This window comes from Callospermophilus lateralis, chromosome 2 (genome assembly GCF_048772815.1).
Source record: "Callospermophilus lateralis isolate mCalLat2 chromosome 2, mCalLat2.hap1, whole genome shotgun sequence".
Taxonomy (NCBI): Eukaryota; Metazoa; Chordata; class Mammalia; order Rodentia; family Sciuridae; genus Callospermophilus; species Callospermophilus lateralis.
In genome coordinates this window covers 106,709,921-106,782,009 of record NC_135306.1, presented here as the reverse complement: position 1 = coordinate 106,782,009, position 72,089 = coordinate 106,709,921, and positions in this window count along the sequence as shown.

Below are 72,089 nucleotides of genomic sequence, written 5' to 3'. Positions count from 1 at the left end.
AGGGCTCAATACTATCCACATCCAAGGAATGTCTTAGAATGTATCCCCTGGGGTCAAGGGGGAACACTGTATATGTATTTACATTTAGAACTATGGTTAGGATTCATACTAGATATTCAATTTCAAAGTTGCTGATTGAGTTAATAAACTGTCTTTAAAAATAGAGTCATTAGCTTGGTTGGTCTTAGAAAAACTAATTCTTATCTTTCCTCAAGGCATACAGGAAAGCTGCCATTTGTTCAGAACAAATTCAAAGAAAATTGAAAGGTCATGCCCATGGATGTTGATTTGTGATCATTGAGATAAACCACTTTCAGATAGGGGGAAAGCAAGTTCAAATTACTAAGTCTCCATCTTATTGGAAATGCACCACTATTCTATATAGAAGGAAGAAATAACCTGCCAAATAAACTGAGACACATCATTGATGGTCAGCTGACATCCAGCCTCAGAGATGTTGAAATGTGAAGGAAATGTGTGTCGTAGAATGAGAATGGAAGGTGATGATCAGCCCGGACCCGTGCGGGCCATGCATGTGGAGGTGAGGTTTTCACCTCTCGCATCCTCCTCATCCCTCCCTTCACTTCATCCTGGTTGGAAGAGGGTCTTTTCTAAGACATGATCCAAAGCCAAGACTGTTATCACAGTAGCTCTGAGAGGCATTAGGATTGTTCCATTCTGAAGAATCTGGAACACGTCATTGTAGTCCTGTGACAGAAAGTGAGGAATCTCATGCATCCTTCGAGGGAAAATCCAAGACATGTCAGGCATGGAACCAAGAGCTAGGGACATTAGAGAGAGAAGGGACTCCCTGAGGCCCTTTGGGGAATGAAGCAATGGAAGCTTTTGCCAGAGGAAGCAATGTCTAGGGACATGGTTTGGGCCCCTGTGTGCTTGTGGCAAAATGGTGAGAAACTGTTTTCTTGCAATGAATTACACCTGTACCCTTCCAGAGGTTGAGTATGAACCACTTTATTTCCCACAGACTAAGAGAGATGTTTGCAAATGGGAGAAGATCTAGATCAACAATTTTTAAGCACCGTTTGCAAACCATGAGCACTACGCAGTTCTTCACCACTGGGGGCACAGCGGGCAGGGACATTAGAGCAAGAAGGCCTTGGAGTGCCGTCACAGCTCCTCTTCTATCAGTTTTCTCTATTTGGCTTCCACAGAGGTTTTTCTATGAACCCAGTGATGCCTGGACCATTTTCAAATTGTGATACCCCCCTCACTCACTCATAGGCCTATTTTCCTATCATTTGAGTTAGTCATTAGAAATTGATGGGCTGCAGGTGGACGAAGTAGTAAATGCCCATGATCCCAGCTACTTTGGAGCTGAGACAGGAGGATCACAAATTTGAGGTCAGCAATTTAGCAAAGCCCTGCCCACCTCCAAAAAAAAAAAAGGTTGGGGATGTAGCTCAGTGGTAGAGTGCTTGCCTAGCCTGTGCCAGACCCTGGATTCAATCTCTAGCACCATACACACTTGAGTGTGTGTGCCCCCCACACACACACACACATACACACACACTGGATAGGCTATAGTAGGAGCTGACATTTAAGGCTGCGGATGTGGCTCAGGGATAGAGTGCTTGATTAGCAAATGTGAGGCAATGGGTTTGATCCTCGGCACCACATAAAAATAAAGAAATAAAGGAATTGCGTTCATTTACAACAACAACAAAAAAATTTTTTTAAACTCATATTTATGACTAGATCTCACCCTCATCACTAATTAATTGCTTACTTTGAGGATTCTGTGAATTCGGAGCTCCAGCCTCATGACTCTCCAACTCTCTGATCTCTCCCAAACATTCTGCTTCTGTGTAAGATTTAGTTTTCTGTCTATAGTCTACTTGGCTGGAATAATTTTGAAAACCACCAGTCTGAAACAGTGGTTTCAAAACATGGTCAACCATTGTTAGAACTTAATAACACAACATCATCGGCATGACAATACATATTCTTGGTTCCCAGACCTGTTCTGTCAGACTCTCAATCTGTTGGCCAATGGTAAAGCTGACCCACGGATGAGCCGACCATCACTAAGAGTTCTAGTGGTAGCTACATGGTCAGATTTCTGCAAAGTCAATGGAAGTCCCTTTATTTGGAGTTACTTTGAATTGGGAAAAAAAAAACACAAAAAACAACCTTTAATATTACTTCCAAAGCTATGACTAGAATTGATGTTCGAATTTCTCCACCTAATTTTCTGCCTTTGCACTCGTGGGCTCTGACAGTGGGGGTCTAGGCACTCAGTGGAGTATTAACTATCCCAGGAATATTTCTAGTACTTTAACGGGAATGAGATTTCTTCATGGTAATTATGCATTCGTTCTGATATATTTCCCAGACAGAAGAAATCAATATAACCAATTAAGGGAAGAAAAGAAACAATGACAGCATGATTCAAATTCATCTTTCAGTTGAGAAGATAATAAATTCTTACATTTGAATATGGAATACCTATTGATATATTATCCACCTGATAATGAAACTTAATTAGCAGGAGCCCACACAGTGGGAGTCTGTGCTGTGCAGCTTCCTCTCTCTCTACCACATTTGCTGCCTCCTCACTCAGCACCAGGGACGGAATGCATAACTCTAGGATTGAACACCTCAGTCCCTGGCCCCTGCCTCTCCCAACTGTGGGATCTAATCACACAGCCTTGGTCTCGCCCTATTGCTGAGCCCATCCTGACCAATGTGGGCCCGCATCTCTTCCTTCCTCCAACAGATATTCACTGAGCCCTTGATTTAAAAACCTGCCCTGCATTATGTGATGGAAACAGAAATGTGAAGGAGACAGCTCTACCCCTTCAGGTAGAGGGGCAAATAGGACATTCTAGCAATCCTGTTTCTATAAATCCAGTATCTAATTATGGGTTCTCCTTGGCATCAGTCTTTCCATAACTCCAACCACACATGCCCAAGCCATTCAATGGAACTTCTGCCTCCATTCCTCCATGGTCCCCCCGTTTCTATGCTGGGATTATAGACCTGTTTGAGCCCCATCTTCCTTTGTTGAACTCCTACTTAAAGATCCCACTTTATTTTCCTGGTGCCAAACTTTATATGAGGATGGAACTTTCTCATGTAAAGAGAAAGGGCTTCTTGCTTTCTCTTTCTCCATAACCTCTGTGCTGGTCTCCTGTCTGATTTTGATAAAAGCGGGGTTTCCCAGATCTCACCAACATATGGGTATAGATGGAATCATAGTCACCTTGATAACATACTTTTGGCGTCACTTACTGCTATCCATATGGGTTCCAACATGTGTTACAGAGTTTGAATCAGTTTCATTTTCTGTTCTATAACAAAATACCTGAAGCTGGGTACTTTATAAGGAAAAGAGGTTTGTTTAGTCCATAGTCCAAAAGTCCAAGATCAGGCACCCTCTTCTATTTGGCCTCTGATGCGGGTCCCTCTGGCTGTGATAGAGAAATGGAAAGGGAAAGGCCATGTGCAGAAAGGGACAGGTGCCTGAGGTAGCTTCACTTTGTAACAACCAGCTCAAATGTGAACTAACTCCACTTCACAAGACCGCTCACCATTAACCCTTTCTGAGGGTGAAGCCCCATTGACCTAATAGCAGCACCGGGGCCCACCTCTTGAAGATTCTACCACCTCAATATGAGCACACTGGGAGCCAAGCCTCGAGTACATGAACCCATGGGGGACACTCTCAAACCATGTCCAAACCAGAGCAGAGCTTTTAACATTTTCCCAAACGTGCTAATGATTGCTACCTCTGGAGGCGATAGAGGACGCGGACTCAATTCCGTCCTCACAATTGCCCCTGTGCTATTTTCAGCAAAAGTTTTCCCCAGAAATTATATCCCATCTGATTCAAATGTATGTGTCAAGATCACTGTACTGTCATGTGTAACTAATTAAAACAAATAAAAAATTATTTAAAAAAATAAATAAATGATATGGGCAGAGAAAGAGAGATTAAGATTTCATATATATATTTTTTAAATATTTTAAAAAGTTTTCCCCAGGGTCACATGCCTGGCTATTTCCTCCTATAGGTCAGATTCTCCATCCTGACCACTTACAAACACTGCCCTGTACTAGTTACCAACCTGCCACATGTGCTGTGGCTCCTAGGCCCCCCGAACATCCTCACTGCTTCAGGCTCCTCAGGACATTGACACTGCTTCAAGTCAAGTTCTGAGGGTTTGAACTTTGCCCCCACCCCCTGAAAAAAATGTTGAAGCCCTAACCCTTGGTATCTCAGAATGTGTCCTTATCTGGAAATGGAGTTGTCACAAGTGTAAATGGTTAGGATGAAGTCATGCTGTGGTAGGGTGGGTGCCCCGTCCAATAGAACTGGGGTCACTATAAGAACAGGGAACCACGGACACAAAGGCTCAGGTGGAAGAGGAAGATACACAGGGAGAATGTCACACGGTGACAAAGTCGAAGTTATAACAGCTCCAACTCAAGGAGCCCCTGCAACTACTGGGAGCAAGAAAACCCCAAGGCAGGATTTTCCCCTGTGGGTTTCACTGGGATCGTGGCCCTGAGAACACGTTAATTTTGGACTGCTCACTCCCAGGGCTATAAGACAAAACATTTCTGTTGTTTTAAACCACCCAGCTTGTGGCTACAGCAGCCCTAAGAAACTTGTTTCGGTGCCATATTGCCCTCCTGGCTGTCTCTCAGGGGACACTGAGGAAGGAGTGTGGAGACGGCAGCCCTGCCGTGCTCTGAAACTTTGCAACAGCCTGCAGTCCTTCTGACCCTACATCTATCCCACAGCCTCCTGACCCTCACCCCTGCTCATTCCCTTTCCCATTCGATTTGACATCAGCAAAGACTTTCAGTCTTCCTGGTTCTTTCTGAGGACATAAAGTAAAGCAACTGCTTCTGTGTACAAGATTTGTTCTCTTAGCAACCTCGGGTTGTAGGCTGCTTGGAGAGGAAAAAAAAAAAAAAAACAGATAAGGTGCCATCAATCATATTCCAAGATAATAGATGTTCACTCTCTAAAGTACATTTACTTTTCAGCTGTTAATCTACCAGTAGTGCTGATCCATGCCTCCTTCCTCACCTTGTGAAAATAGATAAGGAGATAGACGATTGCTTCAGGACTGAACAAAATTAATTTACCTACAGGGGAAATGGACCTAACACCAGAGCTTCAGTGAACAGATTACAATGGAGTATTAAGTCCAAAAGCTCAGAAAAGTTAAAATTCTCTGTTGCAAGTTTAGAAACTATCTCAAGATGGCTTTAAAAAAAAAATTATCATGAAAACAAAAATAGGGTGTGTCCAGAGGCAAGGATCAGAGGAAAGGGACCAGATGCAAAGATGAGAAATACTGGTTTTCTTGGGGAAAATGACTCCCAGGTGCACACATTGCAGGCTCAGCCCTTAACCTTCTCTCAGCCAATTCCCAAGTCCTGGGAAGGGATTCCGATTGGCCCAAAGGGTCCAGCTCTGCACCAGAGGCTGGACAGAGTGGGCTGAGGCGAGCAGCGGGCAGCAGCACAAAGCTGAAATGGGGCTGTACGTGGCAGCACCAGGGAAAACAGACCAGCCAGGCCAACAGCACTGAAGGTCGTCTCCACCACAAAGAAAAAGGATCACGTAAAGCATGGAGAGTGGGCCCTGCAACTAGAGCTGACAGAGGTGTGTTAAAGAGAGGAAATGGCTCTTCTAACACAGAGGACCATTTCTTAAAGGAGTGGGTTAATTGCCAAATGCTTCCTCCCCACTTTCTTCTAGAGAACACAGTGTTGGGTGTAAGAATGCAAGTTAGTGTATGGAATGATCTGGGTTCAAGTCCTGGCCCCGAGTTAACGTGAAGACCTGGGCAGGTGACTGGTCTCCCTGAACCACAGTTTCCCACCTGTGACAGGGCCATACAGTACCTTCCCCACAGAGCTCTTACGATAAAAATGAGGTCATGCTTGACAACTGCCTGGCACGGTGTCTGCTCAGTACTGAGTGTCACAGCCATCTTTGCCGTGGTATCCTGTGTGTCTTATCAGCTCCTCCTCCAGCTTTTCTTCTCTGGTTTCATTTTCTGAGGGTGGAGAAGACATCCCAGAACACAAATCCTCATGGTCAAGTGTCAACATGATAGAAGATGCTCCCTGACTCCATCAGGAGACACTGGGAATGCTGAGTGGTCCTACAGTCTGTGACTCCAGCCTCTTTGCAACTGAGCTAGGTATGTATACAGGGTTGGGGACGAAGTTTGGGAAGCTTTGGAGACAAAACAGAGGAAAGCAAAATATTATTAGCACTCTAGTAAATCAATCACAGATGGCCTTCAAAAATTAACCCAAAAGCAGAATGCTCATTTTCAGAAAATGCCTGCCTTCTTAAAATAACCTGGAAGAGTCCCAAGAACATCTCCCATGTAAGTGATCCAATATACACTGCTTCAGCTGGAGATTCGAAGACAAAAATAAAAAGAAGGAGTCTTTGTTCTTTCTGCTTTCGCTGCTCCCCTTCTGACAGTCGATAGGAGAACAGCATACAACGACTCCATTGGAGATGGACCAGGGGCTCTGTCTCCCACGCTGGAACAGGAGCCAGGCCACACAGAGCTGAGCTTCTCTGCAAGAAGGTGTAGACAAGAGGACTCGACTCGTGGGTCCAGGAGGCCAGCGCCAGCCACAGGCACCTGCTCTGCCTTCCTGATCCTGCCTCCCGTAACCAGCGGCCATTTTCCACTGAAGCGTTGTTTATGGTGTAATTAATGAAAGGTAATGGCCCTTGCAGATACTTTATCAGGGAGCCCCAAATTTAAACTCAAGCTGTTGATTAAGATGGGCTCTTCTCTTCCACTCTTAATCACCCAGCTCTGTAAAACATTTTTAAAGCTCACGGGGCCTCCGAGAATATCCTGGCTTATTAATCCCAGCATCAGCACTGTCTTCTAACCAGGATTCCTACACACACGCAGAGAGAAATAGACACATAGACACACACACAGAGGCACACACAGACACAGATACACAGACACACACACAGACACACACACACACACATACACACATAGACACACAGACATACACAGGCACACACACACACAGAGACATGCACCGACACCCACACAGACACACACACACTGGTAAGGGAAGCTATGAATTTTCCTCTTTAGACTTATTACTGCTTTCTCTTAAAGGAAAAATCTCAGCCAAGAGATCCTGACTGGGTAATCAGAGCCCCAAGCACTGCTTCTGCTCAGAACCTTCAATACATGGTTAACAATCACGGCTAATGCTTCACGGACATAAATATTTCAAAGCCACTTGCTTTCTGGCCTGCCAGATGGTCGCACGTCACACTTCCAACTGTGTCAGACTCCAAAAAACTCAGTGACTCGAATTTTGTGGTGGGGTTTATGATCCTGGAATGGGGGCTAGGGAGGCGGGTGGGTAATATTGCAAGGGTTTTTCCAAATTAAAAAAACATATTTTATAATGGAGTGAGTCCCACCTGCTTTGCTTGAGGAGCACAGCCCAGTTCTATGAATATTGTATACAGGTGATCCTGTAGCAGAAATTCCTATTTGCCAACATAGCAGCCACTGTTCTACTTACATTCACCCCGCCCACGCAGCCTCCACGGCCTCCAGTCCTGTAACAGTTTAGTCAGCCCTGTCTTCCCTTGCCTGTTGCAGGGAGAGCCTGTTGCAGGGAGAGACTCAAGACCGGTCCCCACACCTAGAACCCGCCCGCCCACAGGTTAGATTCAGATTTACTCTAAGGCCCATCAGAATGGAGAGGCAGAGTCCTCTGCATGCACCTGAATGCATAATCTTCACTTCTCTTAGCTTCTTTCTGTTTTTCAGGCCTTAAGCCAAAAAGGGCATCAGGATAGTAGTAAGTGAAGTCTCTGTTGCCTCATGTTTATTAGCAATAGTATTGTTAATATTCCATAAGTGATTTATAGTCTTTAAGGAAGAATTCAAAAACTAATAAAGAAGCCAAAAGCCAACACACATGCGCGTGCACACACCACTTTGAATCATGCAATACTGAACAGACCTCTTCTAACCTTTCTGTGCATATTCTTCTGGGCTTTCTCCCTGTGTAACTACATACATACAGTCAGTTCTGCATCTGTGGATTCAACCAATTATCCAAATATTTGAGGGGAAAAAAGCCCACATCTGTACTGAGCAAGTACAGACTGTTTTCTTGTCATTATTATCTACACAATACAGTATAATAACTGTTTACATAGCTATTTTCATTGTTTTAGGTTTTATAAGTAACCTGGGGATGATCTAAAGCATAGGAGAGGTTGTGGGTAGGTGGGTGAGTCCTATATAAATACTTCACCATCCTATGAGGATTTTGGTGTCCTCGGGGTCCTAGAATCAATCCATATGGAAATCAAGGGTCAGTTCTATATGTATTAATAATGCGTTTCATGACACCTGGTTCATATTATACCTACAGTCTTGATTTAGCAATATATTGTGGACACATCTTTCCAAGACTTACAGTCCCTTCTGAACTCACGTGCAAACACACAGAGCATCGAGATGATGTGCAAATAGAAGGAACTTCTTCCCCCAAAGATGCCCACAGATGTCATGAAGTTTGGTGTCATGTGTGAGTTTAACTAACAAGAACAAGCAGATGATTTTCTTCCCTGGACTTTGTGGGTGCCTCAGTTATGAGAATCTGCTAGGAAGGGGAGACTGGCAACCCCCCCCACCCCCCGACAGGCAGCATGAGAAAAGGCTGAACTCAGGCACTGCATCCTCACGAGAACAGGGAAGATGGATACTAATGCTCCAGGAGGGTCAATTATGGTCATGATTCCAGAGCTCAGATCCTTGTTCTTACCTATCCTTAGATAAAGCCTGATGTTCAGCACAAAAACATCGTAAAACTTAAAAACATCAGTGGCATTGAGGACGTGGCCTCTTTCTAATTAGCATGAGAAATGTCAAGTCCTTGGCAGCCTCCATGAAGCCAGGGAGGGAATTTCAGCAGCTGGGAGCCTCCTGCAACCCCAACAACCAGGCTTTTCCCTAATCCATGGGAGTTGCCACTCTCCTTGTTTTCTTTGCCAACAAGCCTGGCAAGCAAGTTGCTCTCAGAAATCACTGCCTCTACACAAACTTCTCCAGGACAACTCCCTGCCTGTCAGGCAACCTGAGCCACAGGGGTTCCCTCAATGCACCAACAAGTCCCCTAAACTCTAGTGACCTGCAGTAGCCTTGTACAGCAACTGCAATGTCCACAAGCTACACAGGCAACCTAACACAGCACACTAGCTGTTCCCCACAAGCAGGGGACACAAATAAGGGGAGCTGGACATCCTCGGCCATGCATTATTCATCCAGTGTTCATTAGTACCCTGGTACTGCAGTGAACAGGGCTCCCTCCAGTTTGCTTGCCACTGAACGGGTGACTGAGACAGCTGTCACTCCTGAGGAGGGGCTCCTGGTTAGTTTACCCTCAGGTCTTAATTTAGCCCCTATCTCCCTCCTCCTAATCACTCAATCCTTGGAAAACCCCAAAGGAAATCACCTTCTGCGCACACATTGCAACCCAGGGAAGCATCTATATGAACTCACCATCTGCAACTGCCCTGCCCGGCCGGCTCCCACCTACATACCTTCCTCTAGTTCTCTTTATCTGATTAAATTCTCCACCCAAACTCACTGGTCCAGGGGAGAAACCTAGGATTTCATGAAGCCCTCCATTCACTCTTCTCTTTTGTGTTTTTAATCTGCCACCAAATCTGGTTTGTATAACTCTTTAGAAGTTGCTATTTTTAAAAGTTAGATGAGTCTGCCTCTTCTTCCTAAGCCCAGCTCTTTGCTGGTTTTGACCTAAATGCAGTTGATTGTGACAGATGGAGTTTATCTGTCTTGTACAGCCTCTGTTCCTTCTTTTGGTAACTGTACCAGCTTGTTTTGTCCAAAAATGTCTTTTTCCATTATATGTGATCCTAGGGAAACTATTGGTCAAGGCATGCCCAGTGCTCCAGTCCACAGGGGCCTGGACAATGCTGCTGCCCAACATCCTGGTCCATAGGGAGATATGTTCATGCAGAGCCAACCAGAGTGCTGCCATGAAATTTAATATAAGGATTCTGAGACACAGACTCCCTTTTACTTCTGAAGCATGAGCTATAAGGACAGAGGCATGACATGACCTGTCTACCATGAGAGAGAATGTAAAACATAAAGGAAATAGAAAACCCTCAGTCAGGAGATGGAGAGACACCCGAGGATCTTGTTCAAACTTCTGGATCCAGCTGTGCCTGAAACCTTTGCCCTCTTTTTTTTCATGGCTTTGTCTCTGTTTTTACCTGCATCTTCATCTCTCTATCTATAAATTTAGCTGAAGCTACTTTGAGTTGATTTTTGTGAATTTTAAGTGGTGTGTTTTGAGTGGTATACCTCTAGATGGTTTCTGTGTTTCTGGTCTCACTCTTACTTCTTTCAATCTGTTCTCCTCAACTATAACACAGTGAACTTTACAAAACATATTAAGATGAAGTAAATACAAATATGACCATTATTTCCCTGTCTACAAAACATCAGTGACTCAACATGATCTATGAGATGAGGCACAAATTCCCGTTGATCTGATCGCTATTTCACCATTCTTACTTTTAACTGGTACCTCTCTTGTCCCCTTTATACTCCTAAACACATTATACTCTACACTTCAGCTTTATAAAAATACTTGTCATTTCTTTACCTCATGATTTGCACACAATTTTCCCCTAACCTTGCTTCTTCTGCCAGGTAAAGTCATACCCATCCTTTACAACACAGTCAAGGGATAAAGTGGTCAAGGTGGAGTTGACTGACCTCTCTTTTAAGCCCCCCTTCATCTTGTACATACCTTTGGTTATTACCTATTACCTATTACCTTTGTACATACCTAATTGGTTATTTACATGACAATCTCCACTATAGGACTAAAAGCTTATTGGGAATGAGGCTCAAAGTCAACTCTGAGTTTATAGTGCTTAGCACAGTGCCAGGCATATATAATAAGTATACTGTGAAGTTTGATAAGTGAATAATTTAAAAAACAAATCAAAGCCAGCTGGTGAGCATACCCTAAAGACAGCATTGTTCAGGGGGTTATATCCACAATCACATTTAAACACACCGGGGACAAGCAGGCCCTGCTATTTTCCTGCTTATCCTTCTTTCTCCATCCCTCTCTCCACCTTGTCCCTGTGCCATCTCCAACTAGAAGGCATTGGAGAGGAATAACCAATAAAGCAAAATTAAAGTGTATCTTCCAGATACTCAGAACACTTCCTAAAATCACTTTTCTCAGTAAGGGAAGACTGGCACCGAGACAGTGTCCACTGAACCCTGGCTCCATGAAGACCAGGACTGTCTGTGTCTTCTTCATGATGGTGTACCCAGGCATTTAGAAGACAAGACACCTATCAAACATTTACTACATGACTGAAAGACTGACTGTCCACCCACAGCTTGACTGTACCAATTTGTCATCACAGAACAGCCAGGTGTGGAAATGATCAACAAAGAACAGCAACAGTTTGACTGTACCAATACATCATCCAAAGCTGCCCAGACACAAAAGACTGTTTCTAAAACCTGTTGACAACAATTGATTAATGACAGGACTTTGCCATTTCTCAGGCACAGCTGAGCTGAGCACCCAGCCATGAACTATAGCTTTATCTGCCACAATCTTATGGGTCAGGTCATCCATGAGACCTAACTTCTTTTACATTTTCCGGTGACAACACTTAAAGATTGATTAAGGAGGTTGTTGGCATTCAGAGTCATCTGAAACTAGGGAGGCTAGGGGCTGGGGCTGTGACTCAGTGGCAGAGCGCTTGCCTCGCACATGTGAGGCACTGGGTTCCATCCTCAGCACCACATAAAAAAAAATTAAACAAAATAAAGATATTTGTGTCCATGTATAACTGAAAAATACTTTTTAAAAAAGTGGGGGTGGGGGGAGTCCAGTTGTCCATTCTAACCAGACACCAGTGGAAAAGGGTCAATTTTGAGAAGAGTGTTATATTATTCACTGACCTTGAAGGTCCTGAAGGAACTTATACAAAGTTGGGGCAGGTCAAAAGAGAAAGAGCAAGTAAATGAAATGATTAGAAACTAACTTCACAAAATCACTAAATTGAGGATTAATAATAAAGGTTAAACTTAGTGAGAGGATGGCTCCTTTCTCTTCTCTGTCACCAAGGGATAGTGCCTATGGCATGAGGGAGAACCAAGGCCCTCAGGGGTTCAGGAGAAGAATGAAACAATGAGGCAATTCATGATTAAATCATTATCAAAGCTCACTCCATCAACACCTCTTCAAGACCACGAAGCAGGGAGGAGGCGGCGCACCAGGAACCCAAGGAGGAAGGAGACGCACTAGAAGGTAGAGGGGTGGGGGGACACAGTGCTGAGAGTCCAGGGACATCATGCTGGTGAGGGCACCAAGCTGGACCCACAATGACTGGGAAAGGTCCTGGAAAGGATGGCTTCCGTAGACAGTTCTAGAGAAAGTTACAGTGAGTGGGATTCTGCAGACCAAAATAGCCTCTCACGAGGAAGGAGGGAGACGAGAAAGAGCCTTTGTAACCATTTGAACTTGGTGGTTGAGTCTGAGCTTTTCCACTTACAAGCTTTTACATTGTGCAAGACCATTCTTGGACTTCTTCATCCGCGACACTAGTAGTACCTTCCTCCTATTGGGAGGATTAGGTGAGATGATTCATAAGAAGCATTGAGCTCTGTGTCTGACAGATAGCAAAATTTTACTAATTTTTAATATCACTTTTCTCTTTATTTGTACTAGCAACTTGGAATTAACACTGAGTAGGCTCAATACTTCAGCAGAGACCATAGCCCAAAATAAGGAACACCTACCTATTCTTTGTTCAGTGAAACTTGCTGAGTATTTTCCAAGCAAATTGCCAAGAACTTGGACAAACAGTTGGTTACACACCCAGTCACACCCTCCCATGGGAATCAACTCAGAGGACCTGATGAGGCAACTGATTCAAAGAACAACTCGGGATTATGAGCCGTGACACCCAGGTCTCGGGGAGCTGAGCTCAGCTCTGCCATGCACATGTCACTCAGAGGTGTAACCACAGATCAGCATGCTGAAGGGACTGCTGACTGCATCCTAAAGACACATGCTGGAGTCGGATTCTACTGAGTTCCTGTTGGGGTTTTACATTCTACTGACATAAGGACCATTATGTCATTACTAGGGGAAGCTCAACTAAGAGAAGCTAACAAGATTTTGGAATATATGGAGCTTTATTGAAACTCCTCTGGAAAAAAAAATGCAAGAGACATTTAGATTGCTTCCCTTTGCAGATGCCAAGGTCTGTGCAGAGGGAATGATCTGACTCCATAGCTGGCAAATATGATCCACACATGATCCTGGGTTGAGAGAGGAACATGTGGGGGAGGGCATGCATGTACGACCGGTGGTTGCTAAGATGTAGGGCAGTTCCCAGGGTAGTGACATGGGGTCCACATGTGGCTAGGAAGTTCTTTCCTCTCTGCTGTACAATATTCTTTAACAGAAGTTTTTATGCACCTCATCATCGTTTCCACACCTGGCTGACCAGGACTATCATCTGGGGAGCTTTTTGAAGATGTAAATTTCTGTGTCCACCCCCAGACTTGCTGATTAAACAGGCTTGTGGGTGTGTATTATCAAAAAGCTCCTTGGCTATTCCATTGCACAGCTAGGCTGGATGACATTAGTAGACAATTATGCAGACAGCAGGTGAGGAGGCGACAGCCAGCCGTACAGAAGAGAGAGGAAGCAGAGGCCCACAGGCAAGGGCAGAACCAAAGCCATTTGTGCAGGGTGTCATCTCTTCATCTCCAGCAAGAGTGAAACCCATTGACTATTGCTCTTACCATGGACTCCCCTTGACAGCAATGTTACAGAGGAAATTCAACTGTCTGAGATTCTAAAATTCAAAGATGGGATTGATAAAGTTGGGATTGCTCAAACAATCTACCATCTTTTATGTTAAGAAAATTTCTCAGCTACCAGAAAATTAGTGGAATAAGGACACGTATCCTTTTTTTTTTTTTTTTTTTTTTTTTTTTTTTGTCACATCCTCACTCAGAAAAAGGATCAATGCTGAACATCACTAACCAGAGCTCTGGATGCTACATTCTGAAACCCAGCAGTCCTTCCTATGGGCTGCTCCCAGCTAGTGACTAAGCAGGACAACAAGATAGACCCCTCCTGGGAGACACAGCTCTCTGACAGTGTTGGTTAAGGACTCCCCGGGGCTCCTCCCAGGCCTTCCATAGACTACATGGATGTCTGGAATATAGTCTCCAACTTCCTACCACTGGTCAGATTTTCCTCTAGATCTCAGCAGTCCATCCTGCATCCTCCTCCACTTTCTTTCCTACAGTCATTTCTCTTAATAAAGTCCTGGCATGTTTAATCTTGTTTGGGCACCTGCTTCTTGGGAGGCATTGCACTTTGCAAAGGCAGCAGTTCTGAGACCTCAGTGGTCTCCCGGAGGCTCTCGGAAGCTTTCAGACCTGTGGCCTTTGAGGGTTGAGGCCTTGGGTTTTCGGGAAACTTTAGGTAAAAGGGGCCCAGGTGAGGTCCAGAAGAAAGAAGCTGAGATCAGATACTGAGGGCTGAATCTTCACAGCCAACTCAAGAGTCAGGGTTACGAAAGTCTTTGCTTTCTTCTTATTTATTCATTAAGATGTAGTCGGAATGACACCTCTTTTACAGATAATGAAATGGAGGCTCAGAGAAGTTGAATAACTTGCTCAATTTCATTCAGTTCACATGGGGCAAAGCCAAGATATTTCCAAGCTGATATTTCTTTCACCTATACCATAATGATTGTTCAGAAAAGCTGAACAGCATGATAGTTAAGAGTATGAAATTGGATTCAGACCACATCAGTTTCCCCATCTTTAAAGTAAGGAGACTGTACCTACCCCAGAAAGTGGTTATGAAGATTAAGTCAGTTAATATTGTTAAGAGCTTGCAGTAGAAGTGGCAGAGGTAGTTTGAACAGCTATAACCTGGATTCCCTTTGTGTGTATCAATTAGGAAGCTGAGAATGCAGGAAGGAGTTAGAAGAGTCATAGATTCCAACTGTAAGCGTATACAATATAAGCATCCTATTTGGCTGAAGTGCAGGCTACCTGGTGGAGAAGCAAAGAGAGGAAGATAATATTGGGTACCAGGGTTTTGACTTCACCTACCTAAGACCATCTCTTCTGAAGGGCTGGTAAGCCACCGGGTGGGGTGGGGTGGGGGGCAAAATAGCATGCAAAGAACATCCTAATGTTTGCTGAAGCCAGGGGATCTCTATCAATGGTGCAGGGGGAAAGGGATCACCCAGTGTGGGGAGTCTAGAAGAAGTCAAAGGAGCCAAAGCTTAATTTGAACCTTCTAAACCTTCTCCTGGTGTAGTAATATGGGGCAACCTAATGGACCAAATATAGCCTTTCTTCATATTTCCTTAGAACCAAGGTTTTCCTTATAGGGAAAGAGATGTTTAGAAGTTAGTTATTAAGCATGTAGTTTTATTTTTTCTTTTTTCCTTTTTTTGGTACCTGGGATTGAACTCTGGGGCACTCAACCACTGAGCCATATCCCCAGCCCTATTTTGTATTTTATTTAGAGACAGGGTCTCACTGAATTGCTTAGTGCCTTGCTTTTGCTGAGGCTGGATTTGAACTCACAATCCTCCTGCCTCAGCCTCCCAAGCCACTGGGATTACAGGCATGCACAACTGTACCCAGCCAAGCCATGTGGTTTTCTTAATATGACTTGACTGAAAATAAAGACTAGAAAACAATTAGATTGCAAATTATGCTTGTAGGAAACAGGACCTTGGGAACCAGCAGCTTCCACAGTCCTTTCTATCAACAAGAAAAGAGGGCAGGTTTTACAGTGAGGACATTCCCACCCTGTCTTAAGAATTTTACAGCAATGAGCTTTTGAGTCACAAACATCTGAATTAGTGGTGTATCAAAATACTCAGAGGTATTCTCACTTCTGAGTCTCAGATGCTGCTGCCTTCTGGAGTAGGAAGAATACTGCTACAACTCAAGCAAATTCAGGCACATGAGCTGAGAATGAGTATGCTGGCGAAGGGAGAATCACCAGACAAGGTCAAGACTGGGGCCACCAGCTCCACTCAGTTCAATGCAGAAAGAATTTAATGAACACTAGTTCCTGGACTGACCTCCATATGAGAATATAAAGAAAAAGATAGACATAGCCTTCACAGAACCCATAGGCTTGCGCAGAGGGGCAGCCAGGTATCCACATGTGGGTACGATGCATGCCATAATAGAAGCAATACAGCACTCGAGCTCAACACTCCAGCCCTACTCAGCCTCTTCTGATATTTTCAGTAAGTCATCCCACATCTTACTCCCAGTCATCCCACATACTCATCTCTATGCCTGCTGTCCTCTTTTTCTTAGTTTGTCCAGCTAAACCCTCCTTCAGATCCCATGTTAAAAACACACAGAGACTTCCCTGATCCATGGCACTAGGTGTCTCTGCTGTCAAAAAAGGAGTTAATACTCAGTAATGGATGTGGGACTGTTTTATTCACCACTGCATTCCCGGATCCCAGCCAACTGCTAGATATAAGAAGGAGCTCAGTAAATGTGTAAACAAATGGATGAGGAACTAAACAGAATATAGGACTCTCTGTCTCTCTTTCTCAATGGTCCACAGTCCTGTCTATGCTAGTTACAGAAGTCCAATAAACCCTAGGTTGACTTAGCCAGATTGGTATCTCGAGAGATCAACTCCAGTGGGTAGGGGACAGCAGCAGAAAAGCTCAAGGAACCCTAAGTTTAAAGTTGAAAGAGTAGTTATACTACATCTGCAAGTCTATCACAGCAGCACCATTACTGGGAACTGAGCCCAGCTTCTAAGAGGGGAGAGCCCATGAGAACAGGGCACAGCATCAAAGTTCAAGATGGGCACCAGTACCATGGGCAACTGGCACAAGGATAGGGATTGGGTAGGGAGAGTTCATGGAATTCACCTCAGTGCTGACTGCATCTAGCTCCTAGGAGTGATGTGCTGAAATGAGTTCTGAAGCAGATGGCGATCCTTCCTGGTGGAGTAGCATATAGCAACTTGGTGGACTTGGGGACAAGGGACTCTTATAGCCATGTCTTTCCACCAAAAACCCAATAAAGCTACTCTCCAAATGTGTTTGCTATCTCTGCTGGTTGGGAGCTCAGAGGACGGTATTTTGTTAGCTCCCCGCTCTGGCAATCTCTGAACACAGGCTTAGCATATGGTAACTCAGTTGGGGTTCGTTCCCTCCCAACATCCTTAGGAACAGGATGATCTGAACCTGCTTGCTGCCAAATGGGTCTGGGAAAACAAGGGACTGAATGTGACAGGAGGCTCAATCACCAAGGTCTTTTCCAAAGATGCTTGCTCTGCCCTTCTCACCCGAGTTCACCTTAACTCCATAAGACCCAGGGCTACAATGCCACCAGTGTGCCTCATTGGACAAGGAAATCCAACCCCCTCATTTGTAAGATAGTAACAACTATGTGTGTGTTCCTGGGGATCAATTGATGGTAAAATACTAGGCACAGTGCCTTTCATCCAGTAGGGACTCTGTTGATGGTAGTTAAGGCTGAACATAGCTGGCTAAAAAGGTACTTTGTCCTTGGGCTCCTGGTTCCTTTCATTGTGGGCCATCTTCCACCCCCTGGTGAACTCCCTTTCCCTGTTTCTCAAAGGGCCTCTCCTTTCATGTTGCCAGAAGTTCCTTCTTCTCCAGTCCTGACCAGGTCTGCTGTTCCCACGTTACCCTGTCCCCAGATCACCTCTTGCCCTTCTCCCTCTTCAGAATTCTGTACCTCATTGAATGATCTTAAGTGCTAGGACTCTGTGACTTCCCATCAAGGCCCAAGAGCATTTTAAATGAGGATTCTTGTTAATCCAAACAAAAGTCTGTTTCGTGGAATTGCAGGACTGACAACCTCTGGCAATAAATCAGAGCAAGTGAGCAAGCCGAGGCAGAGGCCTCTGCATGACCCCCTTTAATTGTACTGAGAGCAGAAGGCGCCACGGTTCCCAAACCTGCCTAAGCAGCTAATCATCTGGAGGACTCTTAGAGAAGCAGATCGCCTGGCTCCACCCCAAACCTTCTTACCCTGTCCCCAGGGTGGATGAAGAAGACAAGGACCCAGTGACAACTTCCCTTGAGAGCAAGTTTAAGCAGATCTGGGACGGCACCTGGAATTAAGAGGGCCCTCCCTCCTTCCCAAGTACTAGGGTTGCCAAGGTCCAGTGAGCACACACCTTGATTTTGAGAGAAGTCTGTGGGCACCAGCTTGTGTCCTGGCCATCATCTCTCCCTCCTGCTTCCTTGGAGATTTCCCACTGCTCTGGAATGGGGAAATACTGTCCCACAGCCCACCAGCACAGCCTCTGTAGGCAGGTCTTACTAAATGCAGTATAGCAAGTGTGACTGCCATAGTTTCACTGAACCATCAGAACTGTAAGAGGGTGTTGTGACCATTACCTTCATTTACACATAAGGATACTGAAACCAAAGGAACTAAGTAACACACCTGAGGGTGTACAGCTAGGAAGAGGCAGGAGGGGAATGGAGGATGATGGTTGTTAAGCCCCGTGTTTGCAGACCTGCATAAAAGACTCATGGAGGCCTATGTACCCTAGACAACCGCCCCATTGTGCTTTGGAAATTCTACTCATCCTGCCTGCTCAGGGCTGGCAATGGATCAATAGCTTATAATCAGTAGCTTGGAGACTCTGATCCTAGAAATAGGATCACAGCTCCATTTGCTGTAGGGACCCTTCAAGACAACCCAGTGAACTCCAGTTCCGGTCCTCCCAGGTTCCTGAAACATGCCTGCTGAAGGGGCTCCTTTGGGGCTCACAGGCAGCCAGGAGGCCACTTGCTCTCACCGTACAGTGGCTGGGGCTCTAATCCTCCAACCCAGCTTGTGACTGAGAACCGAACAGTCTATATGAGCAGACAGTTATATTCCCTCCCATACCCTAGCCCACTTTGAACTATGAGTATAGGGTATTGATTTAACATCTGAGCAGAGCAGCCGTCTCAAATGTTAACCACCATCTTGTAAGTTCCACTTTCCTGTACTTCCTCTTACCCAAACTCCCACCCCCATTAGCGATCTACCCCATGGTACCATAACCCTAAGCCAATCCCAGAAGGACACAACCCCTTTGCTCTGGAAAGCCCCATGGTACCACCAACCTCAGCCAATCCTATGCTGTTCCCACCCGCCTGGCTCTGATGCAAGTACCCCAGCCTATCCCATAACGCCACAGCTACACCTTCCCACAAAAGCTCAACACCCGAACATCTTGGGGCCTCTCTCTCCTCTCTATAGAGCTCTTCTTTGTCAGCTCCGACAAATAAACTCTTCGTGTGTATCTCTTCCTGGTCTCTGTTTTTCATTTCCTGCTTACCCATCTCTCATTCCTCGCTTTCCCTTCAATGAGAAAGATCGCAAGAAGGATGGAACACACCAGCTCTACTACTTAGATGGTGCTTCTTGGCCCTGGATGCACTTTTGAATGTCAAAAGACGAAATGACAACAAATTTAGTTATAGACCTAATTGGCTTTTATTTGTGCTTCAGGAGTTGAGGCAGCCTCTATGCTAAGAAATAGAAGAGTGCTCCATCTGGGCAATAGCAGAACAGTGAATTTTGTTTATTTATTTATTTTTGGTACTGGGAGTTGAATCCAAGGGTGGTTTACCACTGAACTACATCCCAGTATTTTTATTTTATTTTATTTTTTATTTTGAGACAGCGTCTCTCTAAGTTGCTAAGGCTGGCCTCAAACTTAAAATCCTCCTGTCTCAATCTTTCAAGTCACTGGGATTACAGGCATGAGCCACTGAACCCAGTTATAATCGTAGATTTTGTAAGGTGGCGCTATGAAGACAGCAATAGGGGGAAAAGCCAATTGGTTAACATCAGGTGAATTTATTCATAAGGGTTAAACAGAGGGGACTTGCTTATCTCATTGGCTAAAGCAGGCTTGTTTGAGGATTTGGCTATTATTTTTCACTCCATTTCTCAGAAGGTAAAATAAACAACTTGGTTTTAGCTTGGTGGCATGGAATTTCAGTATGCATAGCTCCATTTGGTTTGGTCTGTTGGACCTAATTTAGGAGCTCAGTACAAACCAAGTTTCCATACCAGAGATAATCAACTTTCAAAGAGAAAAGGTTAATTTTAGCTCACATTTTTAGAGGTTTTGGTCCATGATTAGTCAGCCCATTGTTTGGGGGCCTGTGGTGAGATAGTATATCATGATAAAGAGCATCTGGCAGAGCAAAATCACTCACCTGATCATGAGCCAGGTAACAGAGGAGAGCTAGCAGGGAACAGGGTCCATAATCCTCCTCAAGGCCACACCCCCCCAAAGACCTACAGACCTCCCAATAGGCCCCACCTTTTAAAGGTTCCATTCCCCCCCCCCCAATAGTACCACCCTCATGATGATGCCTCTAACATATGAGGCTTTGGGGACATTCAAGGTCCAAACTATGGTTCCTATTATACATCTATTTAGCATGAATCACCTATGAAGCAGTTTCAAAATATCAATGCCTGGGTCTTGCCGCCCACACTTTCTGATTTAACTGGATTGGACTAGGCCCAAAGACCCCAGGGATTCTATGGTGCAGCCAGGTCTGAGCACCCAGGTTTAGAACACTGCTGCTGGTCTGATACTAAGAATATCTTCTAAACTTTTGAAGGAGGTTTTCTGGCCCCCTGAGAAATCTAAGTAGCTTTTTCCAAATGAGGGGGTGAGAACCACTTATTGTGAAAGAAGGCCGTTTGTCTTTCCCTTCCCCAGGGGGAACAGAGAATCCCTGTGGGCTAGAGTCTCAGGAGAGCAGACACACTCCAGTGGAGACAAAAACTGTCTCTGCCTCAGCAGACATGGCTGAGAAGCCTGCACCAGAGGCCATTTCAGTTAGACAGGAGAGTGAGTACAGACAGGGTTGACACCAAGGACTGGATCATGTCATTTCTCCACCTGGAAGAATTAGCTTCGGACATCCCTGGAAGGGAGCTATCTCTAAAATCCTTAGGTTGAAATCTCTGTCACTCTCTCTGTCACTCACTCCTCGGTCTCACAATATTGGAGTCCAACAAATCTTTCTCACATCACACCAAATCCCCCCTACTGCAATTAAACTTCACTTTTCTAGTCCTTGTGGGAAACAAAAGACAGCTGTTCTTACTTATGCAAAGCTCCTAGGGCCAATGGAGAGGCTGGTAGTAGGGGGTAAATAGAATTGTCTGACCTTGGTTTTCAGTAAACCCTCAGGTAAAATTCTCTTCCTGCAGGATCCTGATGAGCTAAACAGACGGGCATTTGAGGTGAAGGTCTTAGATTTAATTCCTGGAATGAATAACAGTGACCTGAAGTTGTTATTGCTGTTCATCCCTAGTGTTTTCATTTATAAAGTCAGACAAAATTGTGTTGAGGAAAACCCACTTTTAATGAGCAAACCCTCCTGATTTGCGTTCATTTCCACCGTTCCCTCTCCCACCCCCACCACTAATATCTGCACCTGAACTTCATGAGCCAAAAGGAAGGAAAAATAAAACCAGTGTCTGGCCTGGCTGTTTGCTGGAACCTACAGAACCCTGGACAATGTGAGCCACACAAGGCTGTTGTTTAATATCTGTGAACCTGTTCTAAAGGACAAGTTTGGATTGTTTATGAGTTGTTGGCTGAGTACCTTTGGGGACCTACTTCCAGGGTCATGTTTCTGTTTGTGACTGTGGTCTATGTTCACGATTTGTAATCACTCCAAGGACATGGGGTGGGGGAAACACACACACACACACACACACACACACACTCACATCCCCTGCTGCTTTGGTGACTAAACAGTGGAAGGGAAGTCTGCAATCTACTGGGCAGAGTGTCTCACCCCTTTCCCCCTTGCCTGACTGCCGTGCTGTTTGGTTATGAGTGTCTCTTTCCAGTTTTCCCCTTCGGGATAGCAATGTTCTCAATGTTGTCTTCGGCAAACTACCAAAATAGAATTTATGATTCATTGACCCAAATTATGTTCCCACTGACAATATCTGCAGAAATTCTGTTCAACAATGGCTTGCTGACTTTACAGAAAACATACATCACTCCCTGGAATTCACCCTCCCCAACAAGGCCAACCGAAGAGCAAATTAAATCTTATCTCCTCGGAAGTCCTTGATGAAGAACATTCTAGTCTTGGCGATTTACTGCATGTTTTCAACAAGTTTCAAGAAAGCAAGATTGTTAGGCTTTTTCTGTGAGTTGCAGTTGAGGCCACTCTGAGCAGCACTCTGTTGACTTACTTTCCTGAGCCACAGTTCTGAGATGAAGGTCCCAGGAGAGCTTACTTTGCACTCTGAGCTCCATAAGTGATCACAAACATCTTCTCAGCAGGTAAGACAAAGTGCACAGCAGCCAGGTTCTGTCTTTGATTTCTCTTGCCCAAGATCTTAAGAGGAAGCAAAGTCACCTGAAAAGCTAAGAAACTAACATATTTTATTCCCTTAAGAGATAAACTTTTCCCTAGTGATTTCTGCTTTTGTAAATTTGTCTCAAAATGAAGGAAAGTAAAAGTTAAAAACCTAGTCCATCGGTTTACAATCTGGCAGAACTAGATGAAATCCTTGTAGAGGAAAATACAGATGCTGCTTGACTTATGATGGGTTTCTGTCCCAATAAACTCATTGCGAATAAAAAATATTGTCAGTCAAAAATGCATTTAAAACACCTAACATACCAAACATCTTAGCTTAGCAGTTCATTGCTGCTGCCCAGTATCACAAGAAAGTAATGTGTCCCCTAATGCAAGCCTAGAAAAAAGTCAAAATTCAAAGTGCAGTTTCTATCAAATGCATATAGCTTTGGCACCATCATCAAATCTAGAAATCATCAGTTAAACTATCTTCAGTTCAGGATCATGCAAGTATAAAGGATGGAATGAGAACATACTCCCTTCTCCCCAGTGCATGCAGCAGTAAAAAACTGAAAAGAATGCATGCAGCAGCGAGTTGAGGACTCTGAACAGTAACGATGGCGGGTAGACTGGGAAAGAGAACCAGAATTCAAAGTACCAAACACTCAGCTGTGAGTTCTCCCTGTTTTTCACCCTTGGTATTCCCCCTTGGTGTGAACTCAAGGTGGACTCCATGCTGGAAGTGAAAAGCAGACATAGGAAGACTGAGTCCCAGAGTCCTCTCTTCTGGCTCAAGGAACAGAAATGAGGACATCTAACACTAAGGGAAGAGGGGGCAACGGTCCATTTTCCTCTTTTCCTGAATTTTGTTGTGATCTAGACGATCCTAAGTGGTTGGTGGCAGTGGCAGCAGTAGACCCTGCAGATTCCTAAAACTCTGGGGAAAGGGATTCTCCCTCTTGGTTCCCAGAGTGGAGGTGTACCTGCCCTGGATGGTTTTCTGTCTATGTGTCCTCTTCCTGCCACTTGGGCCCAGATGCAGGTGCACTCATGGAAATAAGCAGCTGAGGGGACAACTAAAACCCCCACTTTCTGATGGGAGGGGCAAATAGCAGAACCCCAGGGATCCAAAAACTACTACAGAGATCACAGAGAAGAAGTCACTCTGGAAAGTTGTTTCTGAATTCCTGAGTTTGCTCAGAAGCTGCACATGCATGGATCTGGTAAAAAACAAAACAAAACAAAACAAAACAACAACAAAAAAAACCCAGAGACTCAGAAAAACTAATCTATAAGACCATTTCACTGATCTATCTCAGACTGGCTACTGGGTGGTGTACACATGGGGGCAGATCTGAATAGCACTGCAAAGGCTTTGAAAATTGGGTTGATGTTAAACTGCATGAACAGAAGTGTGGTTGGGACATACAACTTGAACGCAACCAGGTTGATTGCCTATTAAAATAAAAAATATTGACATCATACATAAGGTTCAAATGAGATCTGGATTCATATCAATATGAAAATGTCCAAAATGTAATCTGAAATTATTTGTTGTACATGAACCAGGAAAATCTCAACTTGCACAAGAAAATCAGCTGATGTCAACAATTAGAAAGAGATTATCAGAAGGATACTTTATAGCAGCTCTCATAAACATTCTTCAAGAGGTAAGACTGACCACTTTTAGACTGAATAGAAAGATTTTAAATCCTAGAAAAGAAATAGAAAACATAAAATGAACAAAATGTAAATTTTAGAATTAAATAATATAGTAACTAAATTTTAAAAATACATGGGATGGGCTCAATAGCAGATTGGAGATGACAGAAAAGAATCAAAGAATTTGAAAACAGATCAATATAAATATTCAGTCTGAACAACAGATAAGAAAAATATAGGGAAAAAAAAGAACCATAGAGACATATGGAATAATATCAAAAGTCTAATATTCATGTTGTTGGAGTCTCAGACAAAAACAGAAAATGGAGTACAGAAAAAAAAATTTTTTTGAAGAAATAATGTCCTGAATTTGATAAAAGACATTAATGTATAGATTCAAGAAGTTCAGCAAATTCCAACAGTATAAAACCAAAGAAATCCAGCTGGTATGGTGGCACAGGCCTGTAATCCCAGCTACTCAGGAGGCACAGGCAGGAGGATCTCAAGTTCAAGGCCAACTGGATAAATCAGTGAGACTCCCATCTCAAAATAAGATAAAATGTGCTGGGGATGTAGCTCAGGCAAAATATTCCTGGGTTCCATCCCTAGTTTTAAGGAAAAAAAATAAGAAAGACGAGAAGGAGAAGAAAGAAAAAAATTCATACCAAGATACATTATAATTAAATTCCTGAAAACTTAAAAAGAAAAAAAAAAAACTTGGAAGGAAAAAAGAGCGGGGGAGAAAGAGGCACAACAGAAAATAATCAAGGCAAGAGCAGAAATCAATAAAATTTAAAACAGAAATCAATAGAGAAAACTACAAATTAATTTTTTGAAAAGAGCAATAAAGGGGATGGGGCTGAACAATAAAAGCTCAGGGGTAGAGCGCCTGCCTTGCATGTGTGAAGCACTGGGTTTGATCAGCACCACATAAAAATGGATAAATAAAGATACTGTGTCCATCTACAGCTAAAAATATATCTATATAAAAAAAGAAAAGAGCAATAAAATTGAAAATTTCTAACAAGACTGGTAAATAAAAACAGCAAAGACACAAGTTATTAATTATCAGGAAAGAGGAGATATCCATACAGACCCAAACATCAAAAGGATAAAAAAGAAATACTATAAAACATTAAGAACATGTAAACTATCAACAAGTCAGCAAAACTCACCCCAAATGTAAAGGACCTTTCTAGAACAACTGGTTTTGTTTCTTCAACACAGCTTCATGACAAAAAACTAAAGACTTCCAGGTTAAAAAATATTTAAGAAGAATAATTGCTAATGCAATCACTGCAAGTGGATTACAATTAAATAATGCAATAACTAAACAATTTTAAAGACACATGCTCATTTATGGGGGAAATAAGTTGTAAAATGTTTTGAAGTAAAAATAGCTTGAAAACTTTGATTACAGACTAGTTATTATATGACATAAAAGAATTATTATTAATTTTGTTTCATGTGATAGTAGTGTTTTGGGTAATAGAGGAAAATTTCCTTGATTTTTTAAAGATGTATACTAACATGCTTAATGGTGAAATGTTGGTATGTTTATCATTTCTTTAAAAATATCAGCAAAAGTGAAAGATTAGAATAGATATTTCTCTGAAAAAGATATGAAATGGCATCAAATGTATGGTTAGATGTTCAACATCACTATTCCTTAGAGAAATACAAATCAAAACCACAAAATATCATCTCACACATAAGAATGACATATACATATGCCATATATATGTCATATGTCTGTGGTATATTTATAAATACACATGTAAATATAAAAGCTAAGTAATAAAAATAATAAGAACATAAAACAAAACAAAAACCTAGAAATTAATAAGTATTGTCAAAGATGTAGAGAAATTGAAACTCTGGGGCTGGGGTTGTGGCTCAGTGGTAGAACACTTGCCCAGCACATGTGAGGCAATGGGTTCGATCCTCGGCACTGCATAAAAATAATAAAATAAAGGCATTGTGTCCATCTACAACTAAAAAACATATTTTTAAAAAAGAGAGAGAAACTGGAACCCTTGTGCACTGGTGGTGAAAATGTAAAATGGTACAGCTATTAAAAAGTGGTGCAGCCTTATGGGGTAGTGCATGCCTATAATCCCAGCAGATCAGGAGTCTGAGACAGAAGGATCAAGAGTTCAAAGCCAGCCTCAGCAAAGGTGAGGCACTAAGCAACTCAGTGAGACTCTGTCTCTAAGAAAAAATGTTTAATAGGGTTGGGGTTTTGGCTCTGTGGTCAATTGCCTCCAAATTCAATCCCCAGCACCAAAAAAAAAAAAAAAAAAAAAAAAAAAAAAGTGCATCTATGGAAAACAGTATGGAGGAGAAATTTAAAAATAGAATTACCATATGATTCAGCTCTCCTGCTTCTGGGTGTGTACATATGCACACAAAAACATCACAACCCATGTTCATAGCAGCACTATTTCTAGTAAACAAATAGACATGTGATATATCCATATATTCCTTGTTCAGCCTCAAGAAGGAAGGAAATTATGCTAAGTGAAATAAACCAGACACCACACACACACACACACACACACACACACACACACAGAGCAAATACCCTGTGACTCCCCCTCACTAGAATGGTGGTGGCCAGGGTCCAGGGCACAGAGGTGCAAGAAAGGGAGCTGTTTAATGGGTATAGAGTTTTGGTTTTAAAAGATAACAATGTTTTAGAGATTTGTAGTACAACAATGTGAATATACATGACACCACTGAACTATACACTTAAATTAGTTAAGATGATAAATTTTGTTATATGTATTTCACCCACAAGTTAAAAAATTTAAAATTCAGCAAAAGGGGGAAGAAAGCAAATCTGGGAAATATTAGCAATTGTTCCACCCAGATGATGAATATAGGAGTTTTCATTATATTAGTCCCTCTTTTCTTTGATTTTTATATTTGTTTGCTTGAGACAGGCTCTTGATATGTTGCACAGGCTGGTCTTAAATTCCAGGGCTCCAGAGATTATCCTAGCTTAGCCTCCCAAATAGCTGGGACTATAGGCATGCACTGATTTTTTTAAACTATAAGTATGAACATATAGTAGGGATGGGGAATGTAGCTTGGTGGCAAAACACTTGCCCAGCATATGTGAAGCCCAGGGTTCCATCTCAGTACCACAAAAAGTAAAAAATAAGCATTCAACCTGGTACAGTGGCACATGCCTGCAATCCCAGTGGCTCGGGAGGCTGGGGTAGGAAGATTGTGAGTTCAAAGCCAGCCTCAACAACTTAATGGGGCTGTAAGCAAGTTAGTGAGACCCTGTCTCTAAATAAAATATAAAAGGGGCTGGGGAGGTGGCTTGATGGTTAAGCACCCTGGGTTCAATCCTCAATACAAAAAAAAAAAAAAAAAAAAACACATACAGTAAGGTCTGATATATTTTGTAAGTGAACATCTGTAAGTGGGTGTTCTTGGGCTTGTTATTCTCGTACCCTGTGTTTATCTAAAGTCTCACACTATAAACACCCCTCTCATTCTCATGGCAAAGATACAAAGTTCGACTCTGGCAGCACTGAGGAATGATAGGGATCTACTGAAGGTTTTGAATGAAGACTGAGAGGGTAGCTTCTTGAAATCTCTCTCCCTTCCTGCCCGCCCCCACCCCTGCTCTACTGCCAACCCTTCAAAGCTCCCTTCCCAATGGCAGTTACTGCAGACCCTTCCCCTCCCTCTCCCTGTATATAGATAGGGTCTCTCTTCTCTCTGGGCTGCCTTTGGTTTTCCTCTCCACTTCCCCTCTTCCCTATCTCCCCTAATCCTGTTGTGATTCATTCCCAACTCTGTAAGAAAAAAGCTTGTCCTTAGTCTGCTCAGGCTCTGCTCAGGAGCCTCAGTTCATGTAGCTCTAGGTACAAATTCTAAGGAACTACCGGGTAAAGTTGCATTGTGTGCCCTTGGGTGTACTTAGAGAAAGAGGATTTCAAGTAATGTTCTCGTGTCCTCTCTGAAGTTTTTATCTAAAATGCCTTAATCTGAGAAGACATTTTTAGGCATTGGGGCTCAGAAAATAATAACCCAAAGCATGGCGCTTGGGCACACTGAGTACTTTCAACTGGTGCACATTGGAAGGACCTTAGAACACAGTCTCTTCTGATCTTCTCCTGCTCACCTCTCTTTTTTTCTTTTTTCCTTCCTGGAAGGCAGGTCTTAGAAATTAGAACCCCTCTCCCCAAAGCCAGCCGTAAAACCTAGAGATGCCTACTCTGACCTTCCCTTGCCTTTCTGTGTAGGATCTGGCCATAAAATAATTCTCTGACCTACCTTTCCTAACAGTAGATCACAATACCCTCAATCTAGAGGAGGTGATGTCCCATACCTCAAAGGAAAGAATGTCACACAGAGAGGCCAAAAAGAATCAGGACAGGACTTGTGGAATCCCCTTGGGTCTATTAGCCTCAAGTCATGCAGTTTGTGGTCAAAGTCTGCATGACTTTCCATCCTTCATCAAGTCTAAGCATATAATGGACAGTTTTTCTGGGTCTTTGGGTCTTTACTTCTGAAGTTTCCCATGTTGCATAAAACTTTGATTAAAGAAATTTACTATACTTCTTTCTGGTTGTCCCATCTTTTGTTGAAGGGGTGCCAAGTCATGACCTTTATGGTGGAGTGAGGAAAGTTACCTCACCTTTCCATCCCTGTGCATATAGGTTTTCTATCCATTTGTTCCTTCACAGAAGTGGCACCCTTTCAAAGCACCAAGGATTTCAGGTCTGATGGCACACACCTGTAATCTCAGCTATTCCAGAGGCTGAGGCAGGAGATGCAAGATCATGGGCAACATAGGGAGACATAGTCTCAAAATAAGATAAAAAGGACTGGTGTATACTTGCCTAGCACGCACGACACCCTGGTTCAACCCCCAGTACTGCACAAAAAACAAAACAAAACAAAACAAAAAACAGGATTATTGCAAGTCACGATGGGGTAATATTCTGGTTTAGATTCAGAACACTGAAACATACAAGAACATTACCACATCCCCATGTCATAAGACAGACTATCGTTTTATATCTAGATATCATTTACTTTCAGAATGATAATTGATGTATTGTCATTGACTGACCACACATCTACGGAGAAGCAGCTCTGTGCAAAAACACTGTTAGGACTTTGAGAAACTGCCTGTGACTTATAAAAGAGGGTTTATTTGCACAGCTCCATCCTAAAATAGCAAAGTGTTATTGCCTGCTTCACTGGAATCCTGGTTGGAGTTGGGAAATTAAATCTTTTGTGCATGTACATGGAAGTGGGAAAATGTTTCTTCCCTATGTGGGGGGCCAAGTTAAGCCTGAAAGACAATAGAGCTCTCTTGACGATCTACTTCCACAGTCAACAGCTCCATTTGGTTGGGACCTGTGTCCTCCTGAGCCCCCTAGGACTTTGAGTGAGGAGACCTAGTTCCCCCAGGGAAAACAGAGCTCCCAAAATTGACTCTGGACTCTAAGACCACGCAGTTCTCTCTGAGCCCCACCCTTTCCCAGTGGCTAAGTCTGTAGGACTTCCTGGAGAATGCAGCGCTCTGCCTCAGGCCAGTTCTCCTCACAGGACTGACTGATCCTTGCCTGCCTTGGCACCGTGGCCCAGCCTTAGACCCAGTGTCCCTCTCAGGCCAGCTTCCTTGCCAGCTGGACCGATCTCAGTGTCTAAGCTAAACCCCCACCTACCATGAGTTGCTTACCCTGAAGGACTTGTGTCTGGTAACATGGTAGAGGGGGGAGGTTTAGGCTGGTCCTGTGGTCAGCATTTCCCAACTGTGTGTTTCTCTGTATAGCACCATTTCAGAGTCCCATGCAGGGACCCAGTCAGAAACCTGACTAATGAGAAGCTGAGAGGATACAGAGCTTCATATTTGAACCCTTTGAAGCCAGAGAGAATAGCAAGTCTTTCTAAGTGTTAGCATCAGGCTGGTAGAGATCGGAACATTTGGTGTGTCCCATATATAGAGTTTATAATGTCTGAGCTTCCTGGGATCTAAATGCAGTCATGTTTATCTGCACTGTTGCCTTGGTAGAGTTCCCAGAGCTGACGACGCTTCCCAGTTACCTAGGGAGCCTATTATAGATTCTAAAAAGGCTTATTTCATTGGTCTAATGCGGCAGGGCCCAGGAATCTGTTTCTTAACAACGCATGTGGGGCGATTCTGAGGCAGCAGGTGCATGAACCACCATTAAGAAGCAATTGGTGTGCACCATGTCTCTGGATAAATTAAGAGGCTAGTTGGGGTTGGGGGTGTAGCTCAGTGGCATGCTTACCTAGCCTGCCTGAGGCCCTAGGTTGGATCCCCAGCACTGAAGAAAAAAAAAAAAAGCTAAGTTGATTTGGCCTCCCTGAATCTTAGATGGTGATTTTCATTTAGGCTATTCTGAGTTGACCTAAGAGCCCCAGGAATCCACTTATCACAGCCATAACAGCTTTTCCAGGGCACCAGTTCTGCACCTCTAATTCACCCTCTTGAACAGAAAGTGCCAACAGGAGTGGAGCAGAGGTGGCTAATGTGGAAAAGCTCTTATGCAAGAAGACGTGCTTGAACGAACGGGGGCATTTTCCCTAAACAGTGCTCAGTAGTCTTTTAAAAATGCAGCACCACTGATTGTGTGTGTTTTTTTTTTTTTTTTTTTTTTATGCTGGAGATTGGACCCAGGGCTCTGCTCATGCCAAGCATGAGTTTTACTACTGAGCTTTATTCCCAGTCCTGATTGCATTTTTAATCATATCATTCTGTTCCCTTCCCATCACCCTGCTATCCCATACAGCTACTTCTCAAGGCCACTTAGAGCATAAAATTCCAAAAATGCTGGACATAAGCCCAAACCAGTGTCTTCATGGAATTTTCTGTTTGTTTTTAATGATTTGAGGTTACAAACTAAGACAAAGACTCCAATCAGAAGATAATAGAGCAGTCATTGTCAGCAAAACATTCATAGGGCCAAATTTGGGGATTCATCACTGTGTTCCCACGAACCCTCCCTAGATTTAATTATACAAGAGCAAAAGAATGGAAACAAATTAGATGGCTGCCAATGGGGCCGGATTAAATGAGTTGTGATACATCCACACAATGGAAAATCATGCAGCCCTAAAAAAGAATTTTAAATTATTTTATGACCTGATTTGGAAAGCTCTTTAGATATATCATGTTAATTGAAAAAATAAATGCAAAATGTATAATTAAGGACAGAACATACATATTTGTTTATATCACATTATATGTTTATTTCTGAAAGGACATGTTTTAAAGTAACATTATTTGCCTCTGAGAACTAAGTGGCTGAGGGAGAGGGCATAAGGGAGGATTTACATGCCATCATTTAAACTTTAGTTAATGTATTACCCATTCAAAACAGTGAACTAAGAACACGTGTATACATGAACAACTCACGAACCTACATTGATTTTGGGAACACAGATAATCTAAATGGAACTTAAAATATTTCTATTTAGTTTTTATTTGGTTTCGTTTTTTATTTTTGAAACAGATTTGCCACCCTGATCATGTTTTGCTCTCCCTAATTTTAGAACAAGTCTGTAGTACAGGAACATACAGCAGTTGGACAGTGGGAGGGAGCAGCTAAGAAGCCAGACTTGGAAAGAACATTTGCTTGGGGTGATTGATGTGCAAATAATGATGAGTGACCAGGGTTTGCAGCCCAGGTGCCTCCTGAAGGTGATGGCATTCAAGTATTAAGGTCCATTACAAGATTGCTGTAGCATATGAATACTCTCTTAGTCACAGCCAACGAATCACATGCAATGTAAAATTACAGCAGCTGATTACTAAAATGACCCTGATGGTTCCCCTCCTTGCAGCCATGCTTGGTAGCCTGGTTACCATTTAATTTGCAGCTCTTCTTACCAAACAGTAGAATCTGTTTCCCTACCTCCTGGCCTCTGGGCTGTCCTTTTGATTTGCTTTGACCAATAAAATGAAGCAAAATTAGTTGTGTGCCATGTCCACTCGTAGGTATCAGAGAAGGTTTGCACACTTCACTCTCTTGGACCCCTGCCCTGGACATGAGTCCAAACCTGGACTAACCTGCCTTGATGAGAGACTATGAGGTCCTGGAACTATGAGAAGGCATTCACATGCAAAGATGTCAACTGCGTGCAGACTCCTGAGATCAGAGCTGGATCAGAGCTGCGCAGCAGAGCCATTCTCTCTCAACTTCAGCAAATGCATAGTGTTTTACTGGGTTTCGTGGTTGTATCTTAAATGATGTTATTGTGACCCCAGACAACTGACAGAGAACTCCTTTACTGTCTTTCCTTCCCATCTCTAGTATTGATGGCTGCCTTCTTACTACCCATCAAAGGGGTTCAGACACGCCATTCAAAAACATGCTGCTCTGGCATATTGACTACTTTGAGTTAGAGGGACTTTAAAAAGCAGAAGGTGCAAGATTGTCCTGACCTCCCTTCTGTTTCTTGAAAGCAGGAGATAAGATTCACAAATGAAAGATGCCCTGTCTGTACCAAAAGTATCTCTTATCTCAGCAAGAACAGAACGCTGAAGCGGAGGGGAGTCTGCTCAAATGAACCTTGTTAGATTAAGCTTGCCTTGCTAGCCACTTCTCCCCACATGGGCCACCCCAGCCCAAGCCCCTTGGTCTTGCCACATTTTCATGATTTACTCCTCTTTGTCCATGTTCAATTGTTTCCTTGGATCTTCAATTCTTTATGAAGACTCCTATGCCATGGAAAGCTTATATTAAAATAAACATGTATGCTTTTATCCTTTGGATCTGTTTTATGTCAATTAAATTCTCAGACCCAGTCAAAACACCATGAAGGTTATAGAGGTCAGATTTGGCTTCCCTTACGTGACCCCTCAGTTTCAGTTATCAGCTCAGCTTATTAAAGGGCACACACCATGTGTCAGATCATTCGTACATAGTCCCTGACCTCAAGGAACACACATTTGGGGAAACAGAGACAGAACTACAGTGTGCACTGGTTGTCATGCTTAGGTGGGAGAGAAGCACTTAAACCAGCCTGGAGGTTCAGCACAGCTTACTGGCCGTGACCTCGGAGCTGCCTTAAAGACTGAATAATAGCTTATTGGGCAAAAGAATGGGCAAGGGATTTCTAAGCAAAGAATACAAGAGGGGACAGACATAGTGGCCTAAGTGTGAGAGACCAGCAAGGAATGAAATGGGCTCCCCAACTTTTTCCCATGGCTGATCTCCCTGGCTTCTAACCTCCATGATCCCCCTTCTGATTCCCTACATTTCAGGTTGCCCCACGTATGCAGTCTGTAGTGCAGTCCCTTATGGCCTTGCTACTCAGAGTGGCCAGCAGTTATAACATTACCTGGAGCTTATTAGAAATACAGATTAAACTCACCCCAGACCTATAGCAGACTCTACATTCTAACAAGTTCCCAGGATGGATCAATGCATAGTCGAGTCTGAGAAGTGCTTCATTATAGCACTGTTATTAGTGGGAGGGTTACCGAATTACCCTATAACCTACTCAGGCTTTATGAACCTTTTAATAGCAACTTTTGCAGAAGGTGAGTTTGCCAGAAAGTATGGTCTTTGTACCAACTTTTAAACTTCCTTTTAATATAGCTGTTTTTCTTGACAACATGACTTATCTACCTAATTAGACTGTGATCAAGGGCTACATTTCTTGGATTCATTCCTCTTAAGCATCAAAGGCAGAAAGACAGGCAGAATCTTTCCTTTAAAAAACTACAATATAACAAAAGAATGAGGTCTACTATGAATCTTAACTCAGGACTTCAAGCCTTGCTCTGTTTCTTGCCAAGGGGTTTCCTCAAATGAGTTTCAGCCTCAGTTTTCTCACCTACAAAATGGAGAGAACTGCTAAGTTGTAGCTTATAGATGATGAATATAAAATGCACTGCATGGGTACTAAGTGAACACTCCCCAGTGGTAGCCATAATGGCAAATACAATAATAGGTAGTGTGAAAGGGGGCTAAATATACTCTGACATTGCAGAAAAGGGAGTATCTACATTGAATTGAGGAATTCAGAGCAGCCTTATGAAAAAGCAGGTACTGGAAATGGCAGCTGAGAATAAAAAGACAGAAATTTGGAAGAAAATTAAGGAAGTAAACGTATTTTCAGAAAAGATTGCATAAGGCAAACTTGGGAGACCGAGACTTCATCTGATTTCCCCTCCTTGTTTATGAATTTATTGCTAGGAATATTGTTTCAATAGGAAAAAAACAATTAGATCACTTCTAAAGAAATATTTACGCATTTTATGCATTTAACAAGTTGCCTTTACTGTAAAGATGAAAATGATGGGAAATAAGATCTCCCAGAAAATCTGGGCCATATGTTTCTTTGCCTTGTGGTTGTACATGAAGATTCAGCCGTTGTGTTGGCTGCCTGCTGCCCAGACGTAGCGGGGTGAGCTCAGGACAGAGCCCTGCTTCAGCATGAATGCCTCTGCCTTCTCTTGCTAACACATTCCCTCCGCCACTCAAGAATGCACAGAGCATTTGCCAGGTCGGGAATGCCTGGCTATGACAGCACCATTTGCAAAGTAAAGAGTCTATTTATGAAGATAATGGCAATACCCAGGCCAAGCCCACCGTGGGAGAGCCTTGGCTTCTAATTAGCAAGAGCAGTGCATTTTAATGAGGCAGCCTCGGTAGGCAGTTGGCTCCTGCTTTGACTGCCAACGAATCTGGGGCAGAGGGAGTGTTGGCAGGGAGAACGCAGAGCAGGTGAGGAGAACAAAACAGAGAAAAATGTGCTCATCCCTTGGAAACTTCAAGCCTTAGAATTATTTCATTCCCCCATTATCCTGGCTGTCATCCCATAGGCTATTTCTCTGAGAGCGAATGATCCTTAGAAGAACCAGTAAATCTCTGGTAAACCAGCAACCCTGAAACTATTGCTGATATGAGAAGCAGAGGTTGGGGGGTGGGGAGGCGTGGAGCCTCAGAAATGTGACCATTGGATCCCTTTTGAAAGGCAATTAGACCATTGCTAAGAAGCCTATAGAGAAATCTGAATTCTTTGCATTTTTCTGGAAGGACAAGAAAGAACAGTCATAGTCCCTGCCTCTGTGAATCCTCTGGCGGTGATGTGTACCATCACAGCCAGAACTTCAAATTCCATTGCTGGATGCTGATGAAGTACTGCTGCTGGATGACATAAAGAAAGTAGAACTCCTTGGCATCTATGTTGAGTCTGGATTCTGGTTCAAGGAGAATGATCTTTCTACCGAAAACGGTGAATGACCATTCATAGGTGGGGATAGCTACTCCAAGATCCATGAAGAACAGGGAGCACACCTTAAGGCTTTAATGACCTCATTTTTTGAGTCATGCAACTTGCATCCCTTAATACCAAGAGGATGCTGTGAAAGGACAGAATCCTAATTAAGTATTTCTCTTTTATTGCCCCTATAATCTAACTCTTCCATACAATGTGTGTGCAAAAGGGGAGGATCTGATTTCACATAACCCAGATGGTTGAAACCTTTGAAGAATTAGTGACACCCCAAGACGTGCTAGAGGACTGTGTTATTTTGTAAGTAGAAGGACTCTTAGAACTATAAGACAGGGCTGGGGATGTGGCTCAAGTGGTAGCGCGCTTGCCTGGCATGCGTGCGGCCCGGGTTCGATCCTCAGCACCACATACAAACAAAGATGTTGTGTCCGCCGATAACTAAAAATAAATAAATGAATAAAATATTAAAAACAAGAACTATAAGACATTGAGTCTGGCCATACCCTCAAGCAAGATAAACCTTGGAATTTTTTTTAATATTTATTTTTTAGTTGTAGGTGGACACACAATATCTTTATTTCAATTTGATGTGGTGCTGAGGATCAAACCCAGTGCCTCATGCGTGCTAGGCGAGCGCTCTACCACTGAGCCAAAACTCCAGCCCCCAAAATTGGAATTTTTAAAAGCATGTTTATGGGCAAATTGACAAGAAAGAAAGAGGTGGCCTTTAGGAGTAGGCATATGAATCATCACCAAAAAAACAAAAACAAAAACAGGACAAGGGAGAAACTTCTAATTATCTCCCAGTGTCTAGTCTCTTATTTCCCCATAGTAACAGAAATTTCAGCAGAACAAATGGATGCTCCATTAGTTTCCTATTGCTGCTGTAACAAATCACCACAAACTTAGTAGCTTAAATCAACACAGATTTACCATTTTACAGCTCTAGAGACCAGAAATCTAAAATAGATGAGCAGGGCTATAGTTCTTCTAGAAACAGGAGCTGGGACCATCTGTTTTCTTATTTCTTCTAGCTTCTAAAGGCCACCTGCCTTATGACCTCTTCCTGTGTCTTCACAGGCAGCAGCGGCATCTCCAACTCACACTCCTCCCCCCACCTGCTTTCATCCTCTGTCCTCACTCAGGCTGAGTCTCTTGCATCCCTCTTAGAATGACCCTGTGATTGCTTTGGGCCCACCCAGATAACCCATGGTAATCTCTTTGCCTCAAGATCCTAATTTAAATACAACTGCAAAATTCCTTTATGGAAATATATAAAGCAATTTATTTACAGGGACATTGGGTACCTTTAAGGAACCAAGAATCAGCGCCTACCTCTGTTACCCAAAATAAAATCTGAATTTCCCAGCCCCACCTGCAGCTGGGTTTAGAACATGTGACCAAGTTCTGGTGATGGATATAAACTGTGAACATCATCAGAATCAAAATGGAGTTGCTGTGTCGAGCCCTAACAAAATAAAACCAGGAGATTAGGAGATCTGGTGCACACACCTGTTAAGATAAAGGATTCTACAAGAACCACAATGTTACACACGCGTGTGCGTGCACACACACACACACACACACACACCCCAAAAATACTTCTGCACAGACATCTACCTAAGAACTATTTAAGCCCAGCATGGTGGCACACTCCTGTAATCCCAGTGGCTTGGGAGGCTGAGGCAGGCAGATAGCAAGTTCAATGCCAGCCTCAGTAACAGTGAGGTGCAAAGCAACTCAGTAAGACCCTTTCTCTAAATAAAATACAAAAAAGGGCTGGGGATGTGGCTCAGTGATTGAGTTCAATCCCCAGTACCCCTCTGTGAAATAAAACTGCCTATTTAATCTTGGACTGACAGCACTCTCATTATTGATACCTGTAACCAAGGATTATCATTTCAGAATATGTGATGTAATCCTCTTCATTTTGCCTTTAAAAATCACCCTTACCTCAACCTCTTTGAGAATGCTCCATTTACTAAGGCAGGTGTATTCCCATTGCAATGCTACTCCCAAATAAACTTATTTATCTTCGGAGACTCTCTCTCAGTCTGTTATTCAGGTTGACAGAGCAAAGTGAAGTATTCTCCTCCTGAGTCATGCCCTTCAAGGAAAGTGCATGTTATTTGCTAAAAATTGGCAGATTGAGCCTTCAGGAACTGGTGGATGAGACCAGTATCTGAGTGTTTTTCAACTGCAAGCACCTATGCCCCTGAACCTCTCTTCAAGCCACCATACCAGCTTACAATTTTACGTGAGAGAATGATACACTTCTAAGCTATGCAGACAGAATCATATTCTGCTTAGCACATATTCAGGTAGGCTAAGGACCTATAATTGGCAAGGCATTTGGGGACTTGAGCAGCATTTATCAAGATCTCTTATTACATCTGTGTGCTCAAGGTGGAGAATACCAGTTAAAGCCAAGAAAACTCATGTGGGTTTATTAGTGTTTGAGTGACCTTAAGGGTACAGATTAAAGAGTTAGAATTAATCTCTATGGAGAAATTTTAATGTTATGGCTCTGTTACAGTCCATGCTCCTGACTGGTCAGACCACAGCTGAAATATTTAATTTCCTTCCATGGGCTCCACTAGAAGAGGCTTACAGACATGGGAGAAAATGACGATGAAGGGACTTAAAACCACTTCACCTAAGGAAGGGTTGAAGAAGCACAGTGGGCAGAGGGGTCAGAGGCTTATGGAGCACTTATCAGGTGTGAGGCACAATATTAAATGACATGGGATAGAAAAGAAGAGGACACACTTCCTAGAACTCATAGGAGATAGGAGGCAGGAGGCATTCATATAAATGTAAATTTATAAATTTATGTAACTGTACTTAAGGTCACCTTCCTGGGCTTAGCTTGTAGGGTAGCACAGTAAGAGACGGTTGATGCTGATGCCAACTCTCACGAATACAAACAACAGTTAATGCTGGAGAGGATGTGGGAAAAAAGGAACACTTTTACACTGTTGGTGAAATTGTAAAGTAGTACAATCACTATGGAAATCAGTATGGAGCTCCCTCAAAAGTCTAGGAAAGAATGGGAAAGACAGTAGAGTGGATTGGACATAACGTTCCTATGTTCATATATAAAGACATGACCAGTGAAATGCCACATCATGTTCAACCACAAAAATGGGAAGTTATACTCTTGTTGAATAAAATAACAAGTTTGAGGCAAGTCTGGGCAATGTAGGGTGATACAGACAGGGGATATAGCTCAGTGGTAAAGCACTTTGACATGTATAACATGTCAAAATACATTGTACTGTTGTGTATAACTAAAAAGAATAACAACAAAGACTAGGTATGGAACCACCCTATAACCCAGCTATCCCCCTCCTTAGTATTTACCCCAAAGAATTAAAATCATCATGTTACAGCGATACCTGCCTACCCATGCTTATAGCAGCATAGTTCACAATAGCCAAACTATGGAATCAGCCTCGGTGTCCATCAGTGGATGAATGAATAAAGAAAATATGGTATGTACACACCATGGAGTTTTATTCAACCATGAAGAGGAAGAAGTTATGTCATTTGCAGGAAAATGGATGGAATTTGAGACCACTATGTGAAATAAGCCAAACTCAGACACTAAAGGGTCTTATGTTCTCTCTTATATGCGGAAGCTAGGGAAGAAAAAGGAAAAGAAAGGTAGTGGGGGAAAATCTCCTGAAAATGGAAGAGAGGTCTGTAGGAGTAAAAGGACAGGGGGAGGGAGGAGGAAAGGGAAAGCAGAAATATTGGGGAATGATATTGGCCAAATTATATCATTGTATCGCGTTCATGTATGAATATGTAACAATAAATCCAATCACCATGTATAATTATAATGCATCAATAAAAAATATGGGGGAATAAAAAGAATCTATTCATCCCATCTGTACTCCCAGGTACTCAGGAGGCTGAGGCCGGAGGATCACAAATTTGAGGCCAGTCTGGGCAACTTAGGGAGATCCAGACAGGAGATATAGCTCAGTGGTAGAGCACTTGCTAGATTCAGGGTTCAACCTCCAGTACCCAAAAAGAATTTGTGGAGGTTTTCTCATTTCGTTTATATTTTCTTGCCCCGGGGGTGGTGGGGGGGATCTTTCTGTCTATCTGCTAGTCAGCTTTCTATTGCTATAACAAATAGCTGAAATAATAAAATTATAAAGATAAAAGGTTTATTTGGCTCACAGTTGTAGAGGTTTTTGTTCATAATCTATATCACCCCATTGCTTTGGGCCTCTAGTCACCATCATGGTGGATGGAAGCATGTGGTGGGCACAGCTGCTCAGATCCTAGTCAAGAACCAGGGCAGTGGGACAATGTTAACAGATCTAGTATCAACAATATACCACCTAGGAACAATTTGTTGCTATTAAGACATTTAGTTTGGTCACAATGTACAGACTGTTGGATTCAATTATTATCTATAATATAGTAAGTAGGTTTGTAAAAGGTTTACTGTTTTTGATGGTGGACAATGAACTGGGGGTGAGGTGTAGGATAATATGCTGAGGAGGTAGGATGTGAGGGTACAAAGATAATATATTTTAGGAAGTATGAAAGAGAAATCTTATGAAGAGGGTTAGTAGCAAGAGAATAGACAAGAGGTAGTTTGGGGTAGACAAATACATGAGAAGACAGTAGAGTACATAAAACAAGCATAAATATGTATTTAAAAAAATAAAGGATGTTAAAATAGTAAAGACTGGAGGAGAAAAATAAAAGAAGCAAAAAAGGGGGGCATATACAACACCTCTATATTATATTATTCAGATGTCCCAGTTCTCAAAATCCTAATTCATGCAAAGTCCTTGGTTTCACATATGTTGGGGCTGTGAGGGTGGGAAGATAGAGGGGGAGAAGAAAAAAGAGGAAAAACATTCTTGAAGGAAGAAACCAGGATTGTTGCTAGCTTTAGAGACCTCATCTTTCCTGCTTCCCTTCTCATCCAATAGGTGGGGTCCTCTGTTGTTAGCTGGTGTCTCTGTCCTCAGGATGGTGGAGGTAACCAGGGTGGGAAGGCTTGAAGTGGCACTCACCAGTCTCTGCAGGGAGACTGCACTTCAAGGGTCTCGTTTTGGGTCCACTTGTAGGACTTGAGCGCCCGGTCCTATCTCCCTATCTTGCCCAAAAAGGAGAGGTCTGGGAACCCTACAAAAGCACTACAAACCTATAGGGTAAAAACAATAACACCCCAGACCCACAGAGCTGGAAGGGAAGACACACAAGCAACATGAAAAGCCAAGGGAAGAAAGTGCCCCAAACAAATCAAGATACTGCATTACTAGAATCCATGGCAACCACAGCAGGAGAAAAGAAGTTCAGAATGTACATGATTAAAATGTTCTGTGAACTGAAGGAAGATATAAGAGAGCAAATACAGGCAGCCAGAGATCATTTCGACAAAGAAGTACATAAACAAATACAGGAAACAAAAGATCACTTCAATAGGGAGATAGAGGTTCTAAAAAAAAAACACACAGAAATCCTTGAAATGAAAGAAACAATAGACCAAATTAAAAGCTCAATTGAAAGCATCACCAAGAGAGTGGACCACTTGGAAGATAGGACACCAGAAAATGAAAATATATAATCTTGAAAAGAATATATATAACATAGTGAAAATGGTAAGAAACCATGAACAGAACATTCAAGAAATATGGGATAGCATAAAAAGACCAAATTTAAGAGTTATTGGGATAGAGGAAGGCATAGGGTTTCAAACCAAAGTAGTGAACAATCTATTTAATGAAATAATATCAGAAAATTTTCCAAACATGAAAATAAATTGGAAAATCAAATTCAAGAAGCCTACAGGACCCCAAATGTACAAAATCACAACAGATCCACACCAAGGCACATTATAATGAAAATGCCCAACATACAGGATAAGGAGAGAATATTAAAAGCCATGAGAGAAAGGAATCAGTTTACATATAGGGGAAAACCAATTGGGATAACGGCAGATTTTTCAACACAGACCCTGAAAGCTAGCAGATCCTGGAACAACATATACCAAGCTCTGAAAGAAAATGGATGCCAACCAAGAATCTTGTATCCAGCAAAATTAAGCTTTAGATTTAATGATGTGATAAAAACCTTCCATGATAAAAAAGTTAAAAGAATTTACAGCTAGAAAACCGGCACTACAAAACATGCTTGGCAAAATATTCCATGAAGAGAAAAAGGAAAACAGTAATGAAAATCAGCAGAGGGAGGTAGTACCCTAAAGGGAAAACTAATCAAAGAAGAAAATCAAGTCAAGTTAAGAAACAAAAATAAACAAATATGCCTGGGAATACAAACCATGTCTCAATACTAACTCTGAATGTTAATGGCCTAAAGTCACCAATCAAAAGACATAGGCCAGCAGATTGGATTAAAAAAAAAAAAAAGAGTCAACAATATGCTGCATCTAGGAGACTCATCTGATAGGAAAAGATATTCACAGAATAAAGGTGAAAGGTTGGGAAAAATCAAACCAGTCACAGGAACTGTGGAAGGAAGCAGGGGTTTCCATCCTTGTATAAAATAAAGTAGACATCAAGCCAAAGTTAATCAAAAGGGATAAAGAAGGACATTTCATACTGCTCATACACCATATGCTAACCATACACCAATAAAAAAGGAAACCATAACCAACAAAACATAATAATTATAAATATGTATGCCCTAAACAATGGAGCATCTAAGTTCATCAAACAAACTCTTCTCAAGTTCAAGAGCCAAATTGACCACAACACAATAATCTTGGGTGACTTTAACACACCTCTCTCAACACTGGATAGAAACTGCTAAACAAAAGTTGAATAAATAAACTATAGATTTAAAAAATACAATCTAACTTTGACTTAACTGATAAATATAGAATATTTCATTCTTCATCAAGCAAATACACTTTCTTTTCAGCAGCACGTGGATCCTTCTCTAAAATAAACCATATAATATGCCACAAAGCAACTCTTAGCAAATACAAAAAAGTAAAGATGCTACCCTTCATTTTATCAGATCATAATGGAAAGAAATTAGAAATCAATGACAAAATAAAAAATTAAAATTACTCCAACACCTGGAGACTAAACAATATGCTACTGAATAAACAATGGGTTGCAAAAGACATCAAAGAGATTAAAAAATTCTTAGCGGTAAGTGAGAACATAGACACAACATATTGAAATCTCTGGGACACTATGAAAACAGTACTAAGATAAAAGTTTATTCCATGGAGTTCATTTCTTAAAAGAAGAAAAAGTCAACAAATAAATGACCCTAACACTACATCTCAAAGCCCTAGAAAAAGAATAAACGCTGAAAGCAGTAGAAGTCAGGAAATAATTAAAATTAGTGCTGAAATCAATGAATCAAAACAAAAGAAACAATTGATAAAATTGACAAAACAAAAAGTTGTTTCTTTGAAAAAAATAAACAAAATTGACAAATCCTTAGCTATGCTAATGAAGAGAAGGAGAGAGAAATCTCAAATTACTAACATATGATGAAAAAGGTAATATCACAACAGACACTATAGAAATACAGATGATAATTACAAATTGTTTTGAAAACTTGTACTCCAATAAAGTAGAAGACATTGAAGTTTCTTAAGTCATATGATTTGCCCAAATTGAATCAGGATGATATACACAATTTAAACAGACCAATATCAAGCAATGAAATAGAAGACACAAGTCTTCCAACCAAGAAAAGCCCAGGACCAGAAGAATACACAGCTGAGTTCTACAAGACCTTTAAAGAAGAACTAATATCAATACTCTTCAAATTATTTCAGGAAATAGAAAAAGAGCAAGCACTTCCAAACTCATTCTATGAGGCCAATATCACCCCAATACCAATCCAGGCAAAGACACACCAAAGAAAGAAAACTTCAGACCAACATATCTAATGAATATAAATGCAAAAATTCTCAATAAAATCCTGGCAAATTGAATACAAAAACATAACAAAAAGATAGTACACCACGATAAAGTAGGATTCATCCCAGGGATGCAAGGTTGGTTCAACATTTGGAAATCAATAAATGTAATTCATCACATCAATAGGCTCAAAGATAAGAATCATATGATCATTTCAATAGATGCAGAAAAAGCATTTGACAAAATACAGCACCCCTTCTTGTTCAAAACACTAGAAAAACTAGGGATAACAGAAACATATCTCAACATTGTAAAGGCTATCTACACTAAGCCCCAGGCCAACATCATTCTAAATGGAGAAAAATTGAAGGCATTCCCTCTAAAAACTGGAACAAGTCAGGGATGCCCTCTTTCCCCACTTCTATTTAACATATTTCTTGAAACACTGGCCAGAGCAATTAGACAGACGAAAAAAATTAAAGGGATACAGATAGGAAAAGAAGAACTTAAATTAGCACTATTTCCTGATAATATGATTCTATGCCTAGAAGACCCTAAAAGTTCCACCAGAAAACTTCTAGAATTAGTAAATGAATTCAGCAAAGTAGCAGAATATAAAATCAACACCCATAAATGGGCATTTCTGTATATCAGTGACAAATCCTCTGAAAGAGAAATGAGGAAAACTACCCCATTTACAAGAGCCCCCCCCCCGAAAAAATAAAATACAAAACCCTAAATAAAGAAATCAAAGAAGACCTTAGAAGATGAAAAGATCTAGCTTGCTCTTAGATAGGCAGAATTAATATTATCAAAATGACCATATTACCAAAAGCACTATATAGATTTATAATTATATAATTCTGATCAAAATCCCAATGGCATTCCTCATAGAAATATAAAAAGCAATCATGAAATTCATCTGGAAAAATAAGAGACCCAAAAGAACTAAAGCAATCCTTAGCAGGAAGAGTGAAGCAGGTGACATTACTGTACCAAACCTTAAACTGTACTACAGAGCAATAGTAACAAAAACAGCATGGTATTAGCACCAAAACAGAGTGGTAGACCAAAGGTATAGAATAGAGGACACAGAGACTAACCCACTAAATTACAATTATCTTATATTAGACGAAGGTGCCAAAAACATGCATTGGAGAAAAAAAATCTCCTCTTCAACAAATGGTGCTGAGAAAACTGGAAATACATATGCATCAATATGAAATTAAACCCCTATTCCTCACCATGCACAAAAGTCAATTCAAAGTGGATCAAGGACCTAGGAATTAAACCAGAGACATTGTGTCTAATAGAAGAAAAAGTAGGACCAAATCTCCATCATGTCGGATTAGACCCCAACTTCCTTAATAAGACTCCTATGGTGCAAGAATTAAAATCAAGAATCAATAAATGGGATAGATTCAAACTAAAAAGTTTCTTCTCTGCAAAGAAACAATCTGTTAGGTGTATAGAGAGGCTACATCTTGGGAGCAAATTTTTACCCCTCACAAAAAGATAGAGCACTAGGGGCTGGGGATGTGGCTCAAGCGGTAGCGCGCTAGCCTGGCATGCGTGCGGCCCGGGTTCGATCCTGAGCACCACATACAAACAAAGATGTTGTGTCCATCGAAAACTAAGAAATAAATATTAAAAAAAAAAAAGATAGAGCACTAATCTCTAGGGTATGTAATGAACTCAAAAAGCTAAACACCAAAAACAAACAAATAACCCAATCAATAAATGGGCCAAGGAACTGAACAGACACTTCTCAGAAGAGGATATACAATCAACCAACAAATATATGAAAAAATGTTCAACATCTCTAGCAATTAGAGAAATGCAAATCAAAACTAGTCTAAGATTTCATCTCACTCTAGTCAGAATGACAGCTATTATGAAGACAACAATAAGTGCTGGTGAGGATGTGGGGAAAAATGTACACTCATACATTGCTGGTGGGACTGCAAATTGGTGCAGCCAATTTGAAAATCAGTATGAGATTCCTTGGAAAACTGGGAATGGAACCACCATTTGACTCAGCTACCCCTCTCCTCGGTCTATACCCATGGACTTAAAAACAGGATACTACAGGGACACAGCCACATCAACGTTTATAGCAGCACAATTCACAATAGCTAAACTGTGGAACCAACCTAGATGCCCTTCAGTGGATGAATGGATAAAGAAAATATATCATATATACACAATGGAATATACTCAGCAATAAAAGAGAATAAAATAATGGCATTTGCAGGTAAACGGATGGAGCTGTTGAATATAATGCTAAGTGAAGTTAGCCAGTCCCAAAAAACAAATGCTGAATGTTTTCTCTGATATAAGGAGGATGATTCATAGTGGGGTAGGGAGGGGGAGCATGGGAGGAATAGATGAACTCTAGATAGGGCAGAGGGGTGGGAGGGTAAGAGAGGGGGTATGGGACTAGAATTGATGGTGGAATGTGATGGTCATTATTATCCAAAGTATATATATGAAGACACAAACTGGTGTGAATATACTTTATATCAACCAGAGATATGAAAACTGTGCTCTAAATGTGTAATATGAATTACAATGCATTCCGCTGTCATATATTTTTAAAAATAAATTAAAAAAAAAGAACCAGGGTAGTGGGGAGGGAGAGGAAGGAAGGAAGGAAGGAAGGAAGGAAGGCAGGAAGGAAGGAACGAACTGGAGTCTCACAGTTCCTTTAAGGGCAATGACCTAAAGACCTCTTACTAGGCCTCACCTTCAAAAAGTTCCACCAACTTCTAATAACACCACCCTGGGGAGCACCCATGGACCTTTGGGGGATAATTAAGATCTAACCACAGCACCATCCTTGGAGGATGACGACTCATCAGAAAGGGCTGGAAGCATGGTTCTTCTCTGGTAAGACATCAGCTTATGCTAAGCATGGTGGCACTTGACTGTAATCCCAGCGGCTTGGGAGGCTGAGGCAGGAGGATCAAAGTTCAAAGCCAACCTCAGCAACTTAATGAGGCCCTAAGCATCTTAGCAAGGCCCTGTCTCAAAATTTAAAAAAATAAATAAATAAAATAAAAAGGGTTGAGATGTGGCTCAGTAGTTAAGTGCCTCTGGGTTTAATCTCAGCTTGTACTTTTAATAATTGTGGGAAAGACACAATTTGTCACACACAGGTATGAGGACAAACAAGTTTGAGGGAGTTTCTAATGTTGTACAAATTTCCCAAGTCACCATTAACCAGTAAGGTCTTCAGAGGGACCATCATGGTTAAAAACACATGAAATAAACTTTCAGTCTGAAGAATAAAGACTTTTGAGAGAGGCCACCAAAGGGCCTGGGTAGGAAGCTAAGGAGGAGAAAGGAAAAGGGGTCCTAAGCCTGGGGATATCCACTCCTGAGCACTGAACCCATGCCAGGTGCCTGTTTGAGAGGGAGGTTCTGAGCTATCCACCAATCTGGTTTAGAATAAATACCAATTAAAGACAATCCAAAGTCCTTCACAGGCAGAAAGAATATTGACCCCTCTTGGTTTCCAGCTCATGCAAGTATTTACTTGTGTAGAGGACGGAATTCTGGGGACTGATGACAAAATGAGACATGATGGCTGATTGACAATGGTGGATTAGAGGCCTCTTCCAGAAACCTGGACTAAGTCTGCAAATTGCTCAGGAGTCTGCAGTTTTCCGACAGAGTTAGAACAATGTTCATTCCTTCATTAAAAAAAAAAAATTCCTTGTCTACTTGTCTTAGCAAACACAGCTTAGTAACCTTAGTGACTGGATGCTCTTTGTGTTTTACCAGCTTCACATGCACCATGTTAGGTAGACAGCATCTCTGCTTCGTAGAAGGGGAAACAACCATTTAGAGCTCTTGAGTAATTTGTGTAGTGTCATTTGGGTTAAGATGAGAAGCTGGGGTTGGAACCCAGTTTTGTCTGGTTCCAAAGCAATACATTCATTCCATGATGCTTCCCTAGTATCGTGGTAATCAAAGCATAAAGGTAGAAGTCTGAAAAGGAGTCCTTTCAATTTTCCACATTACCCAACACATTATTGTCCACGTAATCACTTTGACCTCCTTTCACCACTCCACACTATAAAGCCCAGGAGGTTTCACATCAAGCAGTTGACCCCAATCCTTTTGCAGTCACACACAGAGAGCTACAAAGATTCCAAGGGCACAGACACACATTTGCCTTCCTATGTCTGATACATTGTGAAATATCTTACTGTTCCCACACAACCTCCAGTAACCTTGCTTTGAATGAAGAGGAATCCATCTGGGGACAAATGATCATTCTTCTTTGGAGGGCCTGGAGGGCAGGTACTGATGACCATGAAAACCTCAGACTTTTCCTGAGCACACTGAGTATTTGTAGACACTGCAAAGGGCAACAAAGGAGTAAAGAGTGCCAGGTCTTTATATAAACCCTACATTCTCTTTCTCCAAATGGGAAACTGGGCTCCCTATTCAATCCAGTGTCTTACACTAGAAAAGCCAAGTAAATATTTGTTGAATAAACAAATACTAATTACCCACGCACCCATAGCATGTAGAACAAAGCAAAGAACAGGTTCTAGATTTTCTTACAATCAGAACCAAAATCCAAAGCACCAACATGTAGGATAAGGTCATGGAAGGAACTGGTTACTTCGCTATAGCATCATTGGACTACTGGTCAAATTCTAACCTTTCTCACTGCCTCAGTTTACTTGGGTGCCAAATGGAGAGTCTTGATTGGGTGATTTACTAACATCTCCATCACCTGAGTTTTAGAAAGTGATAATATCACGTTTTAGGAGAAATAAATGATCATTCATTCTCTCACTGAGAAAAGCCTTTTTCTCCCCTAACTAAAACAATTTATGGAATTAGATCTGAACTTCTCGTTCGAATTGCTGATTTTTTTTTTAAAGCAAACTGGTAGAAATGATGATTTTAAAACCAAGAACAAAAATTAAGTCATTTCACAAAATTAGAGCCTTATTCTGAGTGACACATTAATAATGGAACTGAGAGTACTGAATAAATTGCATTAACTTTGTCACTCCATAACAATAGGACACCAAAAGGGTGATTAAATTTATCTCCCTGACACAAGTGATAATGCCATCGCAAATGCAGTGCTACACTGTGTGGAAAACAGCACCCTTCCCCTTCCTGGTTTAAAATGTTAGGTAATGACACATAGGAAGTAATTAATTGACTTCTAAACCAGGGCTTATGGATCAGCTCAAAATAACTGAGTTTTTAAAAAGTCATGTTTATTTTTAAAAAGTAATAAATGTACATAGTGAAAAGGGACAAAAAGTCAACTGTACCGAAAAGACAAACGAAAAGCTGCTGTGGACTCCTATTCCTAACACCACTCCTCAGACACATTTACTTTTAAGCCGTGTCTTCCATTATTTCTTTCTGTACTTATAAATAATTTGTTTAGACTGTTATATATTTGTTCATCAATTTTAAACACCTATTCATTTTTCAATTTTGGAGGATGAGGAATTTGTGCTCCTGTGCCCTTCTTTTAATCTCTTTCATTATTGCTTATCTTGATCTCTGTTAATCGTACTCAGTGCTTTCCTTTATTATAGCAATATAGGTAGCATCCAGTACTATGCATTATGTGAATTAAGAGTAATATACTCTTAGGTCGGATTAAGAAGTATACTCACTTATAAGTAAATTAAGAATAACAGTATGCTATCATTTCCTTTGTTGAATAACATTTTGTTTTTCCTAGAGTTAGCAATTATTTGGGCTTTGATTTGTTATTTTTTAATATTTTCTAGAAGTTTTAATAGACTAGGTGTTGACATTATGGAAACTTAGGCTAAGAGTAGTAAGATGAAATGTGGTAAAGATAAATGTACATGTGCTGCATTTAACCTGATGAGACGGGTTGCGTAAATATCAGATGGAGAACTAACCTGACCTAGGTCTGAGAGAATGGAGCTGCTCTTTCGCTGACCTCAAAATCTGCATGGATTAATGGTGTGAAATCGGGCATTAACATACAATCTTGGGCTATATTAATTGAAGTATACTCTCCAGAACAGAAAAGATGGATCCTGTTCTAGTCATGTTGCCTCATGTATCCTATTATGATTCCACATTCTTAGAAAGAAAAACAGACTGGACAGAATACTGAATATGTTGGCCACAGCCATGAGAGTTTGAAAAAATGTCATATGAGAATTAGTTGAAACAAATTGAATTGTTTTGCCTGGAAAAGTCTTAGGGGGAAGTCACAGCTGTCTTCAAATACTTTAAGGGTCACTGTTTATGAAAAGATGGATTTGTGCTATCTGGTTCCAGGGGTACATGTAGGACCGAGGGGTGAGCATTAGAGGCGGGCTCCATTCAGTCAGTGCAGACCTTTCACAACTGGATTCACAGCAGTTTTGGGAGAAATGGCTCTTCCCCCTCCAGCATCCATTCTCCTATTGCTTTTGATAACACAAGTCTAATCTGGGCCTCTGGCTATCCATCTGAAGATGACATATTTTACTCTTGTTATGGCCATGGGATTAGGTCCAGGCTGGTGGGTCATGTATGGAAACAATGTTTAAGCCCTTAGAAGGAAAGGAGTGGGCTGTCTTTCTCTGTCTCTGCCCTCTCTCCAATCCAGAATGTGGTCATGATGAGTTTTCTTGATCTTTTGGCAACCTAAAAACCACTGAGCAATATGAAGGAAGGAGCTTGACTTTCCAACAGCAAGGATCCAACTTCTCAGTAAGAGAAAATTTCTAATTGATCAAAATTAAATTTCCCTCAGGTTAAGTCACATATTTGGGTCTTCCTTACCCAAATCAAACCAATGCATGAAATGAGAGTGATATCTCCAAATAGTGGTCTTCAGGTCATCACTAGGGCCTCCCTTTCCCTGATGCTCAATCAGCTGCTGCCCTAGTCCACCATCCTCTCTTGCCTGGATTTCTGGAGAAACTTCCTAAGGTGTACTCAGTCTCCAGTCCTGTCCCACACCCTCTCTATCTCATTTACCATATCTGAAATAGTAGGCCCAAATCTTACCATAGACCCAGTCTTGAATTCTTCCCATAGCTTCTTATTATATTTAAGGTAATGAATAAATTCCTAGAGATGGTGTCAAAAACATGATTCTCCCTACCCATTACCAAAGATGTCCACCTTCTAATTCCCGGAATCTATGAATATGTCACCTTACTTGGCAGAAGAGTCCTTTTAGATGTTGAAAATTAAGGATCTTGAACTGATAAGATTGCCCTGGATTATCTAGATGGATTCATCACTAGGGTCCTCTGAAAAGGGAGGCAGGAAAGTAAGAATCTGTAAAAGAGACAGAAGCAGAGGGTATTATGTGCTTTGAAGATGGAAGAGGGTGCCATAAGCCAAGGAATGTGAATAGCCCCTCAAACTTGGAGGAAGCAAGAAAAGAGATTCTCTCCTGGAGCCCCCCAGAAAAGAACACAGCCTTGCCAACACCTTTATTTTAATTTCCTAAAGTTTTTATTTTAGTCTCATTTTGGACTTTTGACCTCCAGAACTATAGTGTAATAAATCTGTGTTATTTTAAGTGACGGCATTTGTGGTAAGTTGTTGTAGCAGCCATAGAAAACTAATACGGCTGGCTTTGCTCATCTAACCTTTGCTCATTTCTCTCTACCTGTATTTCATGAATCTCCTGCTTCCACCCTCTGTGTTCTAGCCTCTTCGAATGATTTGTAGCACCCAGGAAGCAGGGCTTTTGTTTATGCCTTTTAGCTATGATAATTTCTCCTGTTCCCTTGCCTCTTTATTACTGTTTGGCTAATGTTTAAGTGTAGGCTTTGGTAATGAGTTCCTCTAGGAAGGCTTCGCTGCTAACCCAGTGGCTTCAGTGCCCTTCCTCTGTCTCCTTGGCCCTTCCTGTGTCTCATATGTAACACTATCACAGCACTTAGCTCATTGCATTTCTGAATTTCTTTGCTTATAGTTACTCCAGAAACTAGCATATATATCAGTATGTATTTGTAGAATGATTCATTAGAAGCAGTCAAGTGGAAGTGAGCTGACTAGTAAAAATACTCAAAAATGGACCTCTGCAGCAGTTGGGAAAGGGACTCTTTCATTCAAAATGTCTTAAATGGAACACTACCCATCCTTTCCTCACAGTCTGATCAGCTTCTTCCCATCTTCCAAGTCTTTTTTTAAAAAACAAGTAACAGCTTTATTGAAATAGAATTATCATATCATATAACTCACTCATTTAAAATGTGAAATTCAAAGATTTACAGTATATTTACAGAGTTGTTCAAACATCATCACAAGAAATTTTAGAGCATTTTCATCATCCCTAAAAGAACTTCATATCTAACAGTAGGCATGTTCCATTTCCTCCCAAGCTCTTCCCCAGCCCTACTTAACATTAATCTACCTTCTGTCCCTATAGATTTTTCTATTCTGGAATTTTATATAAACTGAATCATATAATCTTTATCTTTTGCAACTGGCTTCTTTCACTTAGTATAATGTTTTCTGCATTTGCCTGTGATATAGCATGCATCAGTACTCCATTCCTCTTTATTTCCAAAAAATGTTCTGTTGTATGGATAAACCACACTCTCAAATACATTCATCAGTTGATAGTCATTCCGATTTTTGAACTCTTGAGCTATTTTAAATAATGCTGTTATGAGCATTTGTGTAGACAATTTTGCATGGAAATATGTTTTGATTTCCCCTGAGTATATACCTAGAAGTAGAATTGCTGTGTCATAGGATAATTCAAGGTTTAACTTTTTATGGAGCTTCTAGACTGTTTACCAAAGTGGCTGCACCATTTTACCATCTCATCAATAGCACATGAGCGTTCCCATTTCTTCACATCTTCATCAAAACTTGTAATCATCTGTCTTTTTTATCATAGACATCCAGGGCATATGGAGTGGTATCTCATTGTGGATTTTTTTTTTTTTTTTTTTGCAATGTCCTGATGGGTAATGATGTGAACATCTTTTTGTGTGTTTTATAGGGTACTTGTATATCTTTATAGAGACATAACTATTCAAATCCTTTGTTCACATAATAATTATATTATTTGTTTTTTGTTATTCATTTGTGAGATTTTTTCAAATATATTCTAGGACTGGGAATGTGAGTCAGTAGTAGTGATCCTTATTAACATGCATGAGACCCTGGGTTTGATCTCCAGTGCTACAAAAAAAAAAAAAAAAAAAAAAAAGAGTAAGGGAAGGGAGAGAGATTGTACAATATCTTTAGCAGATGTATGACATACAAGTTTTTCTCCCATTCTGTGGGGTTCTTTTTACTTCTTTGACAACAGTTATAGAGGCAGGAGAGTTTTTTTCTTTTGAAGATGTCCTATTTTTGGGCTGGGGATGTGGCTCAAGCGGTAGCACGCTCGCCTGGCATGCCTGCGGCCTGGGTTCCATCCTTAGCACCACATACAAACAAAGATGTTGTGTCCGCCAAAAACTAAAAAAAAACAAATATTAAAAATTCTGTCTCTCTCTCTCACCTCTCTCTTTAAAAAAAAAAAAAAAAAAAAAAAAAGCCCTGGGGATATCTAACTCAGTGATAAAGTGACCCTGAGTTTAATCCCCAATAACAAAAAAAAAAAATTAAAAAAAAAAAAAGATGTCCTATTTTTCTGTTTCTTCTTTTGTTGCTTGTTCATTTGCTATCATATTTTCAAAGGTTTTGCATGACCCAAAGTCAAGAAGATTTATGCCTATATTTTCTTCTAGGAGATTTATAGTTTTAGCTCTTATAATTAAGTACATGATACAGTTTGAGTTCATATTTGTTTCCAATGTGAGGAAGGAGAATGACTTCATTATTTTGCATATGGATATCTAGTTTTCCCAGTAATATTTGTTGAAAAGATTGTTCTTCCTTAACTGAATTATGTGATGATTTCTTTCTGGACCCTCAATTCTGTTCTACTGATCTCTAAAACCATCCTTATTTCAATACCACATAGTCTTGGTTAACTTTTAAAATGAAAAGTGAAAGTCCTCTTATTTTTATTTTTTGATGGTGCTGAAGACTAAACCCAGGGCCTTGCATAGGCTAGCATGTGTTCTACCACTGAGCTACAACCTAGCCCCACGTTTCTATTTTTGAAGTTCATATTAGTTGTTTGGGGTTCTTTGCATTTCCATATGTATTTTAGGTTGTCAATTTCTTTAAAAAAAATCCAGCTAGGATTATGATGTGGATTGTGTTGAATCTATAGATCAATCAGGGAAATAGTACCATCTCAATAACATTAAATTTTCCAGCTCGTAAAATGAAATATCTTTTCATTCATGTAGGTCTTTAATTTTTTTCAATGATATTTTGCAGCTTTTAATATAGCTTTCAATATATAAAAAGTGTTACATTTCTTTTGTTAAATTTATTCCCCAACTGGCTTATTATTTTTGATGCTATTGTAAATGGAATCATTTTCTTAATTTCATTTTTTATTGCTCTTTGCTTTTGTATAGAAACACAATTAATTTTTCATATGTTGATTCTGTATCCTGCAACATTGCTGAAATGCTTTTTTAGTACTGTTTTTTTTTCTTTGTGTGTGTGCCTGTTGTGATCAGATTTTTTACATAAAAGATCACATCACCTGTTCAATGAGTTTTACATCTCCCTATCCAATTTGAATGCTTTCAAATTTTCTTTCTTTTTATTTTTTCCCAACTGCCTTGCCTGGAACCTCAAATGAAATGCTGAAAAGAAGACTAGAGAGCAGTCCACCTTGTTTTGCACCTGATTTGAGAGGGTAATCTTTTAATCTTCCATCATTAAATCTTATGCTAATTTAGATTTTTCATAGATGCTTTTATTTGGTCAAGAATGCACCCTTTCGTTCTCATTTATTGATTGTTTTTATCATGAAATGATGCCGCATTTTATGAAAGTTTTTAAGTGTCAACTAGATAAATGTGGGCTTTTCTTCTTTAGTCCACTGACACAATGTAGCACATTAATGAATTTGAAAATGCTAAACCAACCTTAAACCAACCTTCCTTCCAAAACCAAGTTTAGAGATGTTATGTTTTTGTTTTCATTCACTTTAAAGCATTTTCTAATTTCCTTTGAGATTTCTTCTTTGACCTATTGGTTATCGAGAATCTATAGTTCAATTTCTACATATTTATGATTTCCCCAAATTTCTCTCTGTAATTGACTTCTGATTTCAATCCATTATGGTCAAAGAATATATTTCATATGATTATGATTTCAATTCCTTAAAATTTATTGATGTTTATTTTTGGCCTTACATATGATCTATCCTGGGTTGTGTTTCATGTGCTTTAAGTAGAGTGTGGATTTGTTGTTGCTGGAGGGTTTACCTCCTAAGTCTCTTTGACTGATAGTATTGCTCACATCTTCTATTTTCTTGTTGCTGTTCTGCTTTGCCATTCTATCCATTTTTGAAAGTGAGATATTGATGTCTCCAGCTAGTATTACTGAATTGCCTTTTTCTCCTTTTAAGTCTGTCAGTTTTTGCTTCATGTACTTTGGGGCTCTGTTGTCAGGTACATATGTGACTATTTATTATTTAACAAGTTATTAGCCCATTGAATTCAGCAATATATAGGATAATGCATCATAATTGAGTAGGTTGCATATAGAAATGTCAAGTTGGTTCAACAATAAAAATCAGTCAATGCAGTTTACCACATTAATGGAATAAAGGAAAAATTCCTAAAATATAGCTTAATAGATGCAAAAAAGTAATCATACTTTGATAAAATTTAAGACTTTGATAAAACTTAAGACTCTCAGCAAACTAGCAAAGGAAGAGAACCTCCTCAGTCTGATAGAGGGCATTTCCAAGACCCACAGCTAGCATCATACTTATTGGTAAAGGACTGCATACTCTCCACTGGGATTGGAAATAAAGCAAGGAAGTGTGCTTTTCCATTTCTATTAGCCCTAGCCCATGAAATAAGGCCATGCAAGGGAAAGGAGCCTTACTGAATAGAAAGGAAGATGTACAAGTACTTCATTCACAGGCAACAAGATACTGTATGTGGAAAATAAATTATAAAAAAATCTATCCCTCAAACCTCTGTCTACTAGAAATAAATGAATAAAGCAAAGTCACGGGCTAAAATTTTACATTAAAAATCAATTTAATTTCTATATGCTACCAGGAATCACTCTGGCATGATGTTTTAAAGTAATTTTTATAATAGTAAAAATAAAAATCCTTGGGAATGAAATTAATGAATGATGTGCAAGATCTCCATACTGAGAAATTAAGGAAGACCCAAAGAAATGGAGAAATAAACCATGAGAATTGATAACTCACATTGGAGATGCAATGGGAAATAGCACTGTTGTGTGACATTTTTTACTTTTTATAAATAAACAATGTTTAAACTATTACATAATAATAACAGTTATCAATTATTAGTGCAAAGTGTGACTGACAAATTCCTAAAAGGGCAGCTCTGATCTTGACACTTTTCTGCTCAAGAATACCTTCTTGTTCATAGGATCAAGGACAAACTCTGGCATTAACAGGGTTTTCATCATTGGCTCCAAGCTCCCTTTCCATATTCCCTTCCCACATATTCCCCCATTTGTGCTACACTCCAACCATCTCCTTGCCATGTCCTAGCCAGATTTGGATCTGCATTGTGCCTTGACTGGGATACTCCCTTCCTTTAGCTGACTCTTCCCCTGCCCCCACCTTCACCATCTTCAGCTGAGGTCAGGCTCCCAGGGCCTTGCAGTACTTACCACAGTGAGTGACACTTAACAAGCATGAAGAAGGTGTGGTCAATAGTTGCTGAAGAGAGTGGTTCACTGATACCAATCCCCGAGGAGAGGGTAAATGGATGCACTTGGTTCTAAATAAAGACAAATACGGGTAAAATGTATGTCTAAACAGTCCAGGCAATCTCCTTCACTGGCAGGTCACAGATTGTCATAATGAGCCAAACCCACAATCACTACAATTTTGCAGGATTTAAAAAAATTTATTCATTATTGGTCATTTGTTTTTTCTATTGTTTACTTATAGAATTACCAAGTTTTAGTATCTAGAGGATCAGTGAATGTTTAAATTTTATTTATTTATTTGTTTGTTTGTTTATTTATTTTTGTGGCACTGGGAATCAAACCCAGGGCCTCATGCATACTAGGCAAGCACTCTGCCACTGAGCTACATCACCAGCCCTTTTATTTCATCTTATTCTATTTTATTTTGAGACAGTTAAATTGCTCAAGTTGGTCTCCAACTTGTGATCCTCCTGCCTCGACCTCCCAGGTAGCTGAGATTACAGCATGTGCCACTGTGCCCAGTGTTAATTAATTAATTAATTAATCGATTTATTTATTTATTTTTAGGAAGAGAGAAGAGAGAGAGAGAATTTTTTTAATATTTATTTTTCAGTTTTCAGTGAACACAACATCTTTATTTTATTTTTATGTGGTGCTGAAGATTGAACCCAGCGCCCTGCGCATGCCAGGTGAGCAAGTTACCACTTGAGCCACATCACCAGCCCAGTATTACTTTATTTTTGTGGTGCTGGGGATGAAATCCTGGGCTTGGTACATGCTAGACAGGCACTCCATCACTGAGTTATACCTGGACTCCTTAAAGTATATTCTACTGTAACCAAAAGAGAGTTTTGAAATAATCTAGATAAGCAACCTCTAATCCACTGGTGTTGTTTTGGCTTTTGTTTGTTTGGGTCATGAGAGTAGGACTCATGCGGTTTCCCAGAGCCCCACACTTAGGACTCATGCTTGGCCCAGGATTCTACTGCTGTTGTCTTGATATCTTATTAATTTTGAGCACGAAATCCTGTATTTTCACTGTCCACTGGCCTCATAAGTATGCAAGCCATCCAACATGTATTCTCTCAGGCTCCATCATGTCCTACCTCTGTGCACCTCTTCTGCCATAAGACAATTTCACTGGCTGGAGATGCTAGAAAGCATATGTTGAGAGCCACAGCCGAAGGGGCCCCAGCAAACTTCCAGCTGCCAGCAAACTTCCAGCTGCCAGCTGATGATTGGCTCACAGCGGACCCAGCAAACTTCTAGCTACCAAATGATTGGCTCCTCTGCAGTGATGCTCATTGGGCTGTTTCCCCGCCCTTTCAGACCACGGAGCTACTCATTGGGGGACTTTTTTGGCTCCGCCCACATGACCCAGCCAATCGGCCTCAAGAGCAGGAGGAGTGGGGGAAGTTGAGAGGCTTGTGGGAAGCCGGTGGTGGCAGTTGGGTTCTGAGGGTTCTCCTGAGGAGCTGTGTGGTTCTGGGTGTGTGTGTTCTAAAAATAAAGATCGTTTCTTTTGACAAGTGGCTCCTGAATTGTGCCCAGCCAGACTGCGGCAAGCATAGTATATGGAACACTAGAAATCACGTCTTCTCACTTCTCCATCTTTAGAATTCCTCCTCAGTCTTCCCAATATGATCTCTGCTAGGAAAGTCTGGAGATCTAAGATTGTTTAAGATTCCCGTTTCACATATAATAAATAAATAAATAACAACCCCCCCCCCCACACACCAAGATCCAGAGAGGTAAATTCCTCCAGCTACCACTTAAATAATTTAAGCATCTGTTTCCAAGTATCTTATCTTTCTATTATACCAAGTAAAAATTATTACAGGCAGCAGTGAACGAGCATAAACTCAAGGCAGCTAATGCCAGACTCTTGGCATGGCAGGATGCAGGATGTGGGCCTGTTTCTATTCAGATGGAGCCTGGTTCCCATCCTGGGCAGAGCTCCTTGTTCCTGAGCAATATACCCACCTTCATCTCCATTTCGGCATCACAGATGCCAAGGAATGCAAAGGGCCTTAGGTTGTATCCCTCAGAGTCGTGAAAAGATAACCTCCAAGTCCCTTGAAATCCTACTTTTCAGGGGAGGCCTTTTTCATTTTTGGTCCACCTTGGCTATTAGAAAATATTTTCTTTTAATGAAGAACAGAAATAAGCCTGTCTACAAATTCCAACCAGGGGAATTTGCTTCCCTGATAAGATGACAAATAACAACTCTATTTTGCTACATAATCGCTTTTCAAATAATTGCAAATAATTCCACATCCACCTCCATTTTCCCAGGGCTGTTCCCCTTTAGTTGAATACTCCATTGTTTATAATGTTCCATAGTGATGCAGTTTCTAAACTTCTTCCTATCCTCATCTCTTTTCTCTGGTGACCCTCAGAGTCAGTAAGAGATCAAATCATTTAAAAGGAAAGAAATAAGGCAAAGCAAAAGATCATGGTATTTTTATAATTTGCTAATTAAAGAATCAGTAATAAAACTAGGACCAGAAAAACTGTGGGCAAGATAATAGGGCCAAAGTAGATATATGTCAAAACTTTTTGTTGAAAGTGGCAAAACCTATCTAGGACTTGCTTTAGCAAGTAAAAGAACATAGTAATCAGAGAGCAGTTGGAAAATTTACCTGAAAGGGCTCTGATTGGCCAAATTGGGTCATTGCCTATCCCTGGACCAGGAAGTCATAATTGGGTAAGAAGAGGAAAGTGCCATTTAGATTACAAAAATTCAAATAAAGACACTGAGAATTATTATTCAAAGGGAAAGGGAAGTACAGAGCACTACAGTTCTGTAAGAATAGAGTTGATGGCACAGCCACAATGCCAGATACAGACATTTACTGGACTAATGAGTAGCATATATACAGTTGCCCCCATAATCCATGGGGATGTGGTCCAAGTCCCTAGTGGATACTTGAAACTGTGGATACTGTTCTTTCTTCTACATACACATACACATCTTCCATAAAGATGAATTCATAAATTAGGCACAGCAAGAGATTAACCACAATAACTAATAACAAAATAGTATACTGTAATAAAAGTTATGTGAATATGATTTCTTTTTCTTTCAGAAAATCTTTTTGACAATGGGATGATTTACACCCTGGTGGGATACAGAAGGATGGTTGGGACAGTCCATCATGCTACTCAGAACAACACGCAAATTAAAACTTACAAATTATTTTATTTCTGAAATTTTCCATGTAGTTTTTTTCAAACCACAATTGATCATAGGTAATCAACACGGTGGAAAGGGAAAGTAAGAATAGAGGAGACAGTGTTGAGTGTATTGACTTTTTAATTGACATCTACTAAGAATGAAATTGAATGTTTTGTGGAAAAGAATTACATTTTACAATAGATTCTGAAACTTGCATTAATAACATGAGTTAATATAGGCATGAATATGTGCTTTGAAAACTAAAACAGAAACTACTTGTGGCTATATGGTTGTTGAGGTGGTAGGCCTGGGTGCAAGGCCTGGTGGTTCCCGCCCTGGGCTGCAGTCCCAGGGAAGAGATCAGGAGAGACACGGAGCATTCGCTGTGGGCGGACACCAGGGCTGCGTTCTGCTGCATTGTTTCCTTAAGCACTGGGGAAAACTGAAAGAGGACACTTTATTTGCCCAATTAAAGATGGGCTCTCATTGAGGGCTGCCCCAGAGCCCGCAGACCACAGCACGAAGGCATTAGTGGCTACCCAGAGCCCATATGTTGGCTAAGATGTCAGCAAGCCCGGCCACAGAACGGGTCTGGTTTCCTTGTGGCTGCAGTCCTTTAAGTTAACGGACGAAATCTAACCACACAGGCTTGGAGCAGAAAGCGAGGGAGAGACTGTGACGAAGTTAGCCAGTGTAGGATCCAGGCTAATCAACCTTCTAAAAAACATGCCTGAGAACCCGGCGGGGAGGCAGGGCTTGCCAGGTTCTATAACTGGGGGGCCTATAACTGCTTCTCAGGAAGGCATAATGCAGGCCACCAAGTGCCACAACTGGTCCACCACAATGTTTCCTGCACCCCAAGCCTCCAAACAATTGCTTTGACTTGTGCCTCCTGAGCTAAAGGGAGATCGAAAGGCACCCAATAGGTGATTTTCACCTGGAGCCTTTTGGATGGCTCCTCATGTTCTCTAGAGGACTTTAGCTATTTACACAAAATGAAAAAAAAAAAAAGTCTGTTGAACATTGAACCTTTTAGTATTTTATTTTCCAAAAGGAACCTCAGTGGACATTTTAAAAATCAATCAGCAAGTGTTTATCAAGCAGTTAACTGCCTGCAAGGCATTGGCTATTGTGGATACCAGGAGTGGTGTAATTTAAGATGAACTGCACATATGAGATAAACTATTTTACATCCAGTATACCTGTGTGTATGTGTGGGTGGGTATTTCTGTGTCTAAGGAATATTGTCTTCTTCAGAGCACTTACTTTGGGAGATAGTATTCTTAATTCAATGCTGTTATCTGTGTAGAAAGTATTTCTAAAAAATCTTTTTTTTTTGGGGGGGGGGCTTAACCTTCAGAGCCTAAGCTACATTCTTTTGAATATGCTTGATGTGTAAAGTTATTACAAGATAGAATTGAGGAATACATTTTCTGAAAGAAATGCAGTCCACACAAAATCTTGTATGTGACTGGTAGAAGCAACTTTATCATCATAATCCCAAACTGGAAACAACCCCAGTGTTCTTCATCTGATGAATGGATATACAAAATGTGGTCTAGACATATAAAGGAATATTATTCAGCCATAATAAGCAATGAAGTATTGATACATGTCATCATGTACATGAACTTTAAAAAACATGCTTGCAGGGGATGTAGCTCAGTGGTAGAGTCCTTGCCCACCTTGCCAAGGCCCTGGGTTCAATCTCTAGCACTGCAAAAACAAACAAACAAAATTATGCTAAATGGAAGAAGCCAGACACAAAAGATCATATATTACAGGATTCCATTTGTGTGAAACATCCAGAAAAAGCAAATTTTTAGAGACAAAGTAGATTGGTCATTTCCTGGGGTGAAAAGTGGAAAAAGGTCCTGGAGATGTTCTAAAATTGGACAGTGGTGATGGCTGCATAATTCTGTATCTTTACTCAAAATTGTTAATAAATTGGGTATGTACACTTAATATGCATGAATTTTATTATATGTAAACAATGCCTCATTACTGAGGCCTTTTAAAAAAAAAAAAAAGAAGAAGAAGAAGAAGAAAGTATCCAAACTGATTTTGGAGTGATTCATGAAACATTTCTATAGTAAATATAGTTAATGGAAAGAGCTAGAAAATTCTCCCTACCAAAGTCCCAAAATCAGCCAAGAAATGGCAGCACCTTGGGAAAGAGTACATATCAGCCCCAGGTGACTGACAGCCACTTCTCATTTGCATACTGTCTGATGGGCATTACTCCAGGAGAGCTGTCACTATCATAAGCTACTGCCTTTTCTCACACTTACAACCCACTGGGGAGATAAGACATATATGAAGGTACTGACATCTATGAATAAGTAAAGTAAAATAAATTAGTTAATGTCAAACTAGTTAAAGCACTGTTTCTTTTCTCAGAGTGTGAGTTGACGCAGAGTAAAACAAAATGAGGCTTTCTTCCTCAGCCAGTTTGCAAAATCCCTACGAACAGGATTTTGAAAGATGGGTTATGGGGAAGAGAAAAAGCCTCCATATGGGGAACATATTGTTGTGCCTCCTCCCTCCCTCAAATATTGCTGTAATAATGGACAATCTTTCATTTGAATCCCTTTGCCCCAAGTCCAACGTCTGACTGATATTGCATTTTCAAAGTCTCAGGTACATAAAAATAATTTCCACACTAGTGTCCAAATGGATGCTTGCATTTGAGATTTCAGCTGACACAGGATTGAAATCCCCCTCTCTCTGCTTTCAGCCCATTTTCCTCTAGAGCTGACATTGGCAGCCTCCGGTCTTTCTTTAGTGGATGCGCCAAAGGCAGTTGTCTCTCCCCCACCTGTTTCTTTTTCCTCCCTGAAATCCAGAATGATTTTCCTCTTGCACTCGGAAGGATAAACCCATGCAAAGTGACCACCATACCAAACTCCATGCCAGGGGGTGGAAGTAGGATTAGCAATTTCTAGGTCCCAGCTTTGTGTGATTTTGAAAGGCTTAGCACAGCAGGGAGCTAGGTTTGTTAATTGCGCAGATAAATGCTAGTTGACCTGTAAAATGCAGGATTAAGTTATTTAAATCCATTCCCACTGGGCAATATGGAAAGATGGAGGGACTCGGGTTGTGGTTATAGTTCTCCTGAGAGATGGACAGATGTGTGCAGGTACCAACTGCAAACCAGATTGCCTTTTGGCATCATGGAGGAGCTTCCTCAGGGATATCTGAAGAGTAAGCCTGGGCTCTATGAATGCATGCTGTGAAAAAGATGAAGTTGCATAACACATTGTAGCCAGTTGAAACCTAATATTGAATGAAAGTATCAAGCTACCCTTAACTAAGGAGCGGAGTCCAAAGTAAAATGTGTTGGAGAACTAAGAAGCAGCCACTGAATGTTCTCACTCTTCCTGGGACCAGTGACTGAGCACCTGGACATCTCAATGTATTTCTTTGGTCTGGGAGAAGGGGAGGCTGAACACTTAGTTTCTAAAACTTTAGTTAGGAAGCAGTTGTGCATTAGTCATTATAACTCATGCACATATTTCATGTTTTATGTTAAACGTGTTTTGTGACTGTCAGCTTTGGAATATAAATATTCAGAGGACACAGATTGTATCACGTGGACTTGATTGTTAGTGTTTAACATAGATTCTATGAGGATGCTTAAGCAATGCTATCAAATTTTTCTGACTTTATACAGGTCAGTAAGCTCAATGGAAAAATTTTTAAAAATAACCTCTCACCTCCATAAAATAAATTATTCTAGTCAACAGTGCCTCCCAGATTTGTCATATAAATTAGCAGGAAAAAAAAAAAAATCTCTCCAACAACTAAGCCAGGGAATAAAATCCCCATGTCGGTCACCTCTTTTCTAATTATCACTAAAGCCTGACTTAGCTGGATGAAACATAGCTCAGGAGGGAACATTAAAGCTCAGACATTAACCATGATAACTAGAGTGGAAATGTATCTCTAAGAGATTGGGCAATGGTCTGAAGATATTCCAGGTTTTACTTGAGGATTACCCCGAGTATGGAGAATTGAATCCGTGCCCAATGGCAGCTGAAGTGGGGGTGGGGCCTTCTGCCTGGTAAGGATAGTGCCAAGGAGCAATGAACTTCAAGTCAAACAAACAGCTCTACCAAGAATCAACCAGTCTCCATTCTCAAGGTCTCAGAGGCCAGAGAAACATGGATCAGAATTGCTTGAGCATAGCAACCCTATTTTAAGCACAGCACAGAGAAAATTATGTTAAGAACAAAGGGAAGGAAGAGATGGTTTATTTCACCACTAGGGATTCAACCCACTTGCTAGGCAAGTTGTTCTTCCACTGAACTACATCTCCAGGCCATCTATTTTTGATTTTGAAACAGGGTCTCTCCAAGCTTCCCAGGCTGGCCTCGAATTTGAAATCTTCCTGCCTTAGTCTCCTGAGTAACTGGAATTACAAGCATGCGCCACATATCCAGTTTAGGAAGAGATGGGGTTTTTCTTTTTCTTTCTTAACCCAGAGAGGGAGGAGAGGAAGAAGCATCTTGGGGCGTGTCTTGGTTGGATGGATAGATAAGATTTTTCATAGTTGAGAAATCTTGAGAGATATAGTCTGCACCCTCTGCAATAGCAGAATTTGCCAATTGTAGATACTAAATTGCTAGGTTGTGAAATGTCTTGGTAAGAGGTTTTTCTCCTCTTCCTCCTCCTCCCCCTCCCCTTTCACTCCCCCTCCCCCTTCCCCTACCCTCCCCCTTCCCCTCCCCTCTCCTTTACCTACTCTCCCTCTTCCCCTCCCCTCTCCTTTCCCTCCCCCTCCCTCTCCCTTTCCCCCTCTCTTTTCCCTCCCCCTCCCCCTTTCCCTCCCCTCTCCCCTCCCCTCCCTCTCTCTTTTCCCTCCTCCTCCCCCTTCCCCTCCTCCCCCTCCCCTCCCTCTTCCCCCTTTCCCTCCCTCTTCTCCTTCCCCTCCCTCTCCCCTCCCCCTCCCCTCCCTCTTCCCCCTTTCCCTCCCTCTCCCCCTTCCCTTCCCCCTCCCCCTTTTCTTCCTCCACTCCCTCCTCCCCTTCCTCCTCCTCTCCCTCCTCCTCCTCCTCCTCCTCCTCCACCTCCTCCTCTGCACTGAGGATTGAACCAGGAATTCACACATGCTAGGCAAGCACTTTATCACTGATCTGCATCCTAGCCAGAGATATCTATATATTTTTTGGTTCAGGCAGTTTTTTGTATGTTTGACATATACATACACTAATGTCATCATCTTCACCTTGATCTGCTTCCTTTTTTCCCCCACTAACTAGCATTTGAATTACATGCTGTTGAGAGGATCTTGATTTAAGCATATCAAGAGTTGCAAGTAGTATTGGGGTTGTGGCTTAGTGGTAGAGCACTTGCCTAGCATGTGTGAGGCTCTGGGTTCAAGTCTCAGCACCACCTATATGTAAATGAATAAATAGAGGTCCATTAACATCTAAAAGATATTAAAACAAACAGAAAAAGAGTTGAAAATAACAAGATTTATTTTATTGTGGTAAAATACACACAACATAAATCCACCACCTAAGCACGTTCAGTTCAGCAATGTTAAGTGTATGTACACTGCTATGCCACCAGTCTCCAGAACTTTTTCATCTCACAAAACAGAAACCATCTACCCACTGAACAATTCCCCATTCCTTCCTCCCCAAAGCCTCTGGAAACCACTATTCATTCTATTTCTCTTTCCATGAACTTGAATACTTTTATTTTATTTTTTTATTTTTTTAAAGAGAGAGAGAGGTAGAGAGAGAGAGAGAATTTTAATATTTATTTTTTAGTTATTGGCAGGCACAACATCTTTGTTTGTATGTGGTGCTGAGGATCGTACCCGGGCCGCACGCATGCCAGGCGAGTGTGCTACCGCTTGAGCCACATCCCCAGCCCAAATACTTTTAAATATCCAACTTAAGTGGAATCATATTTTTGTTTGTGTGTGACTTATTTCAGTTAGCATGACCTAAAGGTTTATCAAGTTGGTAGCTTGTGAAGGAATTTCCTTTCTTTTTAAGGCTGAGTAACAGTCCATTGTTTGTAGGTGTCACACTTTGCTTATCCATGCATCCATCAGTCATGATTTGGGTTGCTTCCACCCCTGGACTATTATGAATAATGCTACCATGAACATGGAAATTCACTTATCTCTTCAAGACTTTACTTTCAATATTTTTTGGAACATATACCCAGATGTGGAATTCCTGGATTATGTAAGATTTTATTTTCAATTTTTTGAGGCACCTCCATCTTGTTTTCTATAGCAGTTGCACTATTTTACATTCCCACACACAGTGCACAAAGTTTCCAATTTCTCCTCATCCTCTGCAACACGTATCTGCTCATTTTATGGATTTTTTAAAAAATGGCAGTCATCCTAATAGGTGTGAGGTGCTGATCTGTTTATTATATTTGCAGCAAACTGGCTAAGGATGAAACCTTTCCTCATTTAATAGGAATAGAGAATTCAAATGGAACTCTCTGGTAGGGAGACACAATCCAGTGGCTTCCATCCTGTCTTGGTCAGATTCAAATTTCCTACAAGGACCATATAAGGCTCCATGATACTTGATCCCCTCTGCCCTAGCACAGTGATAATTTTATGTAATAGCCTTAATTATTTTATACATAAAGCAGAGTTTTATGATGTGGCATTTTTTATTCATGGTGTTACTGTGGCACTCAAAAAGTTTCAGATTTTGGAGCATATCAGATTTCAGATTTTCTGAGTAAAAGTGTTAATTATGGTGAGAAGAGCGCCTCTTGAATCTGGCAAGAACCAGGCAAAACTGTTCTAGCTCCCAAACTCTGCTTCTCGTAGATCCAAAGCCCTACACTGCTCTCTACTAATAGTCTCTTCGTTGTTTCCAAAGAAGCATGGAATGTAAGAACCAGCAGAGGCCCTGGAGTTTACCCATAATAATTCAGTCCTCCTTTTTGGGTAGAGTAGAAAACCAAAGTTCAGAAAAGAGAATTGATAAGCTTAGAAATCCAGTTTGGCTTTAGTGTGTTATAATTATAATAAAAGATTATACTAACTTTAGGCACTAATTAGTGACTTTGAGTTGACCTCAATGTATTTGACTATCACTTTGTGAATGGCCTTGTGCAGGCTTATAAGTATCATGGTAAAACAGTGAAACTTACAATTTCAGCCTATTTTTAATCCCATCACTGACCTGACTGTATCTAGTGATAGGAATCTATGCAGTCAGGTAAGATGACAGTTCACAGACTTGCCAATAATTGGGTCATTACTGGGGAACCTGACTGTGGATGTGTCAACCCAGAAGTTGAGGGTTGAATGAAGAAGAGAAACTTAGTCAGGAATATGGAATCAAGGGTCTAGAGTCATAGTTGACCTTAAACATAACCTAATCCCTATTTCCTCTCAAAAATAAGGGAATTCGACACATGGATTTTGGAACAAAGAAATGGATCAAAGTTGACAAAGAAAGGAAGACAATGAAGATAAGAAAATGGAACTAGGTCAACAAGTAACATGTCCATGAGGCAATCCTTTCAGTTCAGTCCTGGAGGAATACATTTGTGCATAATGGTTGCAGCTTAGAAAATGTATCAGCCTAGAGAAGTTGCATCTTTTCTCTCCTGGTGCCCTTTCTCATCTCCTCACCCAGAAATAATTGCTCTCTTATTGTTTTCCTCTAATGTACCTCTTACCCTTAAATCAAATCCTGCTCTTTGAAAAGTAACCAGTGTCCATGTTGAATGTCTTAACATAGGTGGAACAATAAGGGCTTAATATCACCTCTCACACTACGATTGGTAATGTCTGTCAGCATCCTGTGTAGAGTTCTGAGGCACATCACAGGCTGAGGCGGGGATAACAAATAACGCTGTCAGTCGCAGGTAAGGGATGGCCAATTAACGTTCTCAATCACAGGCAAAGGAAGGAAACTTGATGGGGTGCTGGGCCAGGTATTTAATGTATGTGGCAGAGTGACCATATTTAAGTTCATTATTACTTGCCTCAAGATTATTGGCGACTTTAATCTTACCTCTAATTTGCATAACAAGTTTTGTCTTCTGGAAAAGAATTTTAGATATCAACAACAAGTGAGAAAGATATTCCATGGACTCAGTATCTTCTATGATCATATCACTAACCAAAAAGGGCTTTCCAAAAGATCTATAAACATCCTTACATGCTTTTGAACTCATTTAACTCTCAGACAAAGCCTCAAGAATCTTCTTTATGTCAGAAATCAAGCTTTTAACTAACTCCCATGCAGTCAGTAAATAAAGCTGGACTTTCACCTAGGCTCTGGCAATTCCTGGAGCTCAGGATATCCTCACTACGCCAATAAATAAGTTTCTCTTTTGTCTTTTCTTAAAGCAAAGAAATGAAGGGCAAGGAAAGGGAAGATTCTGTAGAAAAAGAAAAGAAGACGCCTACCTAAGAAATTGGGGGTGCAAAGGAAAAATTCAAATCCCAAGACTCATGAAATTTCAAATCCACTTAGGAACTCAGAAAAGGTGAACATAATCCACTGCTGTTATTTATATGATGAGAAAAACAAGTCATCAGACCGGGGAGTAATTAATCCATGAAGACTTCCTGGAAGGAATAATTTTAGATTGGGGTTTTGAAAGATACATAAGGTGGAGGAGAAGACTCTGAAAATAAGAAAATGAGAATGTCATTTCATTAGTTCTAGCTTTTCAGATGGACCACATAGGCAAATGTGTTTAAATGTGAGATGCTATATTTAAAAAATCATCTTTTATTTCTTGAGAAAATTCTATTATGTTCTATTTCAATGACCAAAACTCCAGGGGGCCTGCAAAGGTTATTAAAAAGAAATTGGTCATTAAATTGAAACTATCTAGTAGACGACTTTTAAAAGCCAGCTGTCAAAAAAAAAAAAAAGCTTCACTGAAATATAAGCGGTCAGACCATCAAGTTTTCACAGAGGAATCATATGACTAATATGGCATGATCTCTTTTCTGTCTTCTTGGTTTGACCCCAGTGGAGTCAAAAACAGACTGGTGAAGTGAGAGTATGAAAGAATAAATGTGGTTAGTGTACTGCTATAATCTGTGCCAGATGCTTTCTTTTTCTGTGTCACAGGTGTGGCCTTAGTGACCAGCTAGGGAGGTAGGAAGGAAAGTTTGGGCGGTGGTACAGCCCAGTAACCTTCCAAGGTTTTAAATCTCGATTTCAATATCTAGGCAAAGCATCACCCGCTGATCCACCATGAGGGAAAGAGTTCTGAGAGGATGATCCCTGGCCTGTCCTTGATTCCTGAGGTGGCATCAAATACACCATGGGAGTAAAAATAAGTTCATTTCATAGTTTAGAGAAGTATTCTAATCAGAATTACGGAATTGAGATTGCCACGAATACCTGGGAAAGGCCTCTCCCCATACCATGTGGTTCTTGTAGGCATAAATCTCTAGTTGACTAGTCAAAATATCTCATCCTCCTGGATCCAGAGAGATGGACACAGTCTAATCAGGGTCCTCTGCAGAGACTGATATCAACTGAATGACATGCTGCGGAGAAAAGGTTCTCTGTTTTCTCTTTATCTTGAAGGATGGCATAAGCTAGGGATATCTAGTGATTATCTTTGATATCACATGGAGGAATTCTGACTGAAATCAACATAATTAGCTGTCTGTAGAACCAAGAGATGTCAGAGAAAACAAAGTCCTAATGTTATAATTCAAACCTCTGGATCCAGCTAACCTGAAATCAGTTCACCTCTTAGTCTTCCTGTTTATTTAAACCTACAATTTCCCTTTAACACTTGGGCTAGTTTTCATCTCTATCATTTATATCCAAAAGACTCCATGCTAATGTAGAGGGAAGAGTCTGGGAGAAATCAAGCAAGGTGCCTGTTCTAGAATTTGTTTATTTGTACCATAGATAAGGAGCTAGATCTTTTCACCGAGGCTTTTAGAGAGCATCCCTCACGGACATTCCCTTGGTACCAGCTTCTTCTCTCTCATTTTTATTAGCCTTCTCCTCTAACCCCCATCCCCACCAAACACCTTTTCTCTTAGAATCTACCCTTTTCTCGAAAGACATACTCAAATTTCAGACCCCTTGAGTTTTTTTCTTGCATAAGTAACATTTACATCGTCAGACTTCACAGGGTGTCAGCAGATTTACTCACATATTCAGAATTTCTGCTCTCAGCTATGACTAAAAGGCTCTGGTGTTGGGGTCTGTTGGCTCCTGCATGAAAAGAGGCACTTTAAGCTTCTATCCAGAGGACAGGGGAAGGGAGCGGTAAGCCAGCAATATCTACTCTGGGCCTCGGGCACCTTCATCTGTGTACTGGAACACAAGCCACAAAATCAAAGATGAGTTTAGTCATGAAAGCACTTGCCTCGTCTAAATAAGGAATTTCATATTCCCCATTATCATAAATTTGACACCTGGAGAGCAGGAACGCTGCTGGATCATTGTTTTAAAGAAAGCATTTATCCCTTCACTATTCTGAGTTATCTCCAAATTTAATGCACATAAATCCCTAAATTAATGGAGAATCAACTGCTCCAGTTCCAGTCAGTTCTTCCCAATCACTTGTTTTCCGGATTTATGTCACTGGGGTGGGGGTCAAGGTGAGAAGTTGGGTTGGAAACCAGGTCCAATTGTTCTACCATAGTGGCAAAAAGATATATAGGGGGATAGGGCTTGAAATCAAATTCCTTGCATGTATGATTTTGTCAAAATTAACCCAACTGCTATGTATAATTAACATGCTCTAAAAAGATCTATATGATCTCATTTAAGAGTGTGGGTATTGTGGTTTGGATTTGGAACGTCCCCCAAAGGCTAATAACACATTAACACAAGGCTTAATCTTCAGTGCAGTAATTATCAGAGCAGGCTTTACGGAACTGATGAGGGACATTGATGAGGGACCTGACCTCATCAATGGATGTATCCTGTGATGTGTTCATGATTGAATGAATTAATGGGAGGTGGGGCCTATTGGAGAAAGTCAGTCACCAGGGGTGTGCCTGGAAGCGTCTATCTGGTCCCCAGCCTCTTCCTCACTCTGTCTCTCTTGCTTTGCTTCTTGACCACCACAGCGAGCACCTTCACTCTACCACATTATGCCTCACTAAAGGCCCAAGGCAGCAGGGCCAAGTGACCATGGACTGAAATCTCTGAAACTTTGAGTGAAAATAAATCTTTCCTCCTTTAAGTTGATTTTCTTGGATATTTTGTTATAGTGAAGAAATGCTGGCTAACATAGTGAGGAATAAAATATTCAAGAAAACTTGAAATAACTTTTGACCGTCAACTGACCTGATGCAAAAAGTCAGAACTTAATTATATAATGTGCTTAGGAAGGTCTGTAATCCTAGGAAAAAATTTCAGGATGAAGTTAGAAGCCATATAATAAAAAGATATGGAGAAAGAAAGTGAATTATTCCTAGGTATTTGTACTTAAATAATGCTTGTGTATTAATTAACACTCACATAATTTTTGACTATAGTAGTTTCCTAAGTATTTTGGAAATATTAACTCATGTAATCCCCACAACAACTATATCAGCTAATTCACTAGAATGTGTCATGATTTTAATTTTTTTAGAGTTTATTTTATTTTATTAGTTCTTCTTAGTATATATCCATCATTTTAATAACACTTTAGTATCAAAATAGCAATAATATTTTAAAAATGAGAAAATAAGGCACAGACTAGCAGCAAATATCTGTAAATGACATATTTGATAAAGGACCATTATCCACAAGCTACCAAGAATTCTTAAAACTTAAAATTCTTAAAACTTAAAAGTGAAGTGATAAGAAAATTAACAACCCAACTGAAAAATGGGCAAAAGATCTGAATGGATACCTCGCCAAAGTAGACAGATAGCTAATAAGCACATGAAAAGATGTTCATCGTCATGTCATTGGAGGATTTCAAATTAAAACTAATAGCAATGATGACAGTTAACATTTTTCAAGTACTTACTGTATTCCTACTTTTATAAATAAACCTCATTTAGCTTTCACAACACACTAAAGTAGTTATGGTTATCGGATTAAGTTGTCTGTCAGATGCACTCAATTGAAGAATTTGCTCTTGAAAGGTTATACTAAAACCCAAAGTCAAAGTATCATATTAGTTACCAGAAATGTGTTTTGAGATATGCATTAAAAAAGAATTGAAGCATTATTTCCATATTAATTGCGCCATATAAACTCAGTCAAAAATGAGTTTAATATATCTGGATAAACTCTTCCCATGGTCTTGGACCTTGCTTTACATTTGCTCTAATATGACTCAATGTAAGAAGTGACATGAATTGCTAAACTGAGTATGTTGAAAATTAAAAAGAGGCTGAAAATTATTATACATAGATCATAAATTGGAAAGAATGTACAGCAAGTCTGAATTACGCATTGCAAAATAGGCAGTAAATTTGGGGCAAAACGGTTGCTAACAATTTCCAAATAACTAATAGCTAGCTGATGAGTGGTATCTATGATACCAAAACCCCATATTTCCCTCTTGGGAGAACAGCTGCAACGATACTTGATTTTGTGGCTAAAACAGGACTTGTGGATTTGCAAGTAATAACCTGGACCACCAAGCTGTATCCGATGCAGTTCGTAGTAATGCTTGCATACCTTTTGACATGAATTGTACATATTAACTATAATAGAGTAGAAATTCTAGTAATAGCTGTATGTAGCTGCTTTCTCTCTGACTTCTGTAGACCATAAGACAAGAATATAGACTAGAAGAATAGAATAATCAATTGAAAAAATTCGACCTCCAGGGACAAATTTTTCGATTGATCCCAATTATACAACTATTCATGGAAGAGAAAAACCAAGGCTTGGAGAGATTAAGTAACTTTTCAAAGCCCACAGTTAAGATTTCAGTGCCTATCTGTCTGACAGCAAGCTTGTACTCTGAATTACTG